The following is a 72,089-nucleotide window of genomic DNA, read 5'->3' on the forward strand; positions in this document are numbered from 1 at the left end:
AAAATGAGAAAGAATATATATCTAATGATGCACAAAAGAGGAGAAAATTACATGATGTACATCTGCACAGCTCTGTGGCAACCAATTTAGAAACCCAAAGGCTTCCAAATTGCTCATAGACTGAAAGATGATCAAGGGGATATTTGGAAAACAGTCTAGGTGTAGCAAAGGTCAGGTGAGGGGAGGGGAAGCAGGAATCCTATCAATAGCTATGTGCTGAGCAGAAAGGAAGCATTTGGGCATTTTAGCAGTCAGTAGAGTTCTGCTAGCACAAACCATCTCTTAGCCTTGTGGCATTGGATCTATGTCTACAAATCATGCATGTCACATTTCTCTTATTCCCAAGAGCTCTATTCTACTTGTTTGTAAGAAATGTGTTTTTTTAAGTTGTTCTCACAAAGAGATCATGATAAAACAATAATAAACACTCTCGAATACATTCACTACTCTTACTTTTAGTTGACTTTTTAAATCAGTGACTCTAGAACTAAAGGTAGGGCTCAAGTGGTAGAGCATCTGCCTTGCAAGTACAAGGCTCTAATTTCAACATACAGTAACACCAAATAATGAGAATGAGAGTGGTGATGATGATGATAACCACCATAATAGTAAATCAACTTGAAGTCACAAAGCTAAGCAAAGGGTCATGAATTTCTCACAAGCTTTGCTGTAGATAACTCTTCTGAATATGGGTCATGATGAGAGCCATTTCCTAGGTTATTTTTCTGGGAGTTGGAAGCCAGTTAGGCCCAACTCAGACTGGTCAGAATAACACTTAAAGCCTAGCCAAATGCCTGATATCTCTGGGTCAAACACTGCCCACTGATCATGCTCACTCCATCAATATTCTGCACATACATCCCATAACAAACTGTGATGATCAATTACTCATGGCAGACCATAGGTTACCTCTTCTTCCTTTACCTTTCTTTATAGTTTAAGCCACCTTGCTTGTTTCTTCCATAACCATCCCCCAAACCTATCCTCAGGGAGAAAGGTTCAAAACTTTCTCTTCATTTCTGTAATCAACTTGTTGAGAACAAACCCTTTATAATTTGCAAAACTTTGTCATTCCCGTGATTGACATATTGCAGGAGAGTTGACACAGGCTTAGCTCAATTAAAATTATTCTCCTGAACTTTGCAAATTTCTCAACAAACGTCTAGACAAACAGAGAAGGATACAGATATAAATGCAGGTATATTACTCAGAATCTTTTTAAAGCTTAGGACCTTCTTCTGGCAATAAGCTTTCTTAAGAAATGCATTCATATTTTCCCACTTATTTCTAAATGCACATTCTGCAACTGAGGAATCAATTCAAATCCAGAATGTTCTTTTTTTTGCAATTACTTCATTATTTTGACCTAAAAATGTTTATATATTTTATCATTACAAATTGTACACTTTTTTGGGCATGCTGGGAAGACAGCTTTTTTATACTTAACTTTCTTTTATTTTTCTCTTTTATTATTGTCTCTACTTTTCCTTTCTTTCTTTCTGAAATGTGTATATTAACCCGTCAGAGTTCTAGTCATGCAAGGATCTTAACCTTCCTTTCTAATGATTCTCTTTCCTTCTTTTTTATGTCTCAGTATTTTTAAATTTATTATTTATATTTTCCCTAATTAGAAAATTTATTATTTTATCATTAATAATACAGTACTAGGGATTGAACTCAGAAGCTTGTACTTGTTGGGAAAGTATGCAGCACTGAGCTCTACACTGTCATTCTATTCAGACTAGTGGTTCTGCTCTTACTGGTGACCAACTTAATCTTGGAAGTGTTGAGTTGTGAACTCACTATTTATAATTAACAACAGTGTCTTTGTGAGTGTATTTGATCCACTTAGATACTTTAAAACTAACCAGTTTCAGCCGGGGGGCCAGTGGCTCATGCCTGTAATCTCAGCTACTCAGGAGGCTGAGATCTGAGGATCGAGGTTCAAAGCCAGCCCAGGTAGGAAAGTCCTTAAGACTCTGATCTCCAATAAACCACCAGGAAACTGGAAGTAGCACTGTGTCTCAAGTGCTTGCCTTGAGCTGAAGAGCTGAGGGACAGCGCCCAGGCCCAGAGTTCAAGTCCCACGACTGACAAAAAGAAAAAGAAAAAACTAACTAGTTTCCCCTGTGTCTTTCTCTAGCCATGACACTTCACAGGTTCTGATTATTTCACTTCCCACTTTACTTCATGATAGATGGGTAGTGACTTTTGTGTCAACTCAGCTAGTGTAAATAATGGTGACAGAGAGCCATGCCACAAGACCTGCAGTTAGACATCAGACACTCCTGTACAGTCACTTAAAGCTCTGTGAATTTCTATTATCTTTTATCCATGCTTAAACGGAATGATTTGAGTTTTACTGTTGCACAGTGATGACATGCAATGAATTCTAGACTCTCACCCATAGTTGGACATGTGGTTCTATCTTTTATAATCTTACTGTCTCACAAGGAAATGTAGTTGACTTAGGTAAAGTTTAATTCACTGACTTTGTTTTAAGGGTCATATGTTTGGTGTCATGTCTAGGAAATTTCTCATGTTCTAGGTCCTACAAAATGTTTCTTGTGGTGGTTGTTTCTTCTTTGCTGCAACGTATGTGTTAAAATATGCTACCCATCTTGAGTTGGCTTCTATATATGGTTGGAGTCTAATGTCAAAATTCATTTCCCCTGTGGATATAACTTTTTGTGTGACAAGTGTATTTACCCCCATGGAATCGCTTGTATAACTTCATCAGAAATCAGTTGACTGTGCTTATATGTAGCCATCCTTGAGCTCTGGCTTACACTCAAATACATAATGGTGTTGGATAAGATAATTCATGTTGTCCCCTAAGACTAACCTTTGCTTCCACTTTATCTGCTCTAATTTACTTTCCTTTCAGCATTTTTCCTGTGTGTTTCCCAGATAATCTTTCCTTCATTGAGTTTTCAAAATTAATCACAGTATTCATTTATGAAGCCACCTCTAGATTAGAGTTTTTGAGGAATTAAGATTTAGATAAACAAATACAGACTTTTCCTTATTGTGGTAATTTTTTGAATGTAGAGTATTTATTTATTATTAATTCTATTATTTATTTTTTATTTTATTGTCAAAGTGATTACAGAGGAGTTACATATGTAACCCCTGTTACATACGTAAGGTAATGAGTACATTTTTATTAAACATTGTTACCCCTCCTCCCTTATTTTTCTCCCACTTTCCCTCCCTGCCCAATCCCCACCCCCCCAGGTTGTAAAGTTCATTTCTAACATATTGTCTTGTGGGTATTGCTGTTGCACTGATTCACCTTTCGTCCTTTGTCTCACCATTTTATTGTTCCCTTCCCTTCCTCAATTCGGATAAATGTATATATAAGACACAGGGCACCACAATCAAATACAGTGACAACAGGGCATAAACCAAAGAAAGAAAAATGAAAGAAAAAAGAAATAACTTCTCACAGTACATTAAAAACAATGACAACAAAGAAAAACCTCTTGGTACAATAACTTGGAGTTCATTTTGCTTAGCATCTTATATGATCATAAGTTCACCGCTACTGAGCTATTGTAATCCTGTGCTAGGACTATCCTAGACATATATTAATTATTACACATAAGGAAAACCTATGTTTCATTGGGTCTAGCTTACTTCATTTAATATTTTTCCCCAAATCTTTTCATTTCCTTACATATGGGGAGATATCATTCTTTCTGATAAAAGCATAGAATTCCAATGTATATATATACCACATTTTCTTGATCCATTCATCTACTGTGGGGCATCCGTGTTTGGTTCTTTATTTAGCTATGGTAAATAATGATGCAATGACCATGATTGTGCTGGTAACTTTAGTATGGCCTTGTTTGTGGTCTTTGAGGTAAATGCCCAGATGTGGGATTGCTGGGTCATAGGGGAACTCTATGTGGAGTCTTTTGAGGACCCTCCATACTGTTTTCCAGAGGGATTGAGCATGTTCACACTCCCACCAACAATGTAGTAGCATTCACTTTTGGCCACATCCCTGCCAGCATCTGTCATTAGATTTCTTGATTCTAGCCATTCTAACTGGGGTGAGGTGGAATCTCAGTGTTGTTTTGACCTGCATTTCTTTTATGACCAGAGATTTTGAGCATTTCTTCATGTGTCTATTGGCCATTCTTATTTCTTCAGAGAAGTATCTCTTTTAGCCCACTTATTATTGGGGTGTTTGTTTCTTTGAGTATTTGTTGGGGGGGATTTAATTTTTTGAGTTTTAAGTATAGTTTAGATATGAAGCCCTTGTCTTTGTATGGCTAATGAAGATCTTCTCTCAATATATGGGCTTTCTCATAAAAGAAATGCAAATCAAGGGGCTGGGGGTTTAGCCCAGCGAAAGGGCACCCACCTGGCGCACCCAAGGTCCTGGGTTCGGTTCTCAGCCCTGGTTTAAAAAAAAAAAGAAATGCAAATCAAGACAACATTGAGATTCCCCCTCACCCCAGTTAGAATAAAAAAATCTAGTAACAACAGATGCTGGAAGGGATGTGGCCAAAAGGGAACCCTACTGCATTGTTGGTAGGAGCCTAAACTTGTTCAACTACTTTGGAAAACAATATGGAGGTTCCTCAAAAGATTCCACATAGAGCTCCCCTATGACCCAGGAATCCCACTTTGGGGCATTTACCCAAGCAATCACAAAGTCATACCAAAGCTACCAGCACAACCATGTTTATTGCAGCATTATTCACATATGTATATTTATACCATTATATACCATTATATATATATATATATATCATTATATATACCATATGTATATATATATATATATATATATATATATATATATATATATATATATATATACACACGCACATAATGGAATTCTATTCCTCCATCAGAAAGAATGGCGTTGCTCAATTTCTTAGGAAATGGAAAGCCTTGGAAAAAGTTACATTAAGTGAAGTAAGCCAGGCCCAAAGAAGCATAGATCTCATGGTTTCCTTTGTTTGCAATGACTAGTACATGTCTATGACAAGCAGAGAAGGTCAAAGGCTATGTACATATGATCATATGAGATGAAGTTAACCAAAATATTCCCTAAGACAAGGACACAGGGTTTTTTTTTCTTTCTTTCTACTGTGTTTAATGTAGTTAAAATGCATGATGTGATTCTTTTGTTTCTTTTATAAGTTCTTCCCCCACAGTATAATCCCTGTTTTCACTGTATTTTATTCCTGTGTTCTGCATCTTGTATATACGTTTTTGTAATTTGGGGAAGAGAAGAGGTATAGCAGAATGCTTAAATGTGGATGCAGGTTGTCCCATTGTGACAATGAGATATACAGGACTCTATGTTGAAAATGAACTTTACAAGGTCAGGGGGAGGGAGGAGGTGGGGAGGGAAGTGATGGTAGGGGAAAATCAAATGAGGAAGTAACAATGCTCGATAGGAAACATACTCCTGACCCTACTCATGTAACTATAACCACTCTGTACAGTATTTTTACAATAAAATATATAAAAATGTGGGCTTTCTACTGATCTTGCTTGCTATGTCATTTGCCATCCAGAAGTTCTGCATTTTAATGCAATCCCATTTGTCCAACATTTCTTTAATTTGTTATATTTCTGGGTCTTTTTAAAAAAAGTTTTGACCTGTGCCAATTGTGATAAATTTGTATTTTACTATTTGGCATTTCTAGTTGCACTAGGGAGATAATGTATATAAATATGCTCTTTATCTGTCCTCTCAATATAATATTTTACTTGGCTGTTTTTAATTTCTTTATATCTTTCTATTTAATTTTTCACATTTCTCTAATTTACTCTCCAAGATTATGCACTTCAGTGATTTGTCTTCCATTTCTTCCCTATTTTCAGAATAATTTCTTCCAGAAATGGCTTTATCTGTTCTTTTAGATCTTGACTAAATTGTCCACTTCCAATATTAGCTCCTTAAATATCACCCTACATTTGGTTTCATGCTCTCTCATTTACATCATATGCTGAAAATCCATACTCTCTGTAATTTATTGTGAAGGCCATGAAGTGATTTTGTATGAATTATTACTTTAGAAGCAATCATTTTGCCAACAGATCAGAGTGTACAGATGCTAATCCATCCATCACTGCTTGGTTATATGATTTAGACTCCAAAGTTCTCATTCTCATGTTTGAAATAAGAACCATAATAATATGAAGTTAGTCATAAAAACAATAGCCGTTAGACTTCTTTAGTGAAGTACTACTGATGCATTGGTGAGGACAGTACCAGAATTTTTGAAAATCTCAATGGTGACTCTTCAGTGTGGACAGAAGAGAAAGGAAGATAAAATATGGAACTAGATTCCATGATTTCCATGTAAAATAAGATCTTGCAACAACAGGTGTCCTGTGGAAGTGCTTAATGTTTTGAAGACAAAGTCATACCCTGGCTGTAAATAACCATAGGATTACAGACCTGCATGGGTCTGTGACTTACTTGTTAGATTGTTCTACAAGGAAAGTGTATAAGAAACATCCAACTTGTTTTATCTCATGCCAGAATATAAAACGTAGTCAGTGTGTACAATTACATTTTATGTCAGCATACGAAGTATTAAAGGCTTTTTTAAAAGAAAGCACAGACCTAAACTATTTTACCCACAGAACTTTGCTTGAGGCAGAAGAGGCACTTATTTTAAAAGACTTTATTTTAGTGCCCCACCTGTACATCCTAGATCTTTCTTTAGAAAGCCTTGCTACTACAAATTAAGTGGTGTGCTTAGTTCCTATGAGTCATTAATATAGATTCTAAAAACCAGAGACACAAAAGCCACCATGGATTCCTAGTAAAGTTGGAATTTATGGAAGTTAGGCAATAAATACAGCCTTTAAAATCCATTCCATGATGAATCTAGCAGATTCAAAGGTCTAAAATGCATTTTGTCCACAGTCACTGTTGCTCAGAGATTTTTACCAGTGTGTTATGACAGAAATTGCCATGAAAACATTTGGATCCCACATTCCTCATCCAAAACAGAACATATCACATGCATTGTGGGGAGATTCGCAATTTTTTATCCCCTTCAAATTGTTGAAGATGATTCTGGTTTTTCTTTTTCTTCTTCTTTTTTGTTTGTGTGCCAGTTCTGGGGCTTGTACTCAAAGCCTGGGCACTGCCCCTGAGCTGTTTTGCTCAAGGCTAGCACTCTACTACTTGAGGTATAGCTCCAATACTGGCTTTTTTGGGTGGTTAGTTGGAGATAAGAGTCTCACAGACTTTCCTGCCCAGGTTTGACTTCAAATTGCAGTCCTAAGATCTTACCCTCCTGAATAGCTAGGATTACAAGCAGGAGCCAGTAGTGCCCATTTATAAACATGTTTCTTATTACATTCTTACTTGAATTAGCTGTTTAGTTCATATAAAGACAAATTACTTGGATAATGATCATGAATTTCTAGTAAACACAGTAAATTAATGACATCTGACATTCCAAATGCAATCTATGTAAGCCAATGAACAAAACATCTGGTTTTGACAGTTACTTAGTTGGCAACTGTTATCATGATAAAATATCATTACTTTTAGTGTGTGTGTGTGTGTGTGTGTGTGTGTGTGTGTGTGTGTGTGTGTGTGAGTACTTTTTTTTAATAGGGAAGATTTGAAATCAGCCTGGCCCTGGCCCTTAGCTTTTGTGCTCAAGGCTAGCACTATTTCACTTGAGACACAGCTCCAATTTTAGCTTTCTGTGGTTACTTGGAGATAAGAGTCTCAAAGATCCATTCATCTACTGAGGGGCATCTGGGTTGGTTCCATATCTTAGCTATGGTAAATAATGCTGCAATAAACATAAACATAATTGTACTGATAGCTTTAGTATGGTCTTGTTTGTGATCATTTGGGTAAATGCCCAAAAGTGGGATTGCTTGGTCATAGGAGAGCTCTATGTGGAGTCTTTTGAGGAACCTCCATACTACTTTCCAAAGTGGTTGAACAAGTTAACACTCCCACCAACAACGCAGTAATGAATGGATAAAGAAAATGTGGTATATATACACAATGGAATTGTATTCCTCCATCAGAAGGAATGACATTGCCCAATTTGGTAGGAAATGGAAAGGCTTGGAAAAAATTATATTAAGTGAAGTAAGCCAGGCCCAAAGAAAAATAGGTCCCATGGTTTCCCCTATTTGCAATAACTAGTATATGTCTGAGAAGAGCAGAAAATGTCAGATAAGTTGATGTTAAGTGAAATGAACCCCAAGATAAGTATTCAAATGTTTTTGCTTTCATGCAATTGTTTCTAACATATTTATAAGATGATTTCTTGCTTTGTATGTCCCTCCCCCATGGTATAACCCCTGCTTTCACTGTATTTGATGTTGATATAATCTGTGGAGGGGAAGGGAAAAAGCAAATAGTTTAAATAGGGATACAGGTGGACCCATTGCAACAATGAGATGTACAAATCATTATGTCAAAAACCGAACTTTACAACTTTGGCGGGAAGGGATGGGAAGGGAAAACAAAGGAGAAGGTAACAATGCTTGATAAGAAATGTACTCATTGTCTTGCCCATGTAATTGTAACCCCTCTGTATGGTATTTTCACAATTAAAAAAAGTCTCAAAGAACTTTGCTGTCTAGGCTGGCTTTGAATCAAGAATGGAAGTGAACCATTTCAAAATAATATATACATTTTTATATTCTGTTGATTTATAACAGGAATATATAATCCATTAAGTGTAAAATCAAATGTAAAATATTGAACAAAGGAAAGCTTAGCAACTCAGGTTCAACCCAACCCTCTACATGTCCCATCCATATCCATGTGGCTGAAGTAGGCTGGGATATAACTCACACCATCCCAAGCTAACTCTAATAGCTGCCCAGGTACCACACCCAGTTTTCAGTCTGCTCTTACTGTCCCCAGGGCACAATTATACTCTTGACCGTCTCAATCATTTTTTACCCTTATTGATGATTTTGCTACCTATCCTGCAGAGAGTTTGAGGCAATCATAAAAGAATGGTTCATAGCCAGATGCCAGTGGCTTCTCCTGTAATCCTAACTACTCTGGAGGTTCAGATCAGAGCATCATGGTTCTAAATCAGCCAAGGCAGAAAAATCAGAGACTCTTATCTCTAATTAACTACCCCCAAAAAGCTGGAAGTGGGGCTATGGCTCAAGGACAGTGCCTAGACGCTGCACTCAAGCCCCAGGACAGGCAAAAAAAAAAAAGAATAGCTCATTGTTTTTATAAATGACTTTTATAACTCACCTCATAGCTATCCATATCCACAACAAATAATCTCTCGAACTTCATTTCTGAAAGCATTTCCTCGCATCCCTTCTTGGTTCCATAAGAATAACTCTCCAGCAACCCTCTGTTCTCATAAAGGGTTCTCTCTACTGCACCATTCATGTCAGCATATAGATATGCTACACTTAAATCCATGTTAAAACCCAGCTTGAATATACATTCACTGTTTTGTTGCCCTCTTTCTGATGAGGGGAATTTTTGCTCATATAATAGAGATCTCAATGCATTTCATTCCATTGTGTTTTATACATATATTCATCTCCATTATTCCATAAAAGTATTCTTTTCTTTCTTGTAGTACTGAGGTTTTGAGCTCCTTGCCCTCAACTCTGTTTTGTTTTATAGTTATTTTTTGGATAAGAGCTCAAATTTTTGCATAGGACTGACTGGTTCTGAACTTTTTTGTGTGTGAAAATACTGTACAGAGGAGTTACAATTACATGGGCAAGATAATGAGTACATCTCTTATCAAGCATTGTAGCCTCCTCCTTTGTTTCCCCTTCCCATCCCTTCCCATCCTCCCCCCTGCCTCTCCCCCCATCCTCCCCACCCCCCCCTCCCGCACGAAAGTTGTAAAGTTCATTTTCGACATAACGACTTGTACATCTCATTGTTGCAATGGGTCCACCTGTATCCCTATTTAAATGATTTGTTTTTCCCCTTCCCCTCCACAAATTATACCGACATCAAAGAAACATAGGTCTCATGGTTTCCCTTATTTGCAATATCTAGTATATGTCTGAGTCAAGCAGAAAAGGTCAGATAAGGTGATGTTAGGGAAATGAACCCTAAGATATGTATTCAAATGTTTTTTTTTCTTTCATGCCATTGTTTCTAACACATTTATAAGATTATTTCTTTGTTGCTTTGTATGTCCCTCCCCCACTGTATAACCCCTGCTTTCACTGAACTTTTATTCTCCTAACTATGTTTCTTGTGCAGTTGTGATGGCAGGCATGTTTCCCACCATACCTGGCTTATTTGCTGAGATGGAGATCTTAACAATGTTTTTCCTTATATTGTCTCAAAGAGTGATCTTCTTAATCGCTGCAGACCAAGTATCTTGGTTTACAGGTATAAGCCACCTTGCTAAGACTAAAAAATACTTTTCAATAACCTCCAATGGTTCAATCCATTGGTCAAATCTCAGTCCTAATCGCGAGTTGACCTAAGAAAAGATATTAGAAACAGATCACTACACTGCCTTTACCCTGGGTTTCTCATACTCCAACAATTGCTCTTCTCAGTTCCCTTTATTATTACTTATGATACTTCCACTGACCACAACAAAGGAATCACAGCCTCAGAACGATTCAAACCCAAGCCAAAAAATCACAGGTATTAGTCTTCCTCCAATAGCCAGCCCATAATAGTCTCTCAGGTTTTGTTTAGGCCCTATTTGCAATCCAGGAACAAAAACTTTGGTGCGCCCCATTGGAAATGTGGTGCAAAGACCTGGATTCTGTATCTGCCTACAAGACTCACAAAGCTCTTCTGTGTACTTCAAAGGAAAGCTGCCCTGCAATGTGTAGGATATGAGAATGTGGGAAGGGTAACCCTTGAAGGCTATACCACTAATTAAGAGGCTGGAAAGCCAAGAAATATCTCCCCAACCCACGGTTCGTAAGTAACTTCAATGTTTTCCTCTGTGAAGTAGAAAGATAAATTTGCACTAAAGTATATAAAGACCAGTGGTTATAATTGAGGTATTTTTTAAAGTGTCCTGTCACTGGGGTAACCATTGCCCAGGCTTAAGAAAGAATACATCAGTGTTAACTAATATTTTCTCTTAGTGAGGGTGAATTTTCCTCACAGGGGTGTCTTGGTAGGAATCCATAATAAAAATTTATTATTTTTTTCCATTTTTCATTTCTACCTTCATTAGTTTCCTGTTGTGCTTCTCCCCTACACATCTTTTCACTTTATTAAAGCTCATCTGTGGAAATTATCTTCCACTAAAGAGCATAAATAAACTTTTATTTAGCAAGCTGTGGAAATTAAGGATACAGAGCAGAGACGATGGAGCTCATTAGGCACCAATGTCACCAGTGCTGTCTCCACTCATTACTCACTCGTGACACTGATTGCTTTAACAGAAGAGGAGGCCCACCTCCCCTGTGGATCATCAAATCATTCTCTATGGGTGTCACAGAAGATGGAAGATAGGGCCAGCAGGCCCAGCAGCCTTGATGCTCTAGGAGACACTGGGGGAGGATAGCATTAATTAGAAAGAGTGCCAGGTTGGTGTGCTTGCTCTCTTCCTCACCCTGTTTTCAGTTTTCTCTCTCTCTCTCTCTCTCTCTCTCTCTCTCTCTCTCTCTCTCTATATATATATATATATATATATATATATACATATATATGTATATATATATGTATATGTATATATAGAGAGAACACAAGGTAAGGTAAGGTAGTAAAGTCAAGATGTCCTCTTAATAAGAATTTTATGCTCAATATTTGCAAGAAACAAGTTCAGAGGATCCAAAAGCAGCATTTACCGTTTATGTTGCACAGTAGTTTCTTCCCACTATAAACTTGTGTTTGCAGAATCAGTGTTTATGGAGTCAGCTTAGCACTGGTTCTACTGCTGGAGCACCAAAAAGCATCATTTAACCAAAGTAATAGAAAGAATCAGTGCACATTCCATCAATAGCTTTGTTCAAATTCTTCTTCCAGGAAATAGGTAGAAACTATAATGTTCAGCTTCAGAGCCAGTTAAAAGGTTAACAACCCCTTTGGTATATACATGGGAGAAGAGTGAAAGAAAGTATTGTCTGTATAAAAGTGAACGGTAATTTGTCAGTGACAGCATCACATGAAAAGAGACTGGAAGGATTTATGACAGAATTGGAAGGGATGTTTGATGTGGCCCTGCTTAAACATGTAGACTAGTGCCATTCACAGGACTCACTCTGATAGGCCTTATGGAGTGAGATGTGGTCCAGGCAGCCCTGGCCTTTATCTCTCAAAAACTGTTTGGAACAAGTTTGTTCTCCCTAGAATGACAAGACAGCAAGTGAGGGGTGAGCAATTTTAAGTGTCAACTTACTTAGCAATGGCTGGTAATTTACTTCCCATGGTAACAACACTGGTAAAAAAAAAATCAGCAACATTTGCAAAACTCTTTGTATGACTCAGATACAAACATGAAGCTAGCTGGTACTTTTATTATGATTAAGAGCCCCCCTCCTCATTTCACAGGTAAGGAGAACAGAAAGATAACTTGAAAGGCCACAGAACTAGAAAACAGCAGTAAAAGAGTGAAGAAGTAAGGCTACTCTAGTTGGAAGCTATTGTCACCTCCTGGGACATGGAAAATCATTGACAGAATTAATTTGGGTGCAGACACACAAATACTTCAGGATTTCACTCATCCCTGGACTCAAAAGAAATGTAACTCAAAGAAACAACAGAGCAGAGGTTTGCAGGGACCGAAATGGAAGAAAAGGAGAGTCATTGGTCAAAGGGATGAATTCCAGCTAGAACGTGAATAAGTTCTGGAGATCAAATGCACATCCTGGTACTATACTTAATACTAATGTATTACCTACCTAAAATATGCTGAAAGTTAAATGTTCTCATCTTAAAGGTTCTTATCACACAGACATTCAAAATACTAATTTCATAAAGGGATAAGTTTGATGTGGTAATTGCTTCCATGCAGGTACATAACAGTATATATATGTATATATAGGTATGTTTATGTTTATATATGCATAAATATGTGCGTACATGTATTATACATGTGTATACATGCATGTATACATTTTATTAAAATAGACTCCATATTTGCATACATATGTGTGCATATATTATATGTAATGTATTACATACTTATACATATATTGCATGTGTATATTGTATTATATGCATATGTACTACACATATGCATGTGTATTAATTATATATGTACACATGTGTGCTACTTGTGTATATGTGTATATGTTTATATGTCATATCTTATGTTTGTCAATAAAGCTTGAGAAAATCAGTAGCATCATCTTTATCAAAAGGTCTGTTGAAAGGAGATGATATACAATCCAGCAGGGAAGTAGCAGGTTAGGCAAAAAGAAGAAGAGATGTTAGTTCCATTATCAAAATTGCAACTGGAGAGATTGGAGAAAACCCACGTTACATGACTAGTTAAGCCACAGTTATAAGGAAGGACCAGGGACATCCCTTTAGCTTTCCCTGGGGGTGGGACATAAATGTCATAAAGGCCAGGTGTGGTGGCGCCCATCTGTAATACCAGCTTCTTGGAAGGCAGAGATAGAAGAATTGTGATTTAAGGCCAGCTTACGGCAAAATGCAAGAACTGACAAACAACTAAAAGTAAAAACACTAGAGGTATGTATTAACACCTCAAAAGCCTACATTTTATTGAGTTGTCCAATGCAGTATGAAAATTGGCTCTTCTCAGAAATGGTTTCCAGAGGACACCTGAAGAGTATCTTTGAACAAGGTGACCATGTGCCCAAGAAACTTCTGGAACTCTCTCACTAAATAAATATGAACAGTGAAGGAGCAGATATTGTCCAAATAAGTCCTACTCACATTCAGCTCAAAGGAAGAATTATTTTCATCAACTGAGCTTAGACCTGCAATGGCTACATTCTAACATTTATCTGTTGAGTAGACTTTATATATATATACATATATATATATACATACATATATGTATACATATGCATGTACATATATATATATATACTGTTGATTTTCAAAGTTCAGAACTGTATGAAGCAATATAAATCACCTATGAGAGGCAATCACTATTAACTGAGACAACTTAATACCATTTAACTGCTAATTTCATATTCCTAGTTACTTACAGAAGATTATGGCATCCTAAAAGAAACAGATTTTTAAATAGAAGAGTTTACACGACTTATGCTGAAAAATCTAGGAGATGAAAAATCCTCTTTTCCTTCCTCCCTGGGCTATAAATATCCATTTCTTCCTCCCTGATGGACAATTTGATTAAGGCTAACTGTCTGTACTCAGAGGTAAGTCTGACATGTGATTGGAGCAAAGGATTTTGCTGTGGCCATAGCAGATAAGATGGACTGGTGATAAGGAAATGTGGGCTGTTCTAGGCTAGCCAGAGCAAGATCATTCTGATAGCAGCTTTTTTGTTAGCTTCAGACCAAATTCAACCTGATTTTTCAGAGAAATTAGTTGGCAAACTTCTTGCTTATCAGATCTCTTCCTATTTCAGGGCTGTCACTATGTGAGGGAAGATGGTGGGTGAAACAGTGCCACTTCCCCATCACGTAAGTTCTGCAGCACAGAACGTTCTTTTCCAGACTTTATTACTTTGTGCTGGTAAAGAGCCCTTCTCAAACTTCTCCTCTTTCTGAAACGAGCATAAAAATGAGGTCAAGGATGACTTCTAGCCACTTACCACTTTGCTACTCTGTGCTGCTTTTGTGTTTCTGGTGATGCTATAACAACTATATACATGTTCATGTACATACAGCATATATCCCTTTGTTGTAGCTAGCATTCAGCAAATATGTATTAACCTTCCTTTTCACCTGCATGCCAATGCCTGTTTTAATTACACAATAATGAAAACACAATGCTTTCATCCCAATAGGGACACGGTAAATAAAGAATAACAACCAATAAAAACCTGAAGCAAGGTTAAGCATAAGTAGAGAACAGTGAAAAGAATCATGTAAGGATGCGATGCACTAGATTGTTCTATTTCACACAGGTTAGTGGAGAGAGAGAGAGAGAGAGAGAGAGAGAGAGAGAGAGAGAGAGAGAGAGAGAGAGAGAGAGAGAGAGAGAGAGAGAGAGGTTTCCAAAAGGGTGCCTTGGGGGCAGAGATTTGAGTGAAGAGGAGGCCAGCCTATGAAGGACTGGAAGAAAAACAGAGGAGGAGGAAATGAAAGGCCTTGGAAGAGTGAGAAAAAGAAGACCCAGCAGAAGGCATTTGTAGCAGGAGTGGCATCAAGCAAACGGAAATGACTTTGGGGCCTTTGATCTTAGACAAGTAGAAGGAATCACCTGGGGTAAGCCTCTCTCTGGCTTCTCTATATCCATTCAACCTTGAAGCCTGATTTTTTCCTCATCTTGGTTGGACCAAACATCCCTTATTATTCACCCTGGCCTTCAGCCCTTCTTCACTGTTTCCTTCCATTCTTCTTGGCCTTATAGAAGTTTCCTCAGCTTCAAATGCTTCTCTCCATATTAACCTGATGAATGAAACCATAAAACTTTTTTCTGTGTTTTTAAGGTTTATTTTATTGTAAAGACACTGTACAGAGAGGGGTTACAGTTACATGAGTAAGGCAATGAGTATATTACTTGTCAATCATTGTTACCCCTTCCCTTGTTGTCTCCACCTCCCACACTCCTCCCCACCTGACCCCATCCCCCCCCCCAGAAGTTGTAAAATTCATTTCCAATATATTGTCCCATGGGTATCACTGTTGCAATGGGTCACCCTGTGTCCTTGTTTCAGTGTTTTGTTTTTTCCCTTCCCCACCCCAGGTTAGACATGTGTATATACAAGATGCAGGGTATCAAAATCAAGTACAGTGACAACAGGGGATATGCCATAGAGGGGAGAAGATACAAAGGAAACAAAAGCAAATCACATAGTACATTTAAAACAATAACAACAAAGACAGACCTCTTGTGTCCACATCTTGAGATTCATTTCACTTACCTTCATCTTAAATGGACATGTGAGACTTTTCCTGCTATTCCCCTAAATAACGTACTTTTGTCAGGCTCTTTTCTTTGTTATATTTAGACACTTAGAACAAGGCCACATGATACAATTGAAACAGTAATAAACGAATGAGCTTGTGAGCAATGGAATGAATGAACAGTTGTCTTAATGAGCTGTGAGTTGTTCCACTTCAGGTCAACTATATTCCAAGTCATCACAAACAGACTCCTTTCCATTCTCATTCAGCCAAAAAGACACTTTTTGGCACAACTTTTTTCTAATAGAAAAGTACAAGTAATATGAATGTCAGGAATGTTCATGCATGAAAAATATAATAGCTGCATAATACACCTGTCAAATGGGTGTTTAAAATAAAATGCTACCAAACCCATATAACCAAGGAGGTTTTGTGGGAGTCGCTATTATAAAGCAGTTTTGAACACTCTGCACCGAAAATTATCACCTACGTGAAACTTTCAGAGTGACTGTGACTTGTACTTGCCACAGTTGACATTTCCAGTGAGTCATTCTAGACACATCACTTACCTGTGCCCTGCTTAGCAAGTCTAGGGAATGGGCCAACTCTCACATTTCTTCAGGATTCAAGATGAGATGAATGAAAAGTATTTGAAGATACTTCAGAATCTATTACTATTTTCAGAGGGTATATGTCTATATCAAATGTTAAGCTTACAATAATAATATGCTTCTAAATATTTTTAGGAAAAGTAAATGACCTTTAGTATGGCTTTATGATAGAGTAAATTTGGAAGTAAAATTTCCTTGTAAAAGCCTGAGATTTAAAACTCAGACATAGACTTAGGGGGAAAAAATAAGATGTTTTTTGCTGTCCTATATATTCCCTTCCCTTGTTTTTCCTCTTTGTCACAATGTCCCTAAGTGCTGTCGATTCTCTTTACACACTCTAGACAGGAAAGAGTTGGCTGGCCAGTCTCTAAGACCTCAATTTCCTCAGTATCATCTTTCATGGACATTTAACTCATAGACATGGGAAGAGATAACCCAGTAAATTGGCAAGCTGGATGTGGAATTGTGAATAGGTTAACAAATGAGTAAAAAAAAAAAGGGATTTGTATCTAGAGTTTTCAATCAGGAGATGAAAGAGGGGAAGGAAAAAGGGTGAGGGCGGGTGACCCTTTGCCCTTTAAAATGAGAGCCAGCCATCATCTACTTGTTGTCACATTGTCCAGCAATGTTCTTCATTGCAACAGTGGAGAGCACACAGCTAAGCCAGTAACCTTCTGGCACCAATCTGAAGCTGACCTGGTTGTAGAAACATATTGTAGAAACTTCTTAACAGGGGAGCCTTGATTTATAGAAGCATAGGTATCATTACTAGCCATGCTTTCGTATCCCCTTAGTTCTGGGCTCCCACAGGAGCTTCTTCCTCTCTAGGTTTTCAGTCTTTTAGTTTGATTGTGGATTCCTAAACAAACCATCATTGTTGGAGAAAAAAAAAAAAAACCTCTAATTTTTTCTAAATGCATGCTCTCTCTGACCAGTCAAAAATAGCTCCCAATCATCAAACAGAATAACTCGTGATGATTGAAAGATCTTGACCCTTCCTCTCTAATCAGCAGTATAATGATCATTTGAATAGCATTCCATCATTCAAGTATAGTGTGGCCATCCTTTGTCCCCCTTTCAAAGGTATTTCTCAGGGCACAATTGGGGTTGTCAATTCTACAGAGATATTGCAGATATAGTGTGTTTATTATCTATTCACTTTTCTTAAATTTCAAGTAGGCTCAGTTTTAGGGGTCATACTTTTTTTGGTGGGGGGGGTCCGGTCATGGGGCCTGAACTCTGGGCCTGGGCACTGTCCCTCAGCTCTTCAGCTCAAGGCTAGCGCTCTACCACTTAAGCCACAGTGCCACTTCCGGCTTTTTTTTTCTGCTTATGTGGTGCTGAGGAATCGAACCCAGGGCCTCATGCATGCAAGTGCTCTACCATTGAGCCACCTTCCCAGCCCCGAGGCGTCATACATTTTTGTGCACAATGGTGCTATTTGGGACACCTAGCACAGAAATAGAGACATGAACTGACTACTCACAAGTTTAGTTTTCTTGAAGCAAATACAAGGGATAGTTAAATATGATGATTCTCTAATAGCCAGTGAAACATAACGTAGTTAAAATATTTAGTTCAGAAAATATCCCTAAGTGTTAGAAGAGTGGCTCTGGAAGTAGAGCAACAGCCAATGAGTGGAAGCAAGCATCAAAATACCAAGTTCAAGTCTCCATCTTGGGGGTGGGGAGAAAATATCCCTAACTTAACCATTATAGCAACTTGGGAGCCTGAAATTTGAAAGATCACAGTTTGAAACCCGCCAAGACAAAAGAGTCCATGAGATTCCATCTCCACAATAACCAGTAATAAACTAGACTGGGGAGAGATGGCTCAAGTGGTAAAGTGCCAGCTGTGGGAAAGAAAGTAAGATTGCAAGACTCTCAGATCAAATCCAAAAATAAATATATCTCTAACAACAGTTTCAAACCCGGAGTCTGTGTGAACTGTTTTCAAAGTTTCCAAAAATAAAAAATGGTATCATACTATGATATAATATATGATAATGGTATCATATATACATATACATACATACATATATATATATATATATATATGAAATGACAGGATTTAAACTGTAGTGTCCTTTGTGGCCAACTGGATACCCACATCTATAAAATGGTACACCACATTAAGTTCTTCATGGGGGTGTTTGTTTTTGTTCAAGAGCAAACCGGTGTGGAAGTGCCTGTGCATTGTCATTCTGACTGAATTCACTAGAAGGATTCACACAGCACAGGAAACTAGGAGATGGTACACAACTAGCACGAAGAGCAAGCTTTCAGCAGGAAGTTGAATGTCAATCATATGAAGATTATATTTTCATTGCACACTTTTTAAACCACAGCCTTAAAGAAGAAAAGTTAGCTCTCCAGCTGTTTTAAATAAAAGCCAATACAAGCAACCAATGGTAGAGAAATTTGAGGCAGCAATGCTTAATAATAGATGTAACCAGAGAAAATTTTAGGACAAGTCTTTGGAATTCATTCAGAACAAATAACTGGTTTCAGTCAATATTCTCAACTATCTCTTTGTGTGCGTGTTGGTACTGAGGCTTGAAGTCATAGCCTGGGCACTGTCCTTTAGCTTTTTTCTACTTAAGGCTGGCACTATACAACTTGAGTCACAGCTCCATTTCCAGGTTTTTGCTGATTACTTAGAGATAAGAATTCCTTGGGTTTGTCCACCTGAGTTGGCAGACATCAGATCTCAGTCTTTTAAATAGCTAGGAGCCTCTGGCACCTGGCTTCTATTTCAATAACAACTTTCCAGTATTGTTTGCTTCAAGAGAATCACCTTTAGTTACATCATCACATATTTGAAATAACCAGGAAAATTTACTGCTTACTTGTTAGTTGTAGCTTCCTGTAGGCAAGGGTTAGGATCACAAAGAGAAAGCATTACAATTTTTCATTTATGATATTGAAAAACTCATATAACCTGAGCAAATAGGTTAGAATCCTGCAAATCATGGCTGGTCAACATAGAATACCAAAGTGTCACATACAGTAGGCAAAGCTTCCGCTGCTGCATTTTTTGTGTGACTTGTAATGATAAACCATATGCCCAGAGGTGCCCTGGGAATGGACATCCTATTTTATATTCCTGATTGGGACACACTACCCAACTGCCACATCTTACTGGCTTTCTTGTAGAAAATAATTCCTATTATTTTGGTTAACTTGTTTTGCTATCTTCTAAATCACACCTGAACAAATAATGTACATAAATATGGGTTCTAATACAGCCTTACAGCTATACACATTAGACATATAATTTAAAAGTTCTGTTATAGAAATGGCCCAAAGATAGCTTTTGTGTACTGGGCACTAGGTTGTTTTCTTCTTCAGAGTAACTCTCTGGCACCAAAGTTGAATGTTTTCACATCATATTGTTTTAAATATGGACCAGATAAGCAGCATTTAGCCACTTAGAAACTGCTTACTTTACATACCCTCAAAACATCAGCTGAGAATACATAAAATAATCCCTGAGCCACGGGCCCTCTGGCTCTGATGCTAGCCAGATGTCACCTGGGCAAGTAATTTCCTCTCTGATCTTCCCCATTTTTTGTCACTTGCTCTCTTCCACTTTCAAGAAGCCTCTACTGTCTCAGTCTCTGGAACTCTTGCACTGATGAACTCAGTAGTGCAAACTTGCCCAAATCCTGCTCAACATAGCTATGTGAAATATTCCCTAGAAGTGTCTTTGTACCTCAAAGATATAAAATCCCTAACATTTTGAAATGATTTTTTGGACAATAGTAATTTTACTTCAAGCTAAGAACTTTATTTTGATAAGAATGTATAATTTTTAAGGGGAAAATTTTAACTTGCATTGGGGAAAAATTGAAGAACATTACTTCGTAGGTTGAGTTTTTGTATGTCTAATTCCAGGTTAGGATAATGTACTACTGTGAAGCTATCTTCAGATCAAGTAAGCAAGCAGCTCCTAGGTTTTGAACTAAGGATAGGATATTCTGATTCAAAAATCTTGGTTAATTCCCATTTTGGGGCCAACCTTATAGACAAATATGCTTCACTATCCTTACTTCATTATTTTCTTTTTCCAAAACTGCGTTTTACTTCATTCAGAAAGTAGCTATATTTGCCTTCTTTCTTTTTCTTTCTTTTATTAAATAATTTTAATCCAATGTCATGTATGTCTACATTTCACTTTTCAACTACTGTAAACAAAGTTGCACAGAACAAGTACATTCATGATTATGTGTATACGTGATCTTTGTACATATGTGATTCTGAGTCTTATCTGATATTCTAGTTAAAAACAACAAAAAGCCAGGCACTAGTTGCTCATAGCTCAGGCCTGTAATCCTCACTTCTCAGAAAGCTGAGATCTGAAAATCATGGTTCAAAGTCAGCCAGGTTAGGAAAGTCCTGGAGACTCTAATCTCCAATTAATCACAGAAAAACCAAACTGTGGCTTGAAGTGGTAGAGCATTTGCTTTGAGCAAAAGAGCTCAAGGACAGTGCCCAGGACCTGAGTTCAAACCTCAACAGTGACCAAAAACAACAACAACAACAAAATGTTCCCTTAAGCAAGGGAGAATTTTTTTGTTTGAGGAGGCTATTTATGCTTGCTATCCTTGGAAGGAACATGAAAGAGAAGCTTGGAGACAGACCAGAAACATGAGCTCCTGGGAGCTAGGTGGCAGGAAGCCAGGTAAAATGCTTTAGCCAGAACAATAAAGGCAGAAGAAGTTATAGACAGGTCTTCAAACCTGCTTCAATTAGGTCCATTTTCCTGGCTAGCTCCTGGGGGGAGGGGGGGGTGCAGTTGGTTCACCTGTCTGCTGGTGACTGGAGGGGACAAAAGCCACTTCAGTTTCTGAGGTAGAAAGTGGCTTCTGCCCTATGAAGCTCTAATTGCCTTGTAGGGGGTCTGAATTAAGATAAGCATGTTTTAATAATAAAAGCTATTTGCCTTTCCATTTCCTATTAGGATATAGATCATATTCATACAAAATTATCCCGGAGTTCCTTTACAAAACAATTAATCCTCGGTAAGATGTAATCACCTATTTCTCAAATTGTTTTGAGTTTTTAAAAGTACATTTCAATATGCATTTGTATCTTTTTTCTCTTGTGCTTCTAGTATTTTGTCATCTTTATGAAGCAATAACCAAATGCAAGATTGTTACATTTTTAAATGTTTGTCATTTGTGTCCAATATTTTTTATGATTTTTTTTGTTTTGTTGTTGTTTTTAGTGCCTAAACATTTGTACTCAATTCCTGGAATTTGATTTATTATTAAAAAATAAGGTAGCATTCAAGTCTTTTATTTTAAAAAAAATTCATGCATTCATTGTGCTTTTGTCACAAATAACCGAAAATATATTCTTGATCATAAAATTAATTCTAGATTATGCAGTGGTGCAGTGGACTCCATTTATTTTAATTATTATATATTTATGTGAAAAAAATCTTAAAACATGATGGGCTGGTCTCTCTTCCTTATTCCTGACTTTCCCAGGAATATTTCTATGACTTTTTCCCATAGTAATTCTAAATGTAGTTTGATTTGTTCTTTAAAAAAAGAGAGTAGGAATCTACATGTTAACTTGTGGAGTGCAATTTTCCTTAAAAACAGTGAAATGTTTAAAGAATGAACATTTAAAGTTATATATTCAATTTATATCATTGTGGTGGCAATCATAAATGATATATTATTTTATATCTTCTTATTAATGTGTTACATATGAAAAAGAAGGCATTTTTTATTTGTAACTAACAAAATTCTGATAAAGACACTATCACATGTAGATGCAGCACACTTTTAGCCTTCCATGACTTGATAGTAGTTTTGTGGGTTTTTTGGGTTTTTTTGTCGGTCATGGGGCTTGAACTCTGGGCCTGGGTGCTGTCTCTGACCTCTTCAGCTCAAGGCTAGCACTCTACCACATGAACCACAGAGCCACTTCCAGTTTTCTGGAAGTGATTGAGAGTTGACTGAAAGTAAGAGTCTCACGGATTTTCCTGCCCAGGCTGGCTTTGAACTGTGATCTTCAGATCTCAGCCTCCTTAGTAGCTAGGATAACAGGTGTGAGCCACCAGTGCCAGACAACTTGATAAGTATTTGTGTATTTACATAGTTTCTACTTACTGGATTACCATGAATAAAGCTACCAGGAACATAAATATGCAAATTTGGACTAGACATAACTTTTCTTGTGAGTATAAACCCAAAAGTCATGGGCTAGTGACCATCTGTATCTCTTCTTTGGAAAAATGGATATTCAGATCCTTGTCTTATTCTTAAATTCGATTATTTTCTGTTAATGATTTGTGAGACCTCTTTATATATTCTTGATACAAGTTCCTTGACAGATCATAACTTGGAAATATTTTCTTCTCTTGAGTTTGTATTCTGTGGATTGCCCCTTTAGTCTTTTCATGCTGTGAAGCAAAACAAATGCTTTAAATTTTGATAAACTGCATTTTATCTCTTTTTTCTTCCTGTCACATATTTTTTAACTTTTAGATCAGAAAACCATGATCTCTCAGCCAAATTTGTGAAGATTTTATGACATTTGTTTCCTACAGATCAGGCTTGAGCTTTTCATTACTGACCATGACCCATTTAACTATTTTTGTATTTAATAAAAAATGCAATTTCCTTCATATATATATATATAAATGTATATGTATATGTGTGTATAGCAGACATTCCAGTTTCATTTCTATTACTGTTTTTACTGAAAGTGAGTAATCTTTTATAATAAATTATGTGTGGTTTTAGCCTTCATATTAAAAATTAGATTCATACTTGCCAGAGCCTTTTGCCATCTAAGTTATATAGAATCCATACATGTTTGTAATCTCTATCTCTGGATAATCTCTGAATACTGGTATAGGTTACATTTATAAACTTGAAGAAATTATCTCTGTAGTGTTTGATTAGTAGATTATTTTAACTTTATTATTATTGCTAAGCTTATTATTTTACTTCCTCTAAAATAATCATTTATATGTATTTTTTATTTAGTCTTAGACAAGCTCTGAGAAAGATACATATAAGTTATATCAAAATTTTGAAGATAAATTTGGGGGTGATAGAATTTTTCTCTTCCAGTTATTGGGTAATGTTTAGCTTTCTAGCATTTACAAGTGTGAAAGTATAATTACTTACTTGATGTATTTTTTATAGCTTTATTTCTTTGTTCTACATGGCCATCAAGAATGAAGGAAGCCATGTGACATGGAATTTTCTTCTACCATGCCTTGTCTTCTTTGTCCTGTTGGAATTTACATAATTTTTTACCATGTAGATGTTGATCATTTAAAATTTGAGGACAGAAATTCATGACAACTGGATAGTCTTCGTAATCACTACCTTGCTGTTAATTGTCTACAGATCAAAGAAAATGATCTGTTCATTTACCCTTAATATTCCTCTTCTTACCTTTAGTTAAGTATATATATATATGTAGTTTCTGTTAGATCTGCCAGGGAGAACAGCCCCTCCCCACTTCCTCTTCACCTGACTGTCAATCACTGAACGTGAGTCACCAAAGGATCCCAGACTCACTTCCTCATTCATTTTGAGGTCATTTCCTGAACCACCCTGGTCATGCCTCCCTTGGACAGTGAGAGGTTCCCCAGGTGTCACTTCCACATCTGCTCTGGTCTCGCCTCCCGCCTTTCCCTATATAATCCAGCTCAATACAAGTCACCTTCTGTTTCTCTTTTTCTCTCCTCTTCCTTTCCCTCTGGCTCAGCATGCCTCCATCTCTTGTAGGCCCACAGTTTGCTCTCTCCCCAATAAACTCTTTTCTGCCTGAACTATGTGGCAAGTTTCCTTTCTAGTGAACCTTAAGTTTCATATGTTTTATTTCGTATAAACCTATGTAGATGTTCCCAGTATTTTCAATGGCTTCACCAGTGCTTTTCAGTGATAGATATCTTGTTGTAGTATCTATGAGCTTCTGAATTTTTGAATCATAGGGACATTTCCCCTCTTCCATTTTACAATAAAATCCATTCATTATTTAGTCTTTCAGCTATTTGAAACAGTTGGATAGAGTGTGAGAATTAAATTTTCATCTTTTTCCAAATAGCTTGCCAGCATTCCAAGACATTCATTAAGAACACTATCCATTCTCTACTTCCTGGAGATGTTATCCACGTTATGTATTAAGAGTCCACATGCTCTTTTGTACATAGTAAAGATTTCTCTTTGTTCCATTCATTTGGGCATCTATTTCTGAGCCAATATGACACAGATTTAGTAAAGATATCTTAACTAAACAATGACTTAATTTCCATTGGCTTCAAATTGTTTAGGTACCAAAAGAGAAAAAAGATTATGTATACTGTATTGGGATCCCACCAAACCTGTACATACATTAACCTAGAAAGAACTAGCTTTTCTCCCTGTTTCTTTGTCTCTCTACCCATAATTACTTGGTTTCTTTATCTATGATTATATGAATTGCTTTCCTAATTATTCAAGTCAAGTTTTTAGAATAGATAAAATTTTTCTCATACTGTGTTTTAGTAGATAAAGATTTCTTTCATATAGGTTATAAAAACTAAAAGTTTGATATCTAGGTGTAGGTATGTTTTTGATGGAGGCATACTAAAGATAACTCTATCCTCCTTAAATTTGGATACCCTGGTGCTTCTCTCTCTCATACCCTCCCCCTTAAGAGGACTTCCATCTTTTGAGCTTCTCTAAAAATCCCACTATTCCTCTCAGACCAGTCTCAACCTTTGTAATTGTGGAGCACTCTGCATATGTTAGTGGTGAATTACGGATATAGGTTGCAATATTAAAGAATCTGTTTTGAATATAGGTGCTGGCTGAACTGGTAAGTCATTTAAGAGGAAAATTGACAGGTAGACTGGAAAAGGTGCATTCAGAAAGCTGCAATTCGGTGCATGAGGCTCTGAGAATGTCAGCAGCCTTGTCCATCATCTCACTTCACACCTTCCTTTCCTACCTCATCGTCTGTATCTCTCCTGGGTATATGTCAGATGAGAAGAGTATTCTGACATCCATTTCCTACCAGTTAGTTCCCAGGCAAGTGTGAGTGACATCAGGCAGGGTCCAGAGGCAGAGGGGTGAGGATTGCAGTCAGAAACTGACGTGAAGGCATTGTTCCAATGCTGTGAAAGGTGCTTTTAGTAATTAGCCGTGTTCCCAGGAAAGCTACCTCATCACTTCATTCAAAATACAACAGCCATTATGTGAAAATTGTGACACAGAGCGAAAGAACATAATGATCTTTTTGTTACAAACATCTGAGAAAATAAGTCAAGATTGAATCAGGGTTCCCAAAAAGAAATGTTAAGTACTAGAATTAATGGATCCTGTGAAACAGTTCTGAATAACAAATGATCTGAAAATACCTGTTCTTTCCTCTTACACATTTTTCTTCCTTCTTTTTTATACTAATAAGCCTCCTTCAAAGTTGAATAACTATCTCTATTAACATTATTTCTAGTTGACACTGAGCTCCCAGTTAGTAAACAGCACAGTGAGCAGAAATGGTCATCTCAAGTTACTAATGCAGTAACTAAAAAATGCTCTCTCCAGCCATTCTTGTATAAGCTCATAGCTAGGTAAAGATTAATATCTGTAGCCTTTTATGTTGTCTTCATAATGATCAGTATTGGCTTGGCTAACTCTAATAATGTGTTGGGTAGGATGGAAATATTACAGACAGAGAAGTGAGCTCTGGGTTTGAACACCAGGCTGTGATACCAGGCAAGCTATTAGGTTTTCCAGGAAATGAGAATAATACCCATCATAAATACTGTGGTAAAGATTAAATTATTTAATGGATGTTCCAAATGAATATTCTTACGAGCAGCTCCTTAACCACATCTTTCATACTTATCCTACTTATTCTTCTCCTTCATCTCTTTCTGCCACTTGAAATAAGTATAGGGTGGTATAAATCTACACATATCTTCATATGTAGAGAGTGACTGGTGGGGTCTTAACTGAAGTCTAAGTACTCTTTAATTTTGACTATCATCGCTCCCTAGCTACTTTCCATAATGATAGAAACTCAGGTCATACGTTTAATCTCATCACTAGGATGGAAGCACAGCTGACAAACTGCAGTCTGCCTGGATACCGATGCCAGAGCCACACTGAAAGCAGAATGCATGTTGCCTTCATTCCAAGCTTACACAGAAACTGCCTGGGTCTTCCATCGTTTACTCAACCATCCTAATGTGAAGCTCCTACACATGGACTCACTTTGGGTTGTGCTTTTGGCAGTAAGAATGTAAAAACATGCTAATGTGTGCATTATATAAAGCACTTCCCCACCAAGTACACGGGTGATACATGGCTGTGATCCTACCTATTCAGGAGGTTTGAAGCCAATCCGGGAAGGCAAGTCTGTGAAACTTCTAGCTCCAATTAACTACCCAAAAGCCAGAAGTGAAGGTGTGGCTCAAGTGGTAGAGTGTTAACTGTGAGCAAAAAACTCAGGCAGCAGCAAGGCTGAGTTCAAGCCTCAGGCCTCGGAGGAAAAAAAAAAAAGCATACTTCACTTGCAATTTCTCACTGCTTTCCTAAATTCACTCTGGGGTGTGATTTCTCAGTATTTTTCACGTAACACGTGGCAGAGCTGAGATGTCTGTGCCTGAGTCCATTTTTCATTACTATAGCAAAATACCTGAGCCGAGGTATTTTATCATTAGAAAATTGTCTTATTTAGTTCATACTTGTGGAGGCTGGAAGTTCAAATAACACAATACTGGTTTTGGTGAGACCCCCTTGATGTGTTCCTTCATAACAGATGAGACCACCAAGGAAGGCACATCCACTGAGGTGTTGTGCTGTTTTACAACTTACTCTCCGGTCAAACTCAGCCTCCCAGGAGAATTGCCTTACTCCCTTTTGAAGGAAACAAAGTAGATTCATTTTTGAAAGCATGATACAATGCCATCTGCACTCCCTTCTCCCAAACTGCTCCTGAGACCTTTGGAAATTGGTATTATAATTATTTGCTTGAGGAGGACAGAGGAAAAGTCAAAATAAACGCACTAGTTCAATTTTAATATTATCACTCTAGTTCTTAAAGTTTCTTACCTGCCCCAAAGGTGAGATTTGTTTCCTATCTATTGCTCTTTGAGTGGTGCCCAATCATATCTTTTTTTTTCCTTACCTACTCTCTTCCTGTCTCTCTTTTGTCTTTTCCTTTCTCTCTCTTTTTCTCTCAAGTATAAAACTAAATTACTCCGTTACATTTCATACTATTTTGGCCAATTCTCACATGACTTCACTATTAATAATCTACTCATCTTAGAGTTGTCACTTCTTACTGAAGTTATTGAGAGCATTTGTTACTACAGAGTTAAACACCTACTCTTGGGCTGAGAATGTGGCTTAGTGGTAGAGTGCTTACCTAGCATGTATGAAGCCCTGCAAAAACAGAAAAAGTTGGAAGTGGCGCTGTGACTCAAGTGGTAGAGTGCTAGCCTTGAGCAAAAAAGAAGCCCAGGGATAGTGCTCAGGCCCTGAGTTCAAGGCCCAGGACTGGTGAAAACAAATCAAATCAAAACAAAACCAAACCTACTTTTGAAGGTCTTAGCATATCAGAGCATCACTACATGAGAGCCATGCTTGCAACACATGAACCCAGGGGAGCAAACCACACTTTGGTTATTTTTAAACATCACATAGAAGGTAAAAAGCATTCGAGCTTTTGAAACTAATAACATGAAATCATTTCATTCTTTTCAGGGCTTAGTATAAAGCCCGGAACATCAAAAGTCTGTCTTAGGACCCATAGCAATGCATCGCTTTCTCCTGTGGGTAGGAATATCATGAATAGTTTTACGATAGCCAGAAGGTAGTCATTGCCTCCTTTTCAGTTATCATTAAGGTCTAAAAAATAAACAATAGAGTGATCTTCCTTCCTGTTTCAGATTTCTGGATCAGAAATACAACTTCAGGGAATTCTTTTAAGAAATCCAACAAATCTATATATTAGTACCAAACATACATGCATAACCATTCCCACATACAACACATATGTACAAATGTAACTTGATATATGCCAAATGCTAGTACAAGTATATATTAAGTGAATATATGGAGGAAATTCAATTTGTGTACTAGTACCTCAATCATAACCCACCTACTCAGAGACAGATAAAGACTATGGGAAGTGGAAGGTACAGGTGCTGAAAACCCTGTATCACATGACATAAATCAAGGGAAGGGAAAGGATGTGCGTACAGAGTTTGAAAGTCGGCTTCCATCCTTTTATTCAAAACCTGTCAAGCTACTGAGTCAATTCTCAGTAATTTATACCTTCAACTTTCTTTAATTTCAAATAAGAATGCAGTAAAATTTATTTTTTATTTTTAACAAGTGTTTTTATTGTGAAAATACCATGAGAGGGGTTACAATTACATGAGCAAGGTAATGAGTACATTTCTTATCAAGCAGTGTTGTCTCCTCCTTTGTTTCCCCTACCATCCCCTTCCTCCCATCTCCACGACTACACTCCACCTCCCTCCACCCTCCCCTGCCAAAACTGTAAAGTTTGTTTTTCAACATAGCATTTTGTACATCTCATTGTGGCAATGGGTTCATCTGTATCCCTATTTAAACAATTTGTTTTTTTCCCTTCCCCTCCCCAAATTATACCAACATCAAATACAGTGAAAACAGGGGTTATACCGTGGGGGAGGGACAAAGCAACAAAATAATTACCTTAAAAACAATAGCAAGAAAGAAAAAAACTTTTGAATACTTATCTTGGGATTCATTTCACCGAACATCAACTTATCTAAACTTTTCTGCTTGTCTCAGACATATACTAGATATTGCAAATAAGGGAAACCATGGGACCTATGTTTCTTTGGGCCTGGCTTACTTCACTTAATATGATTTTTCCAAGTCTTTCCACTTCCTAACAAATGGGGCAATGTCATTCTTTCTGATGGAGGCATAGAATTCCATTGTGTATATATACCACATTTTCTTGATCCATTCATCTACTGAGGGGCATCTGGGTTGGTTCCATAGCTTAACTATGGTAAATAATGCTGCAATAAACATAGTTGTGCTGGTAGCTTTAGTGTGGTCTTGTTTGTGAACATTTGGGTAAATGCCCAAAAGTGGGATTGCTGGGTGATTGGGGAGCTCTATGTGGAGTCTTTTGAGGAACCTCCATACTGCTTTCCAAAGTGGTTGAACCAATTTACACTCCCACCAACAATGCAGTAAGGTTCCCTTCTGTTCACATCCCCTCCGGAATCTGTTGTTATTAGAGTTCTTGATTATAGCCATTTTAACTGGGGTGAGGTGGTATCTAATCACTGAGTAGCCCAGAAATAGTGATGCCAGGAACTTACTAAGGCAAGCTTTTTGATCTTTATTTCATTTGTTTTGGTCTTGTGACACCAGTATCGTCTTTCCTGCCAGAACTTGTATATTAGGCTTCTGAGAAAGAAAAGAAATGGTGATCCTCACCTTTGGAAGCTATAATGGGACTTATTGTGTGACAAAGAGAAAAAATGGACACAGAGCTTTTATTTTTAACTTACTCTAAAAATAAAACAACCCCATGTCAGGTTTAGGCCATTGAAGCCGGGTTTAATGAGAATAAAGAAAATGAGTGAACATATGGTGACTTCTCATTATGTGACAGGCACTGTCACACACTCCATTACTACAACTCTCTGAAGTCTTTGCAGTACAGACATGAGGAAAACTGTGGTGTCCAGTAACACAGTCACTTCTATTTTATTTCATTTAAAATTTAATTAAGTGGCTTGTGCAGACAAATCTGACTGATTCTTATTTCCCCTTAACCTGCAAATAGCTGGAAGTGGAGGTGTGACTTAAGTGATAGTGCAAGAGCCTGAGTTCAAGCCCCAAATACAGACACAAAAACATCAAGGAGAAGGAGGAGGAGGAGAAGGAGGAGGAGGAGGAGGAGGAAGAGGAGGTAGAGGATGAAGAAGAGGAGGAGAAGGCGGTGGAGGAGGAGGAGGTGGAGGAGGAGGAGGAAAAGGAAGAGGAGGTAGAGGATGAAGAAGAGGAGGAAGAGGAGGAGGAGGTGGAGGAGAAGGAGGTGGAGGAGGAGGAGGTGGAGGAGGAGGAGGTGGAGGAGGAGGAGGAGGAGGAAGAAGAGAGAAGAGGATAATGGGGACAAAAAGATAAGAGAACAAGAGAGAAGAAGAGCAGGTATGGTTCAAGTGGAAGAGTGCCAGCTTTGAACAAGAATACAATGCCCAGAGTTCAAGTCCTTGTACCAAAATTTTTAATTATTATTATTATTTTAGTTGTGTGTACTCATGTATCAAATTATCACTCTGCCTCTCTTATTTAATTTGATACATGAGTACAAAGTACAATGAAAAGATCAGAGCAATTAGTTTTTGCACTTTCTTAAACATTTTCTCTATTTTGTAATGATCTCATAATTGGACATATTTTTAAGGTGCTGCCTGAGTCACTTGTTAAGTGAAAAGAAAATGTGAATTTCAACATGACTTTTTTGATGATCCTAATAATCTCTAGAGATCAGTTTTACCATGACTTGCTTGTTTTTCTACTTTCTTTTCTTCCTTCAACCCTATTATTGAAAACACCATGACTAATTTGACATCAACATTTTTTAAAAGACTTTTCTAAACTTTAATAATTTTGATTACGAAAACATTATGCAACTTCAGTGAAGAGCTATTGAGTGTTCATCCTAATAAATCCGCCAGTGCTTGCCTGAACCTCTTCTGTCTCTACCTTCTCTCTGGCTTTCCTATCTCTGTAGAGAACAGGAGAGAACACAACCTCCAGGTGGGACATGATCCCACCACTGGGGCCTCCTGTTTCTTCTCAAGACACAGTTTCACCTGCCTGCTATGGGATGGGTTATTTGAAATTCTTACACTGTCCATCCATCCTGACCTCTTTCTCTCAGCACCATTCTCTGACAAGTAAGTCTGTCTTTCAGGTATAAAAACTGCAATATCAGCTAACTTAAAAGCATCGGCTCTAGGGGTGAGTGTAGTGCTTTTAGAGAGAGCACAAACATTGAGACAAATGCTCATAGTTACCTCTATTTGACACAGTAAGTCCCCAGTGGTTTTCCTGGGGCCATGTGTATTGGGTTAGAAATGTTCCCCTGATTGGGGGGGGGGGGGGAGGATGGGGGGGGTGAGGGGAGGATAGGAAGGGATGGGAAGGGGAAACAAAGGAGGAGGCAACAATGCTTGATAAGAAATGTACTCATTATCTTGCCCATGTAATTGTAACCCCTCTGTACATTATTTTCATAATAAAAAAATAAATTAAAAAGAAGAAAAAGAAATGTTCCCCTGATAAAATGCCATGCTCACGTTTGTTTGCAGATTTGCAGAGAAGGCCTAGAACCTGAAAGCATTGCTTTAAGCCCACCATTTCTGAGGAACTGAGTAGCAGTTAATATTGTAGAATCGGTCATTAATTCAAAAGTCTCCCTGTTTCCTCATAGCTATGAATAATAATTCATTGAATGCTTCAGGTGTGTTGGTCACTAAAAATAGGAGGAAACTCCAATACCCCAACTGCCAGGTACTGTTATTTTATAAACATAAAACCACACAAATTAATTTTCTAACTCTATTGCTGGTCATATGAAACATACTATACTGACTTCACAGCCAAATATCAGTACCTTCTGAAATATTGAACAAATATTGATGTGCTGATAACAGTGTTCCTGTTCTTAGAATCTGAGTGGAGATATCCTAATGTGAACGACACATTTGGAGACTGACCCAGAACTTGAGGGACTGACAACTAGATTGGGAAACCTTGGAATTTTGGCCAGTGGTCACTTTTCCATTTTGAAGGGGGGAATTCTGTTAGAGAAAAAACAAACTACCAAATTTGATCAAAAGAAGCCAGTTTTTAAGTTTACAGCTATATATCCTTGAAAAGAATCCCTCTGCCTCTTTAACAATCTGTTTTCTCATCCATACAATAAGGGTATTAACACCTGTCTATCTGAGACTTGTGCAGATCTATTGAAACATAAAGGAAAAGCTTTATAAACCACAAACAACAATTGAAGTAACATCATCATCGATTGAAACTGAAGACAGGAGAACCACCACAAAGGACGTTTGTACAGCCAGCTCTTCATTCTCAGCTCAGGGTGATTTTCAACTCTCTATTCCTTCAATCTGTGGATCGACTATTTTAAAAGATTTAGAAGCATACGGAAAGGTTTTTTATCTTGTAGACCTGTCTGGGCTTTCCAATAAAACCACTAAGTAGTTGGAAGCATCCTTTCCTCCTTCTGCGGTAGTTACACTGCCTTTTTGTGCTTGAGAAGAGCCAGGGAGATGCTGAGTTTGCCCTCTACTTGACCCCCCTGGCTCTGTCATGTTTCTACTTGGGGCATACTCCACTTTTAGATATGAACAAATCAAAACCCGCCAGATGGATGGAGGTGATGTTAAACCCTGAATCATCATCAGCCCCTCAGCGATGCTTGTTGTTAGAAACAGAATGTTTTCATTTTTTTTCATTTTTAAAATTTCCAATGAAAAGACAATTACTTCACTACCCATGACTCATCCATTTTAGGCTGTCGATATGTACATTTGAGAATGAAGCTGATGGACAAAGAGCTCCAAGTCATTCATGTGGCACTGGGAATGGCTGGATCATTTTAATACTTTACGGTTTTCAGGACCTAAAGCCAAATGATCCCCTTAAATCTATGGAATGGGCAGCTGCTTCTCTTTGTTGTTGTTGTTGTTGTTTGTCGGTCATGGGGCTTGAATTCTGGACCTGGGCACTGTCCCTCAGCTCTTCAGCTCAAGGCTAGCGCTCTACCACTTGAGCCACAATGCCACTTCTGGGTTTTCTGAGTGTTTTGTTGGCGATAAGAGTCTCACGGAATTTCATGCCCAGGCTGGCTGTGAGCCATGATCCTCAGATCTCAGCCTCCTGAGTAGCTAGGAGTGTGAGCCACCGGCGCCTGGCGGGCAACTATTCTTTTTTTTTTTTTCTTTCTAGTCTTTTTTTATTTTTTAATGTTTTTCATTGTGAAAATGCCGTACAGAGGGGTTACACTTACATGAGCAAGGTAATGAGTACATTTCTTATCAAGCATTGTTGCCTCCTCCTTCATTTTTTCCCTACCATCCCTGCCCTCCCACCTTCGATTTCTGTTGGTTACCTTTTGTGATTTCATAGAGATGTGTACTTGTTACCAAATGTAATATGGTATTCTGTTTGTTTGCTTACTTGTTTTGAGACAAAGTCTTACTATGTTATTTATGCTGATATCAAACCCCTAGTTTCAAGGGATCCTCTGTCTCAGACTACCAAGTAGCTGGGATTATAGGTTTGTGCCATCACACTCATCCTAATGTAGAAACTGATTTTTAGTTTCTAATTAAGTTATGAAGGTATAAGAGTGGAATTATAAACTAGCATCCTTAAAATGACTGCAACTCCTATATGGGTATTTATCATCAACATTTAGTGTATTTGGATTTCAAAAGTTCAGTCATTGGTCAGGCACCAATGGCTCACTCTATAGTCCTAGCTATTCGGGAGGCTGAAATCTGAGAATCATTGTTCAAAGCCAGACCAGGAAGGCCCATGAGATACTTATCTCAAATAGCAGGATACTTATCTCAAAAAGCAGGAAGTGGAGCTTTGGCTCAAGTAGTAGAGCATTAACCGTAAGCAAAAGAAGCTCAGGGACAGCATCCAGGCCATGAATTAAAGCCCAATAACTGGCACACAACACACAAAACTAAGCAATTAAGCAATTATGAAAAGTGTGGTTTGTGGCATGCAATAGAAAATAAAACTTATTTCGGTCTTTAAGATGTATTCAATAGTATCTAATTAATCATGTCCATTGATAATAATCAATGTGCCCTGGTGACTGAGGTGAGGCTGGGAGAATGTGCCCTCTGCACATTCTGCTATGGTTCACAGAAAGCTGACTTCATTGCTTCTAGTGAACTGCTACTGGTGCTTTAACTCAAGACTCACATGCTTGTGTACATTTTTCACTTACTGCTGTCACTCTACCACTTGAGCCACACCTTTACTTCTGGCCTTTTGCTAGTTAATAGGAGATAAAAGTCTTGATCCTTAGAACTCAGCCTCCTGAGTAGCTAGGATTATAGGCATAAGCCACACTGGTACCAGGCTAAAATTTCTTTTTATTTGGCTTCTATTTCTTTTTCTTTCTTGGCTCTCCCTACTTTAGCACATTTGTCCTTTCTTCATCATGTCCATCTCCTTCTCTGCCTCTTCTTTTGGATCCTCTTTAGGACTCTCTTACCACTTAATATTCCCCCTTTAGTTTTCTCTTTTCTTATTTGTAGACCTGCTAGGAGTGCCCACCGTCCCACAACTAAGGGCATCTAGCCTTGCAAGGCCTTGCAAGTCATTACGATTAAACAGAATGCTGAATCTCTCTCTAGAAGAAGTGACAACCCCACTGTTAGCTTTCTGTGCCACCCACACAATCCATCCCACAGTGAGGGAGTGAGTGTCATTTGTGGAGACGCATTAAAATTCAGTATTTACTGTACACCTAATGGTGTGCCACCCATTTTAGATACAAAAATTATCTTAGATCCAGATTACATAATTCCACATCATACATAAAGTTACAGAAGCTATGAATAGTGTTGCTCAAGGCCTTGGAGCAGAAATAGCTTAGGTCCTCTCTTGGTCAAGCCAGTGCAGAACTGTTCCCCACATCCTTCCATTACCTCTGGGTACCTGGTCATCTCTAACAAACTCTGACTCAGCTTACACATGTCAAGTTGGTCTTTCTTTATAGAAAATTGCTCACACCTGGCCTTTGTAGCTCTGAATTACAACCAAGATTCAGGCTTTTCCTGTTTGGTAGATTGCTTCCTTATGATTTCAGAATATACTCCTCTCATGAAGCATGAAGACCAAGAAGGCCCTTTTTCTTTGTAGAAATGCATAAATTCAAAGCCACCATTGGTGGAATTAAAATGAGTCTTTGTTTTTTTTTTTGTAAATTTTATTTTATTTTATTTGAGAACATACTGTACAGAGGGGCTACAATTACATGGGCAGGATAATGCATACATTTCTTACCAAGCATTGCAGCCTCCTCCTTTGTTTACCCTTCACCTCCCTTCCCCGCCTCCCCCCTCCCCCCACCCAATTATACCCCCCTCCCCCCCCCACACCGACATTGTAAAGCTGGTTTTGACATGACATTTTGTACTTCTCATTGTTGCAACAGGTCCACCTGAATCCTTAAATGACTTGTTTGTCCCCATCTCCTCCACATGTTATACTGACATCAAATATAGTGAAAGCGGGGGTTACACTGTGGGGGAGGGACATACAAGGCAACAAAGAAATAATCTTATAAGTGCGTTAGAAACACATGCATGAAAAAAACGAAAACATTAAAATACATATTTAAGGGTTCATTTTCCTAACATCACATGAGTCTTTGTTTATGTAAGTGTATTCTGTTCAACTAGAGTAAGTTAAAGAGTAAAAATCTATATAATGGCTTATATACCCATAGAGTGAAATCACCTAGACATGACATACTGTAAGGTCTCTCTCCTGCTTCACAAAGGTAAACCTATACCTGTGCTATGCCACACATACCCATGTGTTTTCCCTATGATATAAACACTGATATATTCAAGCTGCATTTCTGTTTATTTATCCTGCCCTAGCTATAGGCATCTAGAAAAGAGTTATGGGAGAAATGTTCAAATGATTGATAGGGCATCTCCTATCCAGAGCACAAATCACATTATCTCCAGAGGTGTTCAAATCTCTTTCACCTCAAGCACAGATAATAAATTAAATGTCATAAATACTCTTCGGTTTAAACATTCATTTTGCAGATAAAAGATGTGACCTGGCTTTGTACGACTTAGTGAGTCATGTATATGCCATTCTAGTACAGATTACTGCAGGATGGGGAAAACGCAGCATGATAATCTCTCTTTGAATGTTTTTAATGATACTTTTATGATTAAATACAGTGCTTTGAAGAGGGTGATATCATTTTTCTGTCATATGGGAAATAGGATCTAAGACTGAACAAGAACAGAGGATGTGAATTCAGGACCTTGTCTTTGCTATTTTCCATGTCAGGTGGAGCAAAGTTCATGACCTTCCTATTAGACTTGTCACAAGAATTAAATATAATTATCCATGCAAAAATGCTTAGCGTTACATCTGATGTATATTTTAGTCAAGTCTCAACAAGTAGTTATTTTCCTTATATTACAATTACTACAGACCAGAAGTTTGGATCAGGTGGGAAATGACTTATGATTCCTTCCAGAGTAGTGACTCAAATATATTTGAAAAAATGTTGAGCTGACTATACAGACCCGAAAAATGTCCCATTGAATAAAACTCACAAGCCTTAGGCCAGAAGTTTTCAGAAGTGTATGACCATGAAAAGCTCCCACACTGCCCCCTAGAAAGTTAATATAAATATGCCAGCAACAGGGACCTCAAAACAAGCCCCTTTTCAGAGGTAATTCTTTTGGAGAAATTTGTTATCAGTGATAATAATTTTGGATTTCTACAGAAGTTATTTATTTAATATAATAATTCATGATTATTACTAAAGCTCTAAGATAGTGCAGGCTATAAGATAGAATATCTAATTGTATTTAGGTTGCTCTCCCGAAGACAATCATTGTTTATTTGAAATGGGTCACTGTCTATATTTTTTTCATCATCAAACTTTTCATTTATTTGTTTAACTTATATTAATTTTGCACATGACATTTTGTCTGCATGTTTTCTCTCAACATGTTAATATACATTATTATAATCTTTTCATAGATATAACTTATTAAAAATCTTATTGTATTTTAGTGGATATCTACAGTTTTATAATAATTAATTGATGGTAAGGCTTAATTAATTGTCATTAAGGTCTTCATGCTTTTACCAAGTTATGACTCATAAATACACATTAACTTCAAAATTCTAAAGCTTTAAATTTTTAAAGCATTTATTCCTCATAATTTGAATTATTTAGATTTTTGGAATCAGACATGAAGGGTCATATTTGTATTGATTTTATCAAGTATTTATTTAATCTATTGTTTGTATCCTTAGCAGATCATTATTTACTTATTTGTCAGAGTATCAATGTTAGATATGATGCTATAGTTGAAATATAAGGATATAACAGCCTAAAGATTTTCTTAGGAAATGTACTATAAGATTTTTATTATATTAAGTGAAGTAAGCCAGGCCCAAAGAAACATAGGTCCCATGGTTTCCCTTATTTGCAATATCTAATATATGTCTGAGTCAAGCAGAAAAGGTCAGATAAGTTGATGTTAGGGAGATGAACCCTAAGATATGTATTCAAATGTTTTTTTCTTTCATGCTATGGGAAGGGGAAACAAAGGAGGAGGCTACAATGCTTGATAAGAAATGTGCTCCTTTTTTTTATCTTGCCCATGTAATTGTAACCCCTCTGTACAGTATTTTCACATTAAAAAAAAGATCTTAGGGAGAGGAAAACTCAAAAAAGAAGATTTTTAAATAATGTGCTGGACATATGTGTTACAAGAATTTTTCAAAAGCACTGTACCAATTTCCATTATAGGCTATAATAGTTAAACTCTAATAGCAATTGTAGACCCATATAGGAAAATAAAGGTTGAAATAGGTATGTATGATGTTTCAGATAGACACACACATATATACATAGGGAGAATAAGTGAAAAAGCTTCTGAGTGAGGAAGGTGGCATTATTGTGGATCTGTGAATATATCACATTGTTCCTTTTGAACTCCAGTATCTGCTTTTGCAGTGCTGGGGATGGATGTCCTACAGAAGTCCCTGCTATTTTGTATGTTCTTCCCCCATGGTACAACCCCTGTTTTCACTGTATTTGATTCCGGTGCCCTGCATCTTGTATATACATTTTTCTAATTTGGGGAGGGGAAGAGAAATAGCAAAATGCTGAAACAAGCATACAGGTTGACCCATTGTAACAATGAGATGTACAAGACTCTATGTTGAAAATGAACTTTACAATTTGGTGGGGGAAGGGAGGAGTTGGGGAGGTGGGGAGGGAAGGGATGAAAAACAGAGGGGAAAAACAAAGGAGGGGGAAACAATGCTCAATACCTTAGTCATGTAACTGTAACCCCTCTGTACAGTACCGTTGATTGATATATATATGAACAAAAATATAACAAAAAAGGCCCTGTGATTAAGGCTTGATCCTCAAGGTGACACTATTGGGGGTGATGGAGCCTCTTAGGCGTGAGGTCTATGGCAGGGCATGTGTCTTGAAGGATGCTGTGAAACCTCTTGTTTTTGCCCTTCCTCTTCTTTGTTCCTTGGCCAAAGCCATGTAGGCAACAGATTATTACAGGAAACCTCCAAAACTGTCAGCCAAAATAAAAACCTTTTCAGAAGTTCATAAATACTCATAATAAGAGTACTTATTCTAATTAGTTAAAAGATAGGGAAATATCTAAATATCATCAACAGTCATCCAGTATTACCCATCATTTTAAATGTATTTTTCATAAAATAGTCATCAATATAAAAAAAATTGTCCTTAGGCCAGCCAAAGTGGCACACACCTGTAATCCTAGCACTCAAGAGGCTGAGACAGGAGTATGTCAAGGCCAGAATGGGCTATATAGAGAAACCATGCCACCTCCCCAAAAACCTTCCATAGCTGTTAGCATACTTTAGTTAATTGTGAAATTTCGTCAGTATGATCTACCTCTGGGGATGGATCTGTTTGCCTTCTTGTCTTCAAATCCTCAGTGTCATTTAATTTATAAAAATTAATGCAGCAAATGGCATTCCAACAAACAGTTTCCAAATGCTGTCTCCCCTCCAAACAACCACAGATTGGTGCTGATGGTAGAATATTTTCTCCCCTGTTGCCATAGCAACTCTGCATGAGCTTCCTTCTTTAAACCCTCTGCCAGAGCCTTGCTGCCTAAAACTTGTTCTGATCATCATCCCTCTCAATCAGTAGCCTTTCACAACTCACTGATAACCCCAGGATAAAATCTTGAGTGCAAATTTTTCAAGCCATAGTACTGTCTTTTTCCTGGACAGACCACTCCAGTTCCAGCCATCTCCAAATCTTTGACTTAGGCCATCTGTCCCTTCACTTACCCATCTCATTCCTTGGTTTCGGTCCGTCTGGTAAATCTAGAAAGTCCTATCACATCTACATAATGATTACAGCTATCCTGCAACCTGCAGCAACTGTGCCAGGAGTGAATGTTTCCAAATGTTGCCTTCACGCTAATACGCACAGACTCTATTCCACATATGCAGCAACCTTGGGCTGGTTTCAGTAATTTTTCCAAATTCATGTGCCATAAATTTCAAACATGTTGAATTCTTGTGCTTCCAACTACAATGAATTCCATGGCTCAAGTATTTATTTCTCCATCTCGATTATCACCAAATATAAAGTCTTTTCCATTACTCCAATTAAAAGTGAAATTTTACTCTTCTGAGTTGTTGTAAGAATTAGGCTATATCTCTGCAACAGCACAGATTGCACCACCTTTTAATGTATTCAGGTGACATGTCTTCTTGTACTTATTTCTCCATTCAATAGTTTAGCAAGCCTTATTCCAGTTTTAAAGTGCCATTAATACTTAATTAATGTCTATTAGACTAATCAGCAAGGAATTTGTTAGTTACCTGGATGTTTAAAAGAATGATTCTTGCTCTCAAAAGCACATACAACATACTAGAGCTGTGAAGCCGAAACACAGAATACCGTGAGACAATAAGGAAGTTTGGGTTGTCAGCAGCTGGCGTGGCTAAGAAAGTAAAGTTTCAACTAAGATGCCAGGATGCAAAGAAATTAGGCAACGAATTGATGAAAGTATGGAGGAATGCTTTTTCTAGACTAGAGAAATGTCCTGGCTACAATTTTAAAGCAGAGACTGTTGGCCAAAACCAGAGTGAGGTCATTCAAGGATACAGCATAGAATTGGACAGTTGTCTATCTACATGAATGGAGTGCACTGGGGACCCTGAGGTCAAAATGATTTGAGGAGCCACTGGAGTGGAAAATAGCATATCAAGGTGGAAAAGAAGGAAGAAAGGGTCAGATTCTTCAATACTCTATAATATTCTACTGAGCTCTAATGTCCTTGTGCACAAGGAAGGCTCTTCCAGGATTTAAATCACTAACTTCTGCTTATCAGTTTCCAGGGATTATTTATTCTCTGAGAAGTGAAACACAATGGCACTTTGGGTTAACAAGTTTATATCTAGCTATCCTATCTGTAGTGTATTTTAAATGTGGTGCTAAATTACTCCAGTCTGTGCTGACCAAGCAGTTTAAGCAACTTCTTAGTCCTAGAAAAGAAAGTTCAGTCTTAGCAATGCAGATCAGACCTTGCCATTGGATTTCTCCTCTACCAAACAAGATGAAATTTTGCGTTTTCCTAGCATGGCAAGTATCCCTTTCCTCCAGTCTTTCCAATTTTGTAAAGTCTCAAGCCTGACAGGGTCTGGGTTTTCCTACCCATCATAGTCATGGTTCAGCATTAATAAACAGGGCTAAACCACAGATGTTGACTTCCAAGATATTGAAGACATCTGGATTACAATTTCCTAACATGGCCAGTGGACATTCCCTCTAGTGTATGTGCTGAAATGAAAACTTTAGGTTGAAGAATAAATAAATAAACAAGTCATGGTGCCTAATATATTACTTGATTGTACATGAGCTATTGGGTGTTTATCTCCTGAGATACAGAATGAGTTAATCTGTCTCCTGAATTATTTATTTTTTCATTGTAGCCATGCTATTTTCTGGTATAATTAGTACAACTTTCACTACAGAGTATGCAAGACATTCTCTACTTTTTTTCAGTTGTATATTTTTAACTGTCCTCAATCAAACTTGGACCTTCCCAAACAGCTATGTTGAGCTCTTGATAAGTGCTACCAGCTGGAAATGACCATTTTTAACTGTGAAGTACAGACTTTTAGTACAGGAATGGCTTTGACAGTTTAGATAGAAAAGAACTGTCAAACTTTTCATTTTCAGGCTATAGGGTACAAGATGTTTCAGGACTGAAGTCCTGTGTTCCCTTTGAATTCATTTGTCACAACCTCTACTAATCCTATGTCCAAGAGGACTTACCTTCCAACAGGTGACACCTGATTGCCCTTGGCCTTTCTGAGAAGACTCAATGGATTTTGAGCAATGTAATGTAGAATGATTACAATGTCTTTGCTGAATTGGAAATCTGCAAGGTTCCTAGTCTAGGGAGGAAAATTCATTCTTATTTTGCAAGTGGGGGTCAATTAGTAATTGTAAGGGTTGTAGAAAGAAGACCTCCATGTGCTTGTTAAGGCAGAAGAGAGTTTATTAGCAGAACAGAACAGCCTGTACACATGAGCTCTAGTGTGCAGAGGGGGAAGGGTATAGAGAGCTGCGAGAGGCCGCACCTGGAAGATGGCGCCGGCCTCCGCCCTCCGCCTTCCCGATGGCGAGTGCTCTCGTGGTAAACAACTCCTGATATGGCTAAGGCAAAGAATCTGGCTTGCTTCTGTGCACCTGAACCTATTGGCGGTTCCCACGTGGCGTATCAGGGTTGGCTACCCAGCGGGTATTTAAGGCTGTGGGGAATTCTCCCCGGGGTTGGGGTCAGAAGATTACTAAAAGGTCCTGAATAAACTGCGGAGAGAAGAGTCCGGTGTCGCGTCGTCATTACCGGCCGAGGCGGTAGCGACACGTGGTGGCCCGTACGGGGACTCAGCCACAACCCCAACGAGGACTCAGAACTCTCTGTGGTCAGGGTGGTGCACCGGTAAGTTCCCAGGTAAAAGGGGAATCCGCCACAAGAGCGGGGATAAGTCCCCAGGTAAAAGGGGAATCCGCCACAAGAGCGGGGAGTAAGTTCCCAAGTAAAAGGGGAATCCGCCACAAGAGCGGGGGGGATTTTTGCTCTTCTCGGTAGATAAAGAGAGAGTGAGAACCCGGGGCTAGTCAGTAGAGTAGCCAAAAGTGAAAGTAAAAGCTTGTTTACCAGCTTTAAATGTTTGAAACATGGGCGCTTCTTTTTCGCACCCAATTTTTTTGGCTCTCAATGAGCTACTGCACTCAAAAAAGTTAAAAATAAAAAAAGAGTACTTTAGAGAGATTTTTGAATGAATGTGACACCGTTGCCCCATGGTTCGCTGTCTCTGGAAGCCTCACGGTGGCCTCTTGGGAGAAACTAGGGAGGGACCTAGATTTTGCCTCTGAACAAGGAACGCTTAAGAGCGGAGTGAGACCAATATGGAAACTGATAAGAGGCTGTCTCGAGGACCAGCGTTGCAGTGAGGCGGTAGAGAATGGTCAGGCCGCCTTAGAAATGCTGCAGGAAGAAAGATCAGAAAGGGCAGACAGCGAAAAGGAGGAGAGCAGGGGGGGGTCATGCCCTGATTTTGCCGAACTAGAGACCTCTGAGTCTACAGACTCAGAGGAATTACAATCAATCATAGAACAAATAGAAAAAACAAAGATAAGAAAGAGGAGGAAAGGGAAGGAGAGAGAGGACCCAGATAAAGACGAATGCACGCCCTCCGTGCACCGCCCCACACCTTCGGCCCCTCCGCTCTATGCGGAGGACCCTGGAAGTGGCAGCCCCGGCTGTTCTTTCAGCCCAGGCGTGTGGAAAGCGGTCAGAACCGAGTTAAATCTAGCCTGTCCAATATTTCAGGATCCACAGGGACAGCGGTATCATGAACCCTTAGATTTTAAGGTGATAAAATCTTTAGCTGAGTCTGTGCAGACATACGGAATCACAGCCTCCTTTACTGTAGCCCAGGTGGAGGCCCTAAACAGACATTGCATGACACCCGGTGATTGGAGTGGGCTCGCACGAGCTTGTTTGAGCCCAGGTCAGTATTTAGATTGGAAGGCCTTTTTGATTGAATTTGCTAGTGAAGAGGCTGCGGCCAATCAGGCTGGGGGAAACCCAGCTTGGGATAGAGATATGCTGCTTGGACAGGGGAGATTCGCCAATCAGCAGATAGGCTACCCGGTCCAAGTTTATGAACAAATCAATAAAATTGGCATAAAGGCATGGAAGGCCTTACCAAATAAAGGCGAGGTGAGTGGCAATCTCACCAAAATCCTGCAGGGCTCTATGGAGCCGTTTTCGGACTTTGTTGCTCGTATGGTCGAGGCCGCTGGCAGAATTTTTGGTGACCCAGACGCAGCCATGCCATTAATTAAACAGCTTGTTTACGAGCAGTGCACTAAGGAATGCAGAGCCGCCATAACCCCATATAAGAACAGGGGACTAGAAGCATGGATGAAAGTTTGCAGAGAGCTGGGCGGACCACTAATTAATGCTGGATTAGCTGCTGCTGTGGTGCAATTAACCCAGAAGAAAGGGGCTGGGAAGGTGGCTCAGTGGTAGAGTGCTTGCCTTGCATGCATGAGGCCCTGGGTTCGATTCCTCAGCACCACATAAGCAAAAAGAAATGAAAAAAGCCGGAAGTGACGCTGTGACTCAAGTGGTAAGAGCGCTAGCCTTGAGCTGAAGAGCTGAGGGACAGCGCCCAGACCCAGAGTTCAGGCCCAGGAAAAAACCTATTTAAAAAACGCTGCAAATTTGTCTAAACAGTTGTTTAGTTATCTTTTAGGTAATTGAACTGGGGAGTTCGACAGCCTGATGGAACAGCTCAGGGTTGCCATCGTCGTGGTGAACTCGACCCGAGTGGATGCCGGATTGGCGGAGGGGTTATCTTCATGGATCTCCGCTGCTATGAATCATCTCAAGGAGGGGGCGGGTTTGGGAGCCCTGATAGGCCTCCTGGTGTTAGCCTCCTTGGTATGTCTGTGGTGCATTTGCCAAATTAGAGGTTCTCAGCGTCGCAGTGCAGCCATGGTTATCCAAGCCTTTACAGTCATTGGAGCAGGTCAGTCCCCCTAAGCGTGGCTTGCCACCCTAAAACAATGAGCACAGATTGCAAAGCCAAAGTACTGCAGTCGAGAGGCATGAGTTTTGCCCTCGAGGAGAGCATGTTTGATTGCACACGGGTTCGATTCGCCTTTTCCCGTCCTTGTGAAAAACGAATCAATGGACAGGCTGAGTCATCCCTAGAGAAGGTACCCTCTGGGAGAAGGCTTGTATGCAGTCCTTGCAATTGCACAACAGGGATCAGACCTCTGTTCTCATCTGTGTTCTTTAAACAAAAAAGGGGGAACTGTAGAGAGCTGCGAGAGGCCGCACCTGGAAGATGGCGCCGGCCTCCGCCCTCCGCCTTCCCGATGGCGAGTGCTCTCGTGGTAAACAACTCCTGATATGGCTAAGGCAAAGAATCTGGCTTGCTTCTGTGCACCTGAACCTATTGGCGGTTCCCACGTGGCGTATCAGGGTTGGCTACCCAGCGGGTATTTAAGGCTGTGGGGAATTCTCCCCGGGGTTGGGGTCAGAAGATTACTAAAAGGTCCTGAATAAACTGCGGAGAGAAGAGTCCGGTGTCGCGTCGTCATTACCGGCCGAGGCGGTAGCGACAGAAGGGGAAGGCTTATGGCAGGGAGAGAGGTTATATAGGGAGAGGGCAGGGATGGAGGTGTTGCCCCAGCAAACACAGGAATGACCTCAGTGCCTGGGAACCTCTCACTGCCCAAAGGTAGCAAGAAGGGGGAGGGAGGTGCGAAGGTGAGGAAGTGACTTCAGAGCCTGGGGGACCTCCAACCACCCCCAGATGTGCCAGTTACCTGGGTTCTAGGTGCTAGGTGGGGACTTCTAGAAACACTTGTGCACAGAAAAAGAACAAAGGGGAAGAGGCTAATTTTCCCAGTTAGACCTAACAATGATAATATTGAAAAGGGATGGGAGATCACACCTAGACTGGAGAAAGAGGCTATGTGTGGTTAGCAGTGTTTCCAGATGTTTCCAAGGAAGAGACAGAGTTAAATACATGGTAATTCTTTCTTGCTTTCTTTATCTCCATTTCATATTTATTTGCTATATATGTCAGATTTGTCTTATTTAATTTAAATTTTATTGTAAAGGTGGTGTACAGAGGGTTTACAGTTACATACGTTAATGAGTGCATTTCCTTTTTTCCATTTTTTATTTAATTTTATTGTCAAGGTGATGTACAGAGGGGTTACAGTTACATATATAAGGTAGTGAGTACTCCCTCATTTTTCTCCCACTTTCCCTCAGTTCCAATGCCCCCCTGCCAGTTGTGAAGTTCATTTACAACATGTCCTGTGAGTATCGCTGTTGTATTGGTTCACCCTTTGTCCTTTGTCTCACCATTTTATTGTTCCCCTTACTTTCCCTAATTCAGATAAATATATACAATACACAGGGTATTAAAATCAAATACAGTGACAACAAGGGATAAACCATAGGAAAAAAGAGAGAGAAATGCAAGAAAAAAGAAAAACTGATGCAGGGTGATATATAAGGATCTAGCTTTAGTTTTCTATTATAAGGTACCATGTGATTTTTTTGTTGCTTTGTGTGTCCCTCCCCCACGGCATAATCCCTGCTTTCACTGTATTTGATGTTGGTATAATTTGTGAAGGAGAAGGAAAAAAACAAATTGTTTAAATAGGGATACAGGTGGACCCATTGCAACAATGAGATGTACAAGACGCTATGTTGAAAAATGAACTTTACAATTTAGGCAGGGGGAGGAGAAAGAGGGGGGAGCGTAGTTGAAGAGGAGGGAGAAAAGGGATTGTAGGGGGAAAACAAAGGAAGAGGCAATAATGCTTGATAAGAAATGTAGCTCAATTGTTGAACACTGCCTAGTGTGCACAAGTTTCAGGGTTTCATCGTCAGCAAAGAGAGACAGAAACAAAAACTTGTTTCCAAAGACACAGAATGATCCATTGTAACAATGATACTCCCAAGACACTAGGTTGGAAATGAACTTTACAACTTGGGGGGCAGGAGGAGGAGTGGGGGAGGGAGAGGAGGGAAGGGATAGTAGGAGAAAAACTAACTCATATAACTGTAACCCCTCTGTACAGCATCTTTACAATAAAATTAAATTAAAAAAAGAAATATACTTATCACCTTGCTCATGTAACTGTAACCCCTCTGTACAGTATTTTCACAATAAAAAATACTTACTTAAAAGAAGAAAAAAGAAAACCTTTTAATAGTACATTAAAAACAACAACAAAGAGAAACCTCTTGTTTCCACATCTTGGAGTTCATTTCCCTTAGCATCATCTTATATGGTCATATGTACATAACTATTGAGCTATTGTGATCCTCTTCTAGGACTATCCTAGACATATATTAATTATAACAAATGAGGGAAAATATGGAGCCTATGTTTCTTTGAGTCTGGTTTACTTCACTTGATATGGTTTTTTCCAAGTCTTTCCATTTCCTTACAAATGGGGCGATATCATTCTTTCTGATGGAACCAAAGATACAGCCACCCCATTAATAAGCAGGCTAAAGACTTAAGAGAAACTTCACTGAAGAGGAAATAAGAATGACCAATGGATACATAAAGAAAAGCTTAATATCTCTGGCCATAAAGCAAATGCAAATCAAAACAACATTGATATTCCACCTCACCCCAGTTAGAACGGCCAGTATCAGGAAATCTGGAAATCTAATAACAAATGTTGGGCAGGATGTGGCCAAAAGGGAATGCTACTACACTGTTCTTACTAGTGTCAACTTGTTTCAATCACTCTGGAGAGCAGTATGGAGGTTCCTCAAAAGACTAAACATAGAGCTCCCCTGTGACCCAGCAATCCCACTTCTGGGCATTTACCCAAATGACCACAAACAAGGCCGTACTAAAAGCTACCAGTACAACCATGTTCATAGTAGCATTATTTACCATAGCTAAGATATAGAACTAACCCATATGCTCCTCAGTAGATGAATAGATCAAGAAAATGTGGCACATACACATAATAAATTTCCATCAGAATGAGTACATTTTCTTGTACTTCTTCCCCCATGTTGTAAAGTTCATTTCCAACATAGTGAGTATCAAAGTCGCATTAGTTCACCCTTTGTCCCACCATTTTTGTGATTCCCCTTGCCTTCCCCAAATCAGATAAACTTATACACACAACAAAGTATACAGAAATTTAAAAACAGTGACAACAAGGAATACACCAAAAGAAATGAAAGAAAAAAGAAAGAATTGCAAATAGTACAGTGAAAAAAACCTCTTGTTTCCATTACTTGGTGTTCATTTTGATAAGCATCATTTTATATGGTCATAGGCACATAGCTATTGATCTATTTTGATCCTCTCCTAAGAATATCCTCCTTTGTTCTTACTGTGCAAAGCATAAAGTGTCATTTAATTAATCATGTCCAAGTATAATTATTTGTCTTTTACTATCAATTGGATTGACTTGTAGATTAATAGACATTCTAGTTATTAAAAATGAGGGAAAACATGCAGCCTATGTCAATTTGAATCTGGTTTACTTCACTTAATATGATTTTTTCCAAGTCCTTCCATTTCCTTACAAATGGGGCCATTTCATTCTTTCTGATGGAGGCATAGATATCCATTGTGTATAAATACCATACTGTCTTGATCCATTCATCCACTGAGAAGCACCTGGATTGATTCCATATCTTAACTATGTCTAAGTAATGCTGCAATGAACATGGTTGTGCTTGTGGCATTAGTGTGAACTCGTTTGTGGTCATTTTGGAGAAATAACCAGGAGTGGGATTGCAGGATCATAAGGGAGCTCTATGCTTAGTCTTTTTTAAAAAATAACTTATTTATTGTGAAAATACTGTACAGGGGGTTACAGTTACATGAGCAAGGTAATGAGTACATTTCTTATCAAGCATTGTTGCCACCTCCTCTGTTTTTCCTCTACCATCCCTGCCCTCCCACCTCCTCAACTACACTCCGCCCTCCCCCACCCCTAAATTGTAAAGTTCGTTTTTCAACATCTCATTGTTGCAATAGGTCGAGGAACGTCTATACTGCTTTTCAGAGCAGTAGAACAAGTTTATGTTCCCACCAACAGTATAGTAGTGTTCCCTTTTGGCCACAATCCCACCAGCATCTGTCATTATTTCTGCCAGACTCTTGAAAAGGTCTTCTATGGCACAATTTAGTCAAACATAGAAATAAAAAAGAATATAAAGACTCTTAAAGAATAGCAAAAAAAGAATTAAAGATTAAACAAGTCTATGAAATTAAAAGTAATATTCAAGTAGTCTTAAGTGCAAGTAGATACGGTTCCTTATATATTCTCTGTTCATTCCATGTGCAAAGTTTCTTTCAATTTCTTAATTCTCTTGGATTTTCTCATGGAATATTTTAAAATATTTATGACAAATTCCACTACAACTTTCAAGTATCTATATTTTTCTTTTTTTACATTTTTTTTCATTTTATTGTGAAGATGTTGTCAGAGAGGTTACAGTTACATGAGTAAGGCAATGAGTACATTACTTGTCGGTCATTGCTATCCTTTCCCTTCCTTGTTGTTCCATATCCCTTCCCTCCCCCATCTCCCACTCTCCTATCCCCCTCTCCCCCCCTCACCACCTGAAGTTGTAAACTTCATTTCCAATATATTGTCCCGTGGGTATCTTTGTTGCAATGGGTCATCCTGTGTCCTTTTTTTCAGCATTTTGTTATTCACCTTCCTCTCCCCAGATTAGACATATGTATATTCAAGATGCAAGGTATCAAAATCGAGTACAGTGACAACAGGGGATATGTCATAGGGGAAAGAACATACAAGGGAAACAACAAAAATAAAATAAAATCACATGGTAAATTTAAAACAGTAACAATAAAGACAGACCTCTTTTGTCCATATCTTGGGGTTCATTTCACTTAGCATCATCTTATACAGTCATTTGTACATGGTTTTTGATCTTTTTAGCTCATCTGATAAGATTATCTTATAGGTATACTAATTATTGTAATAAGAGAAACCATGGGACTAAATTTCTTTGGGACTGGGTAACTTCACTTAATATGATTTTTTTCCAAGTCCTTCCATTTCCTAACAAATGGGCAGTGTTGTTCTTTCTGATGGAGACATAGAATTCCATTGTGTATATACACCACATTTTCTTGATCCATTCATCTACTGAGGGGCATCTGGGTTGGTTCTATATCTTAGCTATGGTGAATAATGCTGCAATAATCATAGTTGTGCTGGTAGTTTAGTATGGCCTTGTTTGTGATTGTATGGGTAAATGCCCAGAAGCGAGATTGCTGGGTCATTGGGGAGCTCTATGTGGAGTCTTTTGAGGAACCTCCATATTACTTTCCAGAGTGGCTGAACAAGTATACACTCTCACCAACAATGCAGTAGGGTTCCCTTTTGGTCATATTCTCTCCAAGATCTGTCATTATTAGATCTTTTGATTGTAGCCATTCTAAGTTGGGTGAGGTAAAATCTCAGTGTTTTGATTTGCATTTCTTTCATTCCAGAGAAGTTGAGCATTTCTTCATGTGTCTACTGGCCATTCTTATTTCCTCTTCAGAGAAGTCTCTCTTTAAGTCTTTAGCCCACTTATTAATCGGGTGGTTTTTTTTAATGATTTGTTTTTGGGTGACTTAATTTTTTGAATTCTAAGTATATTTTAGATATGAGGCCTTTTTCTGTTATATAGCTGGTGAAGATCTTCTCCCAGTCTGTGGGCTCTCTATTGATGTTTTTCTTTTCTTATTGAATTTACTAGAACTTTTAAAACAATACTAACAAAGGCGGAGAAAGAGATCATCCTTGCCTTGTTCTTAATTTTAAGATAATTTTTTAGCATATTAACACTGATTCCAAATATTACAACAGTTATTTTTTAAAATAAGTAGATCTTGTATTTGATGTTGGTATAATTTGTGGAAGGGAAGGGAAAAAACAAATTGTTTAAATAGGGATACAGGTGCAACAATGAGATGTACAAGACATTATGTCAAAAAATGAACTTTACAACTTTGGTGTGGAGCGGGGAGGGAGAGTGAGGGGGAGATGGGGGGCGGAGATGGAAAAGGATGGTAGGGGAAAAACAATGGAGGAGGCAACAATGCTTGATAAGAAATGTACTCATTACCTTGCTCATGTAATTGTAACCCCTCTGTATGGTATTTTCACAATAAAAAAATGAAATAAAATAAGTAGATCCAGGTGCTAGCTATAATCCTAGCTACTCAAGAGGCTGAGACCTGAGAATTACAATTTAAACCCAGCCCAGGCAGGAAAGTCCATGAGACTCTTAATTCTAATTAAACACCAGAAAACTAGTAGTAGAGCTGTGGCTCAAATTGGTAGAGCACTAGCCTTGAGCAGAAAACATCAAGGACAACACCCAGGTCTTGTGTTCAAGCCCTATGACCACCACCACCAACAACAACAAAATAGAAGTTAAGTTTTACAAACAACTTTTTCTGACATTTATTGATTGCCTCCATTGCCTCACTAATGTGATAGATTTCCTGACAATACTGAAATAAATGTACTTGATAACAGTATACTAGGTGTATCACTATAATGATCTATCAATAAAGATTGTTTCATTGTTGGAAAATATGAGTGGCCCAAATTCTATTTTACAAGTATAAATACTGGTAAGATTATATCATATTATAATTGTTTTATAAAGCTCAGAAATCTTATAATTTATATTCTGATAACAATGAGTACCAGTCAATTTATATTCTGATAACAATGAGTACCAGTCAAGAACCTAATCACTTAGCCCATTTCCCACCTGCAACAAAAAGGCATAACAATACATTCATCTTATATGATTTTTATGTATGTACCAGTCCTGGGGCTTGAACTCAGGGCTTGGGTGCTATCCTTGAGCTTTCTTGCTCAAAGCTAGTGCTCTACCACTTGAGCCACAACTCCACTTCCAGCTTTATGATGGTTAATTGGAGATAGAATGCCACTGCTTTTCTGTCCTTACTGGCTTTGAGCCAATAATCCTCAGATTTCAGTGTCCCAAATATAACTTTGAATATTACATATGATGTCCATACTATGTGCTTGCCAGAGTACATGGTGACTTATAAGTGCTCAATTACCGTGTAAATACACACATATACGCACACATTTTAAAAATACAAAAGCTAGGAGTTAGTGCCTCATGCCTGAAATCCTATCTACTTAGAAGGCTGAGATCAGGAGCATCAAAGTTCAACACTTTCAGCGCATACAAAAATCCACTTCTAAACCAATAGCTGGTACAATGGCATATGCTTGTCATCCCATCTGCATGAGAGATTGAGATTGAGAGGATTAGGATTCCAAGGTAGTCCAGCAGAAGTCTCTGGGACTCCCTCTTATCAGAGAGAAATGGGTTGTTGTGGCATGTACCTGTCATCTCAGCTATGACAGGAAGTCACACACACACACACACACACACACACACACACACACACACACACACACACACACACACACACACACACACACACACACCAGGACAGGAAGCAAAACCCTAACACAAAAATAACCAGTTCAGCTGGCCCCCAGTCACTCATACCTGTAATTCTAGCTACTCAGGAGGATGAGATCTGAGGATCACTGTTCAAAGCCAGCCTGGGCAGGCATGTCCATGAGCCTCTCATTTCCAATTAACCACCAAAAAAACAGAAGTGGTGCTGTGGCTCAAGTGGTACAGCACTCGCCTTGAGCTGAAGAGCTCAGGGACAGCGCTCAGGCCCAGAGTTCAAGATCCATGACCAACAAAATAAAAATAAAATAAAATAACCAGTTCAGAAATGGGTTGGTTTAGTGGTAGAGTGCCAGGCTAGGAAGGCTGAAGTTCTGAGTTTACCAGTTCTGTCAAAATAAAAAGAATTATAAATCATAAGAACGTATTATATTTTGTATTTGTATTTTAAAGATTTTATACAATTTTCTAGTAGTAATAGCTTAATGCCCTTTGAATTCTTAGGTCTTTGTTTCTCATCCTTCCATGTGTGCTTTACTTTCAAGGCTCTCCACCTCTTTTGTCTTGCTTGATACTTAATTCGCCTTAGCTCAGACACCAACTATGTCAGTGAAATGTATCAGTGGGTTTATAATTAGTTGCTTAATCCCTTCCAAATCTGTGGCTCTATCTCATTTCTCTCTCCTACTATTTTTTTTCTTTCAACATTATCAGATCTTTATCTGTTTGTTAATTTCCCTGAACTTGCTTTTAAATACTTTTGGTCTTTCTTCTCCTTCTTTTTGTTTTCTAGTTTATTATTTTCTCTTGTTTTCAATTTCCTTCCCTCTTCCTTGTGCCTGTGTTCTGGATGTGTGGTCTCTCTGGCTGAGGAAGTATGGTCGGGTAGAAAAAAGACTAGGAAGGAGCTAACAGGGCCTCTCCTCATGCTAATGCTCACAGGAGGTTCTCTGCTTATCATTGGATAAGCACCGACTGTGAGTCTGGGATGACGAATGAGAGGAGGACACACAGCATCCCCCCTTCGAGATACAGGTGATGAGCATGAACTCTCAGATCAGAGACACCTTAGATATGATTCCAGGCTCTGTCATTCTTTTATGTGATTAATCCCTCACGTTTTCTAAACCTCATTCCTCTGAGGGGGAAAAAGAATCTATGCAAATAATAGCATCTCTCTCATCAGACTTTTGTAAGGATTAAATGAGATAGTGCAGAGCCTGTGTTGATCTCGTTGGCATATCCCTACTGATATATACTGATGGGTGTATATGGAGGTAGAAAATATTTCTTAAATTAATCACTCAAAAATATTTCTTGAATGAGCTTTGGGAATTTCCTCTCAGCTTGAAAACTCCACCTGTTCCTGGGACCCAATCTTGTGGAGAGATTGAAGAGCTCACTGAATCTCTGCAGCTATTACGTGATAAAAATGATTGAAGCCACTTGCCAACATAAAAGTGCCTTGTGCATGGTTATTAATAATACTGAGCAGTGCCCATTATAGAAAACCTGCAGCTTTTATGCTTCCATAATTTTAGTCATGCTATCATCCTCTCAAGAAAGAAGAATCACTCCCCCCCCCCAACACATCTTCTACCTGCTCTCTATTTTACCATAAAGGGTGGCTTGCAAATGATGAAAACAATCAGAAGTCCTTTTCAACAGCCCCATGCTGCGGGCTGGGGAGGGATGGGGCTGAGAATATTTACCCTGTCTGACACAAATCATCGCAGCCTTGGCTGTTTCCAAGACATTCCTTAACAGTGAAGGAAAGGTAGATGTCTCCCTTCCAGAAAGAGCCATTTCTAAAAAGACTGCCTTTTATAATTAAGAAAGGAGGGAGGAGAAAAAAAACATGAAAAAAATATAGTAGAAACAATCAAAAGAGATTGCCAAAAGCCAGTGGCACAATCTTTTTTGCATGGCATTTTCAATCCGTGTCTTGTTTCAGAGAAGAGTCTCAGAGAACATCTTTGACATTCCAGAAGCTGCTCCTCATTTTTTTTTCAGATAAGATTTCCATAATGACTACACTTCCCCTTCAAAGGGCACAAAATGATTGTTTATCATTGTTTATCATTCTTGATTTTTTTGTATGTGTGTGTGTACAAATTTTAAATTCGGATGTAATTTGTTGAGCTCCTGGCAAATATATTACACTGAGGGTAAATATAAAGTACAGCTCAGCCGCTACAAACTGCCTGTGCTGATAGGAAAGTTACTGAGATAAACAGTGTAGCTATGCTTAGCACACTGAGAAAAAAATATTATGGATTGCCATTGGAGAGGAAAATGTGGAAGAAAAAGAATTAATTAACGTTTTTAGGAAGAGTAGTTTCTGTTTTTCTTCTCAAGTTATTTTGGGTCATAACTGTCCTTTATCAAAGGCTTCTTAAACTTTTAAAAAGCAAACCATTCTTCTTTTTATGGGCAAGAGGGTCAAAGACTGATTAAGATTTCCATTCTTAAAAAGTAGCAAGGGTGCTGGTGGCTCAAACCTGTAATCCTGGGTGCTCAGAAGGCTGAGATCTGAGGATTGCAGTTCAAAGCCAAGCAGGGCAAGAAAGGCTCTGAAATTCTTATCTCTAATTAGCCACCAAAATGTTAGAAGTAGAACTGTGGCTCAAGTGGTAGGGTGTTAGCCTGAAGCACAAAAGATAAAGGACAGTACCTGGGCTCTGAGTTCAACAAGACCAGCACACACAAAAATGTCATTTTTCACATGATGTGGAAAGGGGAGGTTTATGGAATAGCATCTATCCTGTATATCTTTCCCTCAAATCACATCCTGTATGAGGTGTTGAAAATGAAACTTCCATTAAAGCCAGGCACTGGTGGCTCATGCCTATAATCCTAGCTTACTCAGGAGGCTGAGATCTTAGGATCACAGTTTCAAGACAGCACATCTAGCTGGAAGTGGTGCTATGGCTCAAGTGGTAGAGCAGTAACCTCAAGCAAAAGGGAGCTGAGGGACAATGCTCCCTTCCTACCCCCCTCCAAAAAAAAAAATGCTTCCTTCCAAATGGACCTCATGCCTTCTTGCATATTTCCCAAGGATCAATATTCAAGTATCAGTACAAAATATTCCAGGCCCTATTCTTATTTATAACATCACTTTCACTCTATAGTTCCCATCCAGGGATAACACATTTCCACACTTTTTTAATGATGGTGTTGGGATTTGAACTCAGGGACTCTCAACTGCTTGACTGGCTGAACTGGAGTCTTACCCATGTTTCTGCCTCACTTGGTTTTCCATTGAAATCCTCTAGATCTCAGCCTCCTGAGTGGCTAGATTACAGGAGACAGGCCAATGATACCCAGGCAGTGTTAACAGAGTTCTATTTGCTACCCTTATTTATATCTCACAGATATAAGACTACTATGATTTGAAACCTGTGGGGCTACAGATGGCACATCTGGAGAGGTGGGAAGCAGGAAACCCCCAGAGAAAAGGCCACAAGGAAACACAGGGTGGTATCAACTTCCAGTTAACATTCCCCTTGCCCCATTGTGTTTGAGACTGGGAGTGAAGTCTTTTCTTCTCTTCTGAAAGTGTTGCATGAGGCAAGGGAAGTGAATTTGCTCTCCCTGTTACAGCCCAGCTTAGGAACATGATGGGAGAGAAAAACCGGGATGCTGCACACTCTAGCTCTCGTGGTGGTGTGGGTGCAGTGTCATCAGCCGGATTTGTCTTTATTTAACTTACCAAATCAGGACTATAAAAGGTACTGGCAGCAGCACCCACGCGCAGATTTCCCTTATGGAACTGTCTGATGAAACCAGACAGGGTTTCAACCAGGCCAGGAAAAAAACCACACACAAAGTAGGTGCCTACCGCCCCCTATTGTTAAAAATGTATAAACCTGGTAATCAGGCACTTCTCTTTCTTACTTTTGATTTGTGTCATTACCTAAACAGAGACCTTCTTGTTATTATTTTTTTTTTTTTTTAGCCAGAATGGCAGATGGTCTGGTTCCCCACATCCCTTGTTTGCTATTTTAGCCAAGTGCATCTTGTCATGTCAGGTGACAGGAAGACACTGGGGAGGACTCTACCAAGCAAGCTGGTGAGGAGAGCCCTCTTAATTGTCCTATGGTCCAGTCTGGGTATCACTGTGATTCCCTGGCAGCCATCCATATGGCCCTGGCCTCCACTCCAGGAGCCTCAGACCACCACGGAGGACAATACCACCTGCTCAAGGAAGAGAAGTGAAGCCCATTAATTCTGATTCACAAAGCTGACACTGATTGAAGAGAGTTGGGCCCCTGGGACCCCATAAGCCATTTCTCGAAACAAGCCTCTCAGGCTTCTGTGTTCCTCTAGTCCTGTGTCCTCTGCCCTTACTTACCACAAGAAGTCAGCTGCCGCCTTTAAACTCTATTTGCTCTCTAGCTTTATTGTTGGCAGAAAGCTGTGCGGTTTATCAACATGACCTCCTATCGGCAGATTCCAGACAGTGAAATGGTAGCTGTTGGGGCCATTAGGAGACAGCTCCACACTCAACCTGATGCAGAATTTATAGAGTCTCGCTGTGTAAGGTTGTGGACTGTACAGATTGTCTCATTAAATGAAATGACAACCCTCTCCTTCAGAGATAGGGCGATTTCAAGTGCTCGCGGGCCTCAGGTATGATCGGGCTTCTGAGGCTTGTTAAAAATGATGCTGATAGACTTCTAAGATTTTTATGGGATACATCTTTCCTGTGCCTGCGCCTTCAAGGGAAATATGCTTTCTTCGTCTTGGGATTCTTTCTGAAGATATCCAGATTCCCATCTAGGAAAGTTGACAACTGTGCCTGTGTACCTTCCTGTGTTCTCACATTGTGTGTACAGCTGGATTGATTCAGGCACCCATGGGTAGAAAAGCTTCAGCTGTTCCAGAATCCTATCTCTGAAACCACATAATATTTGCATATAGCCTTACATAACCTTCAAATATCATTTTGCAGTCTTTATATCTTCTCTAGATAACTTACAATGCCTAATACCATAGAAACCCTATGGAGATAGCTGAGCTACAACATTGTTTAGGGAACATGACCAAAAACAAATTATCTGCACATTTTGAGGACTGATATAATCCTTTTTCTTGTGCATTTCAACCATAGGAGTTGAACCCACAGATCTGCAATCTACAGATGCAGGGGACTGCTCCGGATCTGTGTGGGTGTGCACACACTCATCACATGCACACACACACACACACACACACACACACACACACACACACACACACAGAGGCACCTATGCACATGTCTATGTGTCTTTGCTAGCTGCTCAGAATTAGATACTAAGATAGTATTGTTGATCCTAGGGTTCATCATGGCAGGGCCCAGTGGGGAAGGGTGATGAAGGAAGCCAAGCTACATATTCTCAGGTTAAGTCAAGCATGAACTTCTCCATAAGAAGTTCTGGAACTCCAATGACAGCACAGAGTTGGTCTCCCCTGATGGGAAGTGAGTCATCCGAGTGCCCTTTGTCAGTCAGGCACAGTTTGACCTGTGGAGGATACATGGCCAGGGTTTGCAGTGTCTATAAGAAGCATTCTCTTGGGCTAGCATAGTGCTTCTCTGCTGTCCAACAGAAGCAATGACAATAAGGTGTTTGCTAGAAACTCCAAGTCTTGGGGCTCTCCTCGATCTATCAGATAAGAAATGCCAAGGCTAGTATCTGGAAACCCTCCAGGTGATTCTGATTCCACATCAGGTTTGAAAGCCACTCGTGTTGCACCAGTTCTCAGGAGACAGGGCAGCGCTGAACAGTCATGGCTAGTAGCACCCGCAGCATTGGGTACCCAAGGGTGGTAAAGGCTATGGTTCCTGTCAAATCTCAGGTAGGTCTTGTGCAAAGAAGGAAGCATGGGTAAAAGAGGAAGCATGAAAAATGCAAGTCAGGTAAAGAATATGTGTTTCTTGGCAGGCGCAGAGTTGGGTGAGAAGGTTTCGGGTTTAGAGCAGCTGCATACAGTGCCCTGGAAAGGCTAAAGAGAGAGGAAATGAAGGAGCTGCTGAGGATCCAGAGGTAAGCAGGCAGAAGAGAAGCTATTTCCATAGCTCACGGTGACAGTTAATGCTTGTAGACTACGCGGCTGCATGCCAGACACTCTGCTAAGGGTTTCCTTCAGGGCATCGTAATTAGCCTTTGTAAAGCCAAAAATGTGGATGTAGGAAATTGAACTTTAGTAACTACTTCTGGGAGCACAGCAGTGAGTAAATGGAGCATTTTTTTAGCCTTTTCTGGATACAAAACCACCCTCCTTTTTGGTCAATATCTGGAGCTTAAACTAAAGCCTCACTCTTTTGCTCAGCTGGCCTGCTCTACCACTTGAAACAAGCCTATAGCTAAGCTTTTTTGCTGGCTATATTGGGAAAAAATGGATCTTTCTGCCCAATCTGGCTTTAAATTTTGATCCTCCAGATCTCAGCCTCCTCGGTAGCAAGGATGACCAACATAAGCCAGTGGTGTCCAACTCCAAAGCTACTAAGCTCTCCCACCACCACTATTACAAATTATATAATGTTGAGTTTTATCCTGAAACCCATAGGAAAGTACACAAAGATTTGACTTGGAAAGTCACATCATCACAAATGTCACTTTGTAGAGGATCGATGGAAAGGCAAGAATATCTGCAGCGTTGGCCATTATGAAGAAAATAGGAAAAGAAAAGGAAGAGTAGCTTGGGCTAAGCTGTCATGATTAACAACAGTGGTCATCACCAGAAAGATATTTTAGAAGATCAGCTGTGTTTAGGGATTGGCCATAGAGGGAAAAGCTAGAATTAAGCTCATCTTTCCAATTTTAGTTTCAATTATAAAAGATTATGGATCTTAAATGTACAGGTAATATACAGAAGGGTTACAGTTACATCACTAAGGTAAAGAGTACATTTCTTTTCTAAGGGCATTACCCCCTCCCTTGTTTTCTCCCACTTTCTCTCTGCCCAGACTCCTCTCCCTCCTCCCAAGTTTTAAAGTTCATTTCCAACATAGTGTCTAGTAAGTGTTGCAGTTGCATTGGTTCACCCTTTGTCCCACCATTTCTGTGATTCCCCTTCCCTTCCCCAAATCAGATAAACTTATATACAAGACAAAGGGTATCAAAATAAAAAAGAGGAATGTCTTCAAGCCAGAGAGAGAGGAACCACTAGAAGAGAATGACACTGCAGGAAGAGCACATTGAGTTCACACCGAAAACATTGATTCTCTAGATGTCCTTGAGCTAGTCCAACGTTTTGGGAAAAGGGAGGAGAGCCTATGGAGAATTGGATCCAGCAACTCAGGCATGCTAGGCAAGCATTCTGCCACATGATCCTTGTCTCCATTCGGTTATGTTTTTATATTAATTTTATTTATTTAGCACTGGGGTTTGAACTCAGGATCTGTGCTTTTGAGTCACGTCACCAACACCAACACTTTCCATGCTAGTTATTTTATGGCTGGATTGAGATTGGATGGATGGTGACAGAAGGGACTGTTACTCTTTTAGGCCTTCTGAAGATAATGCAGAAAGATAGCTTCCAACTCTACCCTTAGCATCCTGCCTACTCACTGGGTATTCTTCTTTTCCTGCCTCCCTCAAGGGATTACAACTCAATCCTGGAGTGTCTGCCCTTACGACAAGTATCTTTACTGATTCAGAATTCAGTAAGATAGGTAGAGGACATTTTGCCACCAAGTTTATCTTTGGTTCCTTAAACAATGGCAGTAATCTGGTGCCCTTTTGTTGGTGATAGAAAGCAGGAAGAAATGGAAGGTAAAGGGTCCCCTTTGAAATTTCAGTGTATTTCTCCATGTTAACATGGACTGGGGACCATTTCTTTTTAATTGACTGAATAATTCTTCCCTCAAAGACTATTAATGCAATTGCCTTCTTAATGTTGGTGTCTAACCTGACATTGTCATGACTTTTCTTTTCATGATAATAACCTTACCTAATGATTCTTTTTTAAAATGGCAGGGGCAAGAAGGGGGGAGTAATCTCATTCCAGAATCTGTCTATTACCCAAGACCAGTACACTAAAAGAAAAGGGCTCTGTATGAACAATTGTGACAAAAAGTAACATCCCAGTAGATGCCTTCTGGTCCTAAACTTGCTTTCCTCAGGCAGGTAAATGATAACCTGATTGCATTTTCTAAGGACTAAGAAAGATTCAGTAGTGAATTGGCCATTGTAGGTCTTCTGTCAAAACAACTGTGATTGTACCATCTGAAATTCTGGGATAAAAGGTCTGCCACAGGGTTTCAATTTCTTTTGAAATCATTAACAACAGCTCACTGGGCACTTAGTTTAGAACTAAGATGCTACACTCAAAATTGTGAGAAACAAAATACGTGAATTTGCTCTCACAGAGACATGTCATATTCTCTAAAAAGGTAGAAGAATGGCTTTTGTCAGGAGAGAGAAACAGAGAGTACTTACCCAAGCGCTTTGGACACTTGGGAGCCTTCCCAGAAATGATAAGACTCGTTCTGGGGCTTGAACTCAGGCCTGGAACACTGCCCCTGAGCTTCTTTTGCTTAAGACTAGTACTCTACCACTTGAACCACAATGCCACTTCCAATTTTCTGGTGGTTAATTGGAGATAAGAGTCTCACGGACTTTCCTGCCCAAGCTGGCTTTGAACCATGATTCTTAGGTCTCAGGCTCCTGAGTAGCTAGGATTACACTAACACTTGGAGGCAGTTTTTTTGAAGCTGGAGTAAAAATCATTCTTTCGTGTAGAAGTGCTTTATGTATTTTCAGTTTGCAATAAAATAACTCAAACATCCAATAAGTAACAAGCAACAAAGCAATGAGATCTAGTAGTCATGGCAAACGAAGCATTCTCATGAAATACAGTGAAAGTTAATAGCCCCTTGTTTTCATAGTAACTAGCAATAGGCACCACTAATCATGTGTTATATTATTAATTTCATTTTTATAGGAATTTTATTTATTTCAGAAATGATGTGTGAGTTAAATTTTTTCCTTTATTTTGTTTAGCATAGTATTGTTTGTGTTAGTGATAAGTTAGAGTAACTCATATGTTAGCTTTTTATCTCTATAATAAATGCCAAAAAAAACAATATAAAAGTATGGAAGCCTATGGCTCCTAATCTCAGAGGTGTCCATCTTAGGTGACTTCCTTCATTGCTATGAGTCTCTGCACAGCAGCACAGGACATGGAAAAGTAAAAGTGCTCATTTTTTTGGCAGCCAGAAAACAAAGAGACAGAGAACAAAAAGGGGAGAAGGGAAGAGATGCTTTTCAAAATCATGCCTCAGTAGTCTCCCTTCTCTACCTAGGCCCACTCCCTGATGATACTGGATCTAAGTGGAGCCATCTTGGCATCTTGGTGGATGATGGGGACCTTCCAAAAACTCTAGAGGTGAAATTCCTTTCCCCATCTCCATCCCCCAAGTGATAGGCCTTGAACTCCTAGGAGCAGAAGGGGTGGAGATTTGGACAATAGGTCCTGGACCTGCCAGACCTGTACTGTGACCTGGTGAGACTCTTTGAACACTTGAGCTCCCTGGGATCCTGCCCTCAGGCCATGACCCTATTTAAGCCCCAAAACCCATCTACCATTGTGCCATGCCCCATGTCTCCTGACTCTTTTCAGGTCACCTTGATGTTCCTCTTCTACTCTCTATTAGGGTTGATCTGGTTTGTTGAGATTGTTTTCTGCGCTTTCTTTACTATGCTCATGGCTCAGTTTACTAACAGTATTTAGAGCATTCAAGGCTGCAGGTTTTCGAGGAAACATGAGTCTACTTGCACTCACCAGCTTTCTAATGAATACTCCCAATTCAACCTCTCAGAATGTGGCTTCTCTGTATGTCTTGATCGAATTCCTGTATAACACTAATGGCCCATTCAGCATGAGCCATCAATAGATTCAACCATTCATGTTAGCACTCTTATGGTCCAATCACCTCCAGTATCTTGACCAGCTGAAGACCCAGGCTTCTACACACATGTAGAACGTTTTGCAGAACAACTCACATCTTAGCCATAACAGCTCATATTCTTGACAAGGGCAATGTTTAAACAAATTCCATTATAAGAAATAGACTATGGTGTGAGATATAATACTGATAATACTATAATACTGTTATTAATACTAATTATACTATATTAATACAAATAAGACTATAATACTATAAGTAATATGTATAAGATAGAACACTCTTATATTTACTTGAGATAGACAATTCTGAAAATTAAAAACGATATCATATAAATCCTAGCTGAAAATTGATAAACATCCAAGTATTTATTTATATATTGTGTGTTGCCCTGTCTGCTTACAATAACAGAACAAGCACTAAAATACCACCTATTGGGGGAAACAGTCAGAATATATCAAGAAACAGATTGATATGGGTACAGTTGGGAAAGAGGATGATAGAAGAGGTGACATTGACCAAGATGTGATATGTGATGTACTTATAAACATTTGTTGAATTTAAACCCCTTTTTATAACTATTTATAGATAATAATTTTAAAATAACAACAAATAGACCAACAAAGGATTTTAGTCCTCTTAGGTCAGCAAATTTGCAGATAGAGACCCATTTCCATTTCCAGAGAGGAGGAAACACTACTGTGCCAAATTGGGGCCGGAATTCAAAGACTGTGTGCCCACCACAATCTGGGAGGCCCCAAAACTTGCATCACGCTGTGAATTCTCCTCAGGAAGTTGATCCACATAACCAAGTTCAAAATTTAGCTTAAGATAACCCTCGGTGGCTCAGCCTTAGGAAATTCCTCCATCTGGTAGAAGAAGAATCTCAGTCAGAAGGATCTAGCCTGCCTCTTTGAGCATTAGGTTAACTTTTCTCCCATGAGTTATTTGATTTCAGAGATTTGCAGTGTTTTTCCAGTTGGATATGGAAATGACACTTCCTATCATTTTAAGCCTGCTTCTCTTCATCTCCGTTGGCTTGTTTCTGAATGGCTTGGGTTATAATGCATGCAGCCCAGTTCCAGTTCCGGTGCTAAGCACAGAAGTTTAAATGGTTCGCCATGGCTTCAGCCTGTCCACCTGCTGGGAATTGAATTTCATGGCACATGAGCCCCAGAGACTGGTTTCCAGGGATAGAGGCTCCTGAAAGCCTTGTTCTTCCAGCACTTTTACCTCTGCAGCTAAGTGGAATCAGAACGCAGGAGGGTGAGCTCCTGCCTTAACCTTGCTTTCATCTTTTAAAATGCATCTCTCTTCAAAGCGTTGAATTGTACTTTCTGCACCTATGCATTGGCGAAGAAGAAATGGTAGCATTTTAATTACTTCCTGAAGAAATGAGGATGCTGATAAATATTTTTAATTATACATGCAAGAGTAAATGTTTTTATTTGTTGTGCTCCCCAACCTGAGGAGGATTATGCTCTTGATTGCAAAGAACTGCTCTGTCTGGCTTTCGTACTTAGTTCAGAAATCTGTCCAGTTATTTTTCCCGTAGGGCTTTGAAGCTGAGCTGCATGGACCTGCGTGTAGACAGTTACACAGTGGGTACATGAATGAATTCAAGACAGCAATAGGGGAGAGTGTAGACTTGTCAGAACAAACCTGGGGAGAAAAATGACCAGCACTGATTTTTCCCTACTACCTCACTAGTAATTTATAGAATTAAAATTATTTTATGTAAAAACATACCTGCCTTCATACCACACATAGAAGATAACTGGATGGTGGCTAAGGCCTATAATCCTAGTTACTTGGGCATCAGGGAGGCAAAGATCTGGAGGAGGAGGAGAAGGAGAAGAAAAAGAAGAAGAAGGAGGAGGAGGAAGAGGAGGAGGAGGAGGAGGAGGAAGAAGAGGAGGAGCAGGAGGAGGAGGAGGAGGAGCAGGAGCAGGAGCAGGAGCAGGAGCAGGAGGAACAGGAGCAGGAGGAACAGGAGGAAAGAAGAAGATGTTTGTGAAACCCCATCTCAGCCAATTGATGGCGTGCACCTCTTATCCCAGCTGAGGAAGTGCAATGCTGGGCACATGCATACATGCCATCACTGCCAGAAAGCACAGTCCAAGCAAGATCAGCCTGGGCTAACCAGGGCATAAAATAAGATTGTACCTTAGAATAAACAATGTAAAAAGAGGAAAAAGATGTCACTCACATGGTAGACTGCCTGCCTAACAAGCACACCACCCTGAGTTTGATCCTCAATACTACTAAAACAAACAAACAAACAAAAAAAACGAACCAAAAAAATGGACATTCTCATTTACCTCTATCTAGGGATGTTTCTGATGATTTTCTGGCATCTAAGGAACTTTCCTGTTACAGAAAATTGTGCAGAGGCACAAAACAAGCATTTCTAAGAATCAGGCTCAGCCTCTGAACTCTGTTTCAGTAATCAACCCCCCTGGAGAAAGATCAGGAGGTGAAGAATTGGCCCAGCACACAGATGAGGCCACCCCTAAACACTAATTCCGCCCCACTCACATCAGCATGGTCTTGGCTCATTAAAACATATTCTGAGGATCAGAGACCATCACTTTTCAAAGCAGCTGAGTTAAAACACAGCATTTTTTTTTACTTCTGTGTCGTAGCAATCTGTTGCCATATCCCACAGGATTAAGAGAGCCCCAGGTTGTGACCAGGGTCTGTCCTTGCAACTAGCATCTGAGTGGTGGCCCCAAAGTACTGGCAGCTTTAGCACCAATCCTAAAATACTTCAACTATTTCTTATAGAAGTCCTAGTGGACAAATGAAAACTAGTTTCCTAAGTGTCTAGGGGGTGAGGCAGAAAATAATAAACCTCTCAAGTAGCAAACATAAGGATCTGGTATTTTGCCAACTTACATTTTATTTTTCAAGTATGTTTTAAAATTTTTAATTCTTATAAATGGCTGAAAGTTTTAAAAAAAAGATTGTTCTATGTCTTTATATCAGAGTGTCATTAGCCAGAGAAAAATGTCTACCTCAGTTTTCTATTTGTTCATCTATCTGTATTCATATTTCTAAGGAACTTGCTTATTTGTGGACTTAACCATTCAGAAATAACCTGTTATCTTATTACTGTAGTGTTAGAATTTAGCCACAGAACTGCTTCAGCTCACCATTTTCACGGAAATTGAATTGTACACATTGGTTAAATTCCATATTCGTTGTTAATGTTTATGACTATCAAAAAGGGACATGATTGAAATACATTCCAAATAATAATCAATGTGTGAAATATGATTGTTTTAAATATTACCAAACATTTCTTTTCTGCATTCTTATCACACGTTAGTCAGGGATGTTCCCATTTCTCTGTAACCAAACACATCAAGTATGAGTGTGTTGGATTTTTTCCCTAGAGACTCTGCTTTCGAAGCCCATTTTGCTCTTTCTCTTGTGTGGCCTGGTTTTACACTATGCAGGTGAGTATGTATTACCTCAGAATTCTCTCCATTGATCTAGTATCCATCTCCTGTACCTGGATCCTGTTTTCTCACTGTCTGATTTATTCTTACATCTTACTAGAACATGTCATCCAAAATAGATATTTTTGAGAGTAAAATGAATCTTAATTTGGGTTTCTTTTAAAGTATTTTGAATATTACAAAGGTGGTATAAGAGTTCTTTTTGAACAGTATCACTCCTACCTTCTCTCCAGTTTGTTTGTCCTGTCCTCACCTACAAATTGAATAGTTCATTTCTGCTCACTGTCTACTGAGTACCACCGCTGTAATTTGTTCAGCCTTTGTCCCACCTATTTATCAAAATGAACTCCATGAAATGGAAACAAGAGGTGTTTTTTCTTTTGTCTTGTTGGGCATTTGTTTTAGCCTGAAATGGAGAGTAGAAATAGAAGCATAAAATTCTAGGATGAAATTTATTTTTCTTCAGAATTTTGGAAGGATTAGCTTTTGCTTTCCATGACTGTTACCAAGGATTTCTAAAAACTTTATATTTCCTATGTTTTGTAATTTGTCTGTATTTTTAACCCATGAAGTGTTTTTTGTTTGTCTATTTTTGTTTTTTACCTAGATATTGTGAAATATCATATCAGTGCACATGAAAGGATATAGGTTCTTTTTGGTACGCTCTCATTTTAACCTTGACATATTTTTTTATCCATGTTCTCCTCATCTTTACTCTGTTATGTCTTTCTGAGATTTCTACCTCATTGTTTGATCTTCTATATTTTTTCTATACTTGTTAATTCAGATATCATTCATCTTCTATTTTATAACTTTTTCTTCTTGCTTAAGTTACTAGAATTGTCTCAGTTTCGTATCTGGTAATACTTTTTCTTATTTTTATGTTCAAAATTCAGTAATGTAATACATCTTTACTCTTCTGTAATGCTTTTTATTAAAAATCATGTCATATTTTCAGCTTCATGGATGCAATATTCTCACTTTTCTTGGAAGACACTAGAGGTCATTTTGTCCATGGCATCACCTTTCTTTTCTTCTGCTTCCTTCAAGATAGCTGTTTCCTCCAAGTTATTTTTCCTATTTTTGTCTATTTGTGTAAATCATTTTTAATCAAGTTAGAATCGAATCTCATACATGACATGACAGAAGGTTGTCCTTGATTGTTTTTTGTTGTTGTGTTGCTCAAGCATAAAATAATAAAAATGACTCAATGGATAATCTTAAACTTCTATATATCTCAATGAGATTATTTACTAATGTAATTCATGGTAGAGCAATTAGGTTTTGAAAGAGAATGTCAGTTTCTGTGGATATGTTGGCTTCTTTGCCTTGCACTGGTCATCTTTACAAGTGAATTCTCTCATACGTTATTTGGTATATATCTGGCTGCCAACAGCCTTGAAAGAGAGCAAGGGAGTTCATGCTTTTATTAAATGCCGTTCCCAGCTCTGTCTTACTCCATTCTCCCTGTTCTTATTGTTCCTTTTACAGTGGGTTCACTTCATTAACCTCCTGGGTCTCTTGCTTCTTTGGTAAGCAGTGAAGAAGACGGAAACCAATTGACCATGTAAAGTGCAAGAGCGTTCTTAGAAATCTTTGATATAAATACTACTTAAACTTTTAAAACTTTTCTTTCAACTAAACAAGAACCAAGGCCTGGCTGGGAAGTGTTCTAATACTTAATGGCTGTGAAGTCATCTAATAATAATGTCTGTGAACTGGTCGAATCAGAGATTCATACCTTTAATTTTTATATTACTATCAGGCCTGGTTAAGTAAAATTATTTAGCTCAGTTTCTCCATTCCCAGAGTCCACTGAGTTATTAAAACATTTAGCAAAATTTAAAGAAAAAAAGAAATGAAACAAAACTCATCAGTTCTGAATTGTACCTAAAACAGATTCTGTGACACATTCACTGAATCAAAGATAAATACATCTGGTTCGACCACACAAAATTCGGAGCTTCCTCTGGTCTTCAAACCTAAGTATCACCTATCCTGGGCCTGATGTACTGCGTCATTGGCACAACATTGACATGTGATGATCAAGTATATATCTTTATAACCAGTCTCTTTAGGTTGAGAGATACCTAGAAAATTGAGAAAGCACACTTCCAGGTGTGGCTATGATGCTGGTTTCAGAGATGACAAGCATCTGAGTCAGCCAACTGAGTAAGGAAGTCCAACCTGAAAAGCCATCCAGTGCCATCCAATAGGCTGAGATCTCAATGAGACAGAAGAAGGCAGAACACGCTCATGCTCCTACGTGATAAGGCTCAACTCTTCCTCGATGGGTATGTGGTTTTAGGTAGCTTTTGTTACTTGTAGCCTTCATATCTTTCAGCTCTGCATACAGACTTGCACCCGCATCTCTCCAGGCCTTGAATCTAAGGCAGCAGCTCCTTCATTGGTCTCTTTATTCTGAGGCTTCTGGCTTCTTTGGCTGAGCCAGCTATTAGTTTCCCCAGATTGCACTTCAGCCGCACACCCACAACCATGGTGACTATTCTGCCTCTGAATGTGGAGGCCTATCTAATATTCTCCTCTTATAATTGTAATTCTGTGTTTTATTAGTGTTATTCCCCTGGACAATCCTGACTACACAGAGACAGTGACCGGAGAGTTGACGTAGAATGTGGAGGAAACTGATGCTAGAGGCTGGAAATCAAAGCTTGAGTTATGAAAACTGTCGTATAAATAATAAGCTCTACTCTATGGATAGGTAGACCCATGGGTACCACACTAAAAGCAATTAAGTGCATTTGACCAAGAATTAAAAGAAAGATAGGAGCTAAATAATTGGATGATTTGAAAGTAGAAATGAGAGGAAATAGATGGAGTTCATAACTGTGGGACATCGTAGAATTAAAATGGGATGATCACTCTTAGATTCAAATCGAAGACAAAATTAAGAAAGTCTTTAGTTCCATTAAAATTTAATCTGTTGGAATGCAGCAAATTAAAGATACACGCTTTGCCTTTCATATTAAGATATCCAAATGAATTAAGATGCTTCAAAGCAAATAAAGGAACGAGAATAAAGCATTTCCAGAACAGATGGAGAAAAATAAGGAAAAAAAAAAAAGCAAAGATCCTGGAATTGGTGACTCACACCTGTAATCCTAGCTACTCAAAGGGCTAAGATCGGAAGATCACAGTTCAAAGTCTGAGACTCATTTATCTTCAATTAACCACCAAAAAAGCTCAAAGTAGAGCTGTGATAGAGTGCTAGTCTGGAGAAAAACTAGCTAAGGAACAGAGCCCCTATGTTGAGTTCAAGCCCCAGTACACATAGAAAACTAATTAATAAATAAATAAATAAAGGACAACATCAATAGATTAAAAACAACAATACCAACCATGTTCCTGAACACATCACCCACACAGGAAGCTTACCAAAATACACTGGATAAGACACTGATTCTTTGGAGACAGTTATACTTAATAAAATATCAAGATGCTGTATTTGCAGGCCAGGTGAGTGAGTCTTGGACACCCCACGTCCCATCCTGAGCAGAATGCTGGTGAAGAAGGTGGTGCACCCGTGTTTCTCTAACACCTACCCCAGCATAGCCAGTTAGAAAATAGTGCCGTGGAACAGTTAGATCCCTGGAAAGAGTGGATGAACAAATACAGGAGAAAATACAGAGCCTGATGAAGGAATATTCCTCACCTAGGGCTGGGCTTTGACTGATCTGCCCAGTCTGGTCATTACAAATGACCTTTCGAGTTTCAAAAACCTCCTACCAAAGAAATAAAAAAATGGATACTACAGAAAGCTGTTACCATGGGAAGTTCTCTGCTTAGCTATGTTATACAACACTCCCTTAAGGCTTGGGTGATGATCATTTCAGCCTTCAGTAGGATTCAGTACGGGGATTGTATATGATGCTATTTTCTGGATGATGAGTTCCATCATCCATTCCCTTAGGGGCCAACGCCTGTGATACTAAGCGGGGACAAAGTTAATCGTTTGTATATGGAGTTCATGACAGTGAGGGTGAGAGACAAGGCAATATTTAAAAACCCATTAGTGTAAGTGTATTTGGAGTGCTTCTTTAGAATTTATGCTAATCCTGTCATTATACAAAAGACATACAATATACAACACATGTGTGTTCACCTATAATATATAATACCTTATATATTGATATATAATAAACCTTCAATATAATCATACCTTCAAGGTATTATTAAGAATATATTTACAACTTGGGGGGGAAGAAGGAGTCCTGGAGGAAGGGATAGTGGGAGACAAAGAGGGGGGTTACAATGTTTGACAAGAAATGTACTCATTACCTTACTTATATATCTGTAACCCTTCTTTCTGCACAATACCCTTACAACAAAGTTTAAGAAAGAATATATTTTATATAAACAAAAACTGCATGCCCCTTTCTGTTCCTAGCAAGGAAGTTCTGCATGAACTGCACATAAAAGAATGTTAACATATTTATATCTGCTTTTATCTATGACTTGCATTACTCACATATCATGCACATTATCATCAAAGTGATGTCAACTAGGAATATAATTGCAAAATTTATGATTAAATTGTTTTAACCACATTTTAAATATTTCTCTCTGGCTTTCACACTGGAAAGATCTCCTGTTTGCTTAGGGTCTTCCTAAATGATGCAACATTTGAGCAATCAAATGGAAATTTCATGACATAAATATATCATATATGCAGCATATATGATATAAAGATATCTGACAAAATATCATTTATATGACATTGTATGTAATGATATATAATATATGTTATATATTGTATTATATATTACATATTATATACTCTAATATATATAATAGAATGTATTATATATAATGTAATATATATTACATTATATATAATACATTCTATTATATATATTATATATTATGGATATTATATGTATAATATATGTATAATATAAAATATATTATAATATATTATAATATATTATAATATATCATATAATATTATAGTATATAATATTATATATGTTGTATATAATATTATAGTATATAATATATAATACATATATAATATGTAATATTATAGTATATATTATTATAATATTATAGTATATAATATATACTATATAATACATATAGAATATAGAATATTATAGTATATAATATTATATATAATATATTACATATTATATATAATGCAGGTTCTCTCCAGGAATGTCCCTGTAGCCTGCACAAAACTGAGTGGTTGTAGATCACCCACAGATAATGAGCACCATATTTCGGTGGTGGTATAAGGCTGGTTGCAAGGGTTGTAATGCCAACAGGAGTGTCCTACCAACAGGAATCTCCTCACACAGGAACAGACTTCTCGCAAATATTTATTTTATTTGTATTTGTATTTGTATTCACACTGTAGGACTCTATTTTGTTCAGCAGGACACAAGTGTGTGACGTGAGGATTACCCGTGGAAACCTGAGCTTCTCCTCACTGTGTTTTGCCCTCCTGTGGAACAACTCCCTGGAAATTGTTCTCCTGGCCCTTCCTTCAAGGAGCTTTTGGTCCCCTCTTAATGCTCACCAAGCAACAGCTGAAATTTGTTTGCGAGTTCTCAGTAGTTTTCCATGTTTCATTGATCTGACAACATGTTGTGTTCAGACCATTCATGGTAGAGGCCTGACAAAGAAGACATTTGTTCCCCCACTGAATCCCAAGTGCCTGAGAACATGTAACAGCTCTGTGAAAGAAAGTTAAGACCCATTTAACAGACTTACATAATCTCACTGATGTACTGGAACTGCCTTAGCATAGGTTACATGTTTGTAATGCCAACGTGTGTGTGGACATGTTTGAACATGTTTGCATGTGCGAATGCCCCTGGAAAACACAGGTATGAGTGTGCTGCTCCCATTGGTTTTGTTTTTTTAATTTAATTTTATTGTCAAGGTGACTACAGAGGGGTTACAGTTACAGTTACATACCTAGGGTAATGAGTACATTTTTTGTCAGATATTGTTACCCTCTTCCTCATTTTTCTCCCACTTTCCCTCCCCACCAACCCCCCTACCCAAGTTGTAAAGTTCATTTCCAACATAGTGTCTTGTTGAATATTGCTGTTGCATTGGTTCACCCTTTGTCCTTTGTCTCACCATTTAGATATTCCCCATTCCTTCCCCAAATCAAAGGAACATACATAGAAGACACAAGGTACCAAAATAAAAAACAGTGATAACAATAAACCAAAGGGGGGAAAAACACTAAAGAACAAAAATAAGTCCATTACCTTGCTCATGTAACTGTAACCCCTCTGTAGAGTATCTTTACAATACACACATATATATATTTTTTTTTAAAAAAACAGAAAAAAAAGAAAAATATAACTTCAGATAGTACATTTAAAAAAGCTCTTGTTTACATTTCTTGTAGTTCATTTCAATTAGCATCATTTTATATGGCCCTATCTACATAGATATTGAACTCTTGTGATCCTCTGCTAGGACTATCCTAGACATATACTAATTATTACAAATGAGGGAACCATGGACTCTATGCTTCTTTGTGTCTGGCTTACTTCACTTAAAATGATTTTTTTCAAAGTCTTTCCATTTCCTTACAAATGGGGTGATGTCATTCTTTCTGATGGAAGCATAGGATTCCATTGTGTATATATACCACATTTTCTTGATCCATTCATCTGCTGTAGGGCATCTGTGTTGGTTCTGTATTTAGCAATGGTAAATAATGATGCAATGAACATGGTTGTGCTAGTCATACAATGATTTTACATAGCCATCCCTGCAACTGCTCCTCTACTCGGAAGAATGGAATACTTGAGAACATAT

At 38.7% G+C, this 72,089-nt stretch overlaps 1 long non-coding RNA gene across 1 annotated transcript; it reads left to right on the top strand.

The window, feature by feature from the left end:
• The first annotated feature begins 42,080 nt into the window (after positions 1-42,080).
• On the top strand, positions 42,081-45,018 carry LOC138817191 (uncharacterized). The gene is made up of 2 exons (XR_011368776.1): positions 42,081-42,362; positions 44,188-45,018. It is a non-coding gene; the product is annotated as an uncharacterized lncRNA (long non-coding RNA).
• The last annotated feature ends 27,071 nt before the right edge of the window (positions 45,019-72,089 follow it).

Source organism: Dipodomys merriami, unplaced genomic scaffold, assembly GCF_024711535.1.
Source record: "Dipodomys merriami isolate MVZ:Mamm:240054 unplaced genomic scaffold, mDipMer1.0.p SCAF_7, whole genome shotgun sequence".
NCBI lineage: Eukaryota > Metazoa > Chordata > Mammalia > Rodentia > Heteromyidae > Dipodomys > Dipodomys merriami.